The sequence below is a fragment of the Mixophyes fleayi genome, chromosome 4 (genome assembly GCF_038048845.1).
Source record: "Mixophyes fleayi isolate aMixFle1 chromosome 4, aMixFle1.hap1, whole genome shotgun sequence".
Classification (NCBI taxonomy): domain Eukaryota; kingdom Metazoa; phylum Chordata; class Amphibia; order Anura; family Limnodynastidae; genus Mixophyes; species Mixophyes fleayi.
Window position 1 is genome coordinate 236,558,954 of NC_134405.1, and position 72,089 is coordinate 236,631,042.

Consider the following 72,089-nt stretch of genomic DNA (forward strand, 5'->3'; position numbering starts at 1 on the left):
AGGAATCCCAACTTACACAGCAGTGAATGGAATGCCACCAGAAAGCGTGATTGGTCAGAAAGTGAACGTGATTCAGCAGATCAGGTGAATTGGAGGTGTGGTTTGCGCAAGTTAGTGGTATGAGTTATTTTTACCCTGAACTATAAAGCTGGACAATACTGCATGCTCTTGCATTCCTGTGCAATGGTAAAAGGAGTCAGAAAGACACTTGCATATTGTATATCACCTTTAAAAGAAGTATGTTACTTTCCACACAAAATATGATGTTTCTGTTTTATTTTGTTTTGATTACAGATCTTTTTATTTTTAATTATCATTATTTTGCATTTACCGTTTGTTAGGCAACCTGCAACTGAGGTGGAATTATAAATATCAATAGTTGGAGGACCACAACTTACCTAAGCCTAGCTATACCCCAAAGATATTGGGGATGGATAGAACAATGTTCCACAAACCACAACCTCAAAGTGAACTCCCAGCACCAGATATTGTGCATGACAGGGGGACCTTTGCATATCGTAGTGGACCTATAGTTCAACTTGTTCTACACAGTGTTTAAGTTCTATCCAAAATGAGATTGAAAAGAAATTATGTAAACAAAAAGTAGTTTGGATGTTCAATTTGAGCTCTCTCCACCCAGCTGGTTAAAATTAAGCAACTGAATTAAATAGTATTATTTGACCACATGTTGATGATTTGAAATCAGAGCTGTTGGACGTATTAAATGTGTACGTATGCAAATGAGGCTATATGTGGTGAAGATCATCTGAACATTATTTGGTAAGAATCATTCAAACATTATTTTAGAAAGGTATTAAAGTATTTATATTACTATATCTTATATAATATATTATTATTGCTAAAAAGGTTGACTACCACTTTTTGAGATATTCTTGATTTGCATAATTATTTTACTGGCAGGCCACTGGCTGCACAGCTGTAAGATATGCATTGTTAATTATAATACGGACTATATATATGTACACCAAGGTTTGGAGGTCATTTCTCTGATGAAGTTGCACGTACTGGTGATGCAACACGTTGGAACTTATCAAGAACCTAAGAACTTAATTTGAATTTTCTCCTGGTGATGTCATTGTAATTTCCCCATTCATACTTGGGCTAATTAACAAGAAATGTTTAATTCCTAGTATCTGTAGAAGAGAGGACTGCTGGTTCTGGCACCTACCACCCTGCTCGGATCCTTAGAAGTGTTAACAGACCAAGCTGCTGTCACATTAAATGCACAAACAAATATAATAAAGACATTCATGTTCTATTCAGCTGCGGTCTATAGCAGTGCTATACTAAATGGGCACTTAGGTTAAAACTGTGCTTCCATTGCAAAGGGGATATAGAATGGGAGCTTCTGGATTTGTGCAAATTTCAAATGAATTGTCTATTTCAATTTTTTAATTTTCCCACTCACTTTGTCTGTTGTAGAGTTTAAGGGATAACTGTATAAAATGTTTCCCTAGTTTCTGTGATAGTGCTAGTAAGTGATAATCCTTTCACAATTCAATGGCTTTGGAAGGTGCCAAAATGAAAAGGTATATGTGTGACAGTAAGAAATTATTGTGAATATCATGTCCAGATATACCAGAAAATAGAGCAGAAAGCAGGCATAGATGTAGCAGCCACAACTACCTAAATTTACTCATAGTCTGTATATATTCACATATGCATCTTCCTCTTGCTCTGGTTAGCTCAGTCTTCATTTCTCCGCCCCCACCCTCCCTCCCTCTCCCTCTCGCCACCACTCCCTCTTCTCCTTCCGCCCCACTACGGGAGAAGAAGTCCACTCTCTCATCTCATCCTCTCCTCCGTCTTCCTGTCCCCTGGACCCCATCCCCTCCCACCTCCTTCGCTCCCTTTCCCCCGCCACCTGCTCCCACCTCGCCCACCTCTTCAACCTCTCCCTCTCCACCGGCATCTTCCCCTCCTCCTTCAAACACGCTCTTGTATCCCCCATTCTTAAGAAACCTCATCTTGACCCCACCTCTCTCTCCAACTATCGCCCCATCTCTCTTCTCCCTTTTGCCTCCAAAATACTTGAGAGGCTCGTCTGCAGCCGCCTCTCCACCTACCTCTCTGATCACTCCCTTCTCGATCCTCTCCAATCTGGCTTCCGCCCCCTCCACTCCACCGAAACTGCCCTGGCCATAGTCACCAACGATCTCCTCTCCGCCAAAGCTAGGGGCCACTTCTCCCTTCTCATTCTCTTGGATCTCTCAGCGGCCTTCGACACCGTTGACCACCCGCTCTTGCTCCACACCCTTCAATCCTTTGGCCTCTCCGGCTCCGCCCTGTCCTGGTTCACCTCTTACCTTGCTGGCCGTACCTTCTCGTCTCCACCTCCGGATCTATCTCCCCCCTCCTCTCTTCCAGTAGGGGTTCCCCAAGGCTCTGTTCTCGGACCCTACTGTTCTCCCTTTACACCTCTTCCCTCTGTGAACTCATCAGCTCCTTTGGTCTCAAGTACCTCTATGCGGATGACACCCAACTCTACCTTTCCTCTCCCGATCTCTCTCCCTCCCTCCTCTCCAGGGTGTCCGCCTGCCTCTCCGCCATCACCTCCTGGATGTCCTCTAGATTCCTCAAACTCAATCTCACAAAAACCGAACTTATTGTCTTTCCCCCCACTCACTCCCCCTGCCCTTCCGACCTTTCTATCACCGCTCTCAACCCCTCTATTTCCCCTGTTTCTCAACTTCGCTGCCTCGGCGTCACCCTGGACTCCTCTCTCTCCTTTGTCCCTCACATCCTCCAAATCCTGCCACTTCCAGCTGATCGCACGCATTCGGCCCTTCCTCTCCCAAGATGCCATCAAAGCCCTTGTCCACTCTCTTATTATCTCCCGCTTGGACTACTGTAACCTCCTCCTTACTGGCCTCCCCCGCTCTCATCTCGCTCCCCTTCGCTCCGTAGTCAATGCAGCCGCTCGGCTCATTTTCCTTTCTCGCCGCTCCTCTTCTGTCTCCCCCCTCTACCAATCCCTCCACTGGCTCCCCATCCCCTACAGAATCGTGTTCAAGCTCCTCACTCTTACTTTTAAGGCCCTCTCCAACTCCACTGCTCCCTACATCTCCAACCTCATCTCCATTCACGCTCCATCCCGCCCTCTTCGTTCGGCTAACGACCGCCGCCTCTCTTCCCCCCTGGTTACCTCCTCCCATGCTCGCATCCAAGACTTCTCCCGCGCGGCCCCCCTCCACTGGAACCAGCTCCCCCGCTGCATCAGAACTTCCCCCAACTTGTCCAGCTTCAAACGGGCCTTAAAAACCCACCTCTTCCTTAAAGCCCTTCAATCCCCCACCCATTGACCTCCTCCCAGTCTCCCCCTACCCCCCTCCCTCTCCTGTCCCCCTCCTACTTCCCTCCTTTTCATTCTCCTCTCCCCCCCCTCCGTCCCTGCCTCCGTCATCCCCATTCCCTCCTCCTTCCATTGTGTCTCTGTCCGTCCTACCCTCCCCTTAGATTGTACGCTCCTCCGAGCAGGGCCTCCTCTCCTTCTGTTCTCCACCACCTTAACTCTGCTCTCCAGCTCCTTGTCTTCTCCGCGAGGTCCTCCGGCCCCTGTCTCTACCCCGCTGGGGGCTCTCACCTCTAATCTAGCTGTTCATTGAGCTTCTGAGTTACTGTGATTTCTGTTAACTGTACTGTGCTGTCTCACCCTGTATCGTGTTTCTGTCTGTCCCTGTACGGCGCTACGGATACCTAGTGGCGCCCTATAAATAAAAATTAATAATAATAATAATAATCCTCTGTAAGGCTTTGTGGTGTTTAAAGTGGAAAATGACCCCTGCAAGTTTAATAACCAGTTCAGCATTTGGGATGACGCAGGTGTAGTAATGCAGTACAAATCACATATATTAGAAGATTGGGCACTAGACATAAGACTCTTTTTTTCCTGAAATAGTTCACTTTGTCTAACTAATGTTGACTGTGTTGCACGGATCTATATCAGAGCTGGCACTCAGTGGACTTGTAGATTGTGGCTCTGACTCTCTGATTCTCAACCTCTACACTGTCTTTCTCCACCCACTGTTCTCTCTCTATTCAGGTGGGCAATGTAGTCCATAGGCACCTGGTCTCTTGTTGCTTGACTAGGGTAACCTGTCAGACTCGATTGTCTCTTGCAAAGAGCTCACCCCTAAAGGTATGGAGCAAGTTAATACTTTCTCTTCTCTCTGCTAATAGCAAGGTCAAATATATTTCAAATCACTTTACCTTGAATGTGACACTCGACTTTGGTTCCAGACATCAGTAGTAATAGGTCACTTTCCCAGGCACTGGACCAGGTATTTAAATGTTCTGATTTTTACAAATATCCAACAGAATTTGTCTGATCTCCTTTAGTTGGGGGCGATTCTCCTCCTTCCAAGATTGTTGACTTTTACCACCTTGTCAAACACCCATCCCGCTGCTGTAGGATACATAAAACCTATTGAGTGTAGACTGTCTCGCTCACAATCTGCTGCACTCAATTCACAGTAAGGACCTCACACAGATTGATATGCCAGGTGGAATCCAGAAAGCTTCCTTCTCCATAGTTCCTGTGGTGTGCCAGGCAGGATAATACCACTCATTCTCCAAGGGATTCTCTGGTGCCATTGCAGGTCTGTAAGTCCTTGTTTATAGTCCTCCTCTGTTGACACTACAAGGAGGGGTAAGAGCTCTGGCTCTTAGTCCATCTAGTGTTCCCACAATATTTACACTACTGGATCAGGTTGATCTAAACCTCATAGGAGGTAACCACTAGATGATCCATGACCTACCAGTTAGTTTGTGATAGTAGCTTCAAAGAGGACACACTCCTCCTGCCCTTCTGACATCTCAGCTTGTAAGCTTTCTTAGTTGGTGCTTGGCGGGGCTCACTTATCAGCCATCTCTCAGGCTCCTCCACAATGGCAGGTAATGCTATACTATCATCAGTTACCTTCTCACTCACCAGAGGCATATCTACGCCTCTATTCAGATATGCATCTGCATACAATTATGAGAACATGCCCTTACTGTACTCATCCTAAATTAAACCACCTATGTCCCCCATTACGTCTATCCAGTCACAAGCAGACATATGTTTAGATACATATAACTCTGCATAAGCACATATGCAGGCAGCATTTTTTTTTTAGTTTACACTACACAAGCAGGCTTATGTTGGACTCAGCAACAGGATCTGTACAGTATGTCAAAGCTTACTGATGTCTGACATTATAATTATTGATTACATTGGTCTACAAAAAATAAAAAAAATTCTAATGCAAGAACTAAATAATCTGAATCTAAATGTATTTTTCGTGCTGAATTCGAGTATGCATTCAGATTTTTTCCATCAGGCAGGGTTTTATGTGACATACTGTACATTTAAAGCTTACGTAAGTCTAAATGATAAAAATACACCTCATTCTGGCTGATCTAAAAAGTTGTAGATGCTGATTTTCAGGCATATTTTGCCTTTAGGAAGTCTCTCTCCATGGTCCAGCAATAGTCAGCCAGCATACTGGAACTCCATTTGCCTTGGTACATCTTTTCCAGTGTAGAAATCTGCTGATGGAAACGCTAGCCATGCTCATCACTGACAGCCCCAAGATTTTCTGGGAAGAAGTCTAGGTGGGAGTCCAAGAAGTGAAGTTTTAAAGAATTGTTGCATCCCATAGCTTTGTATAAATTCACTCGATCACTCACTATATCATGATAGTTTTCTGTTTTATGATTTCCAAGAAAATGAGAACAGCTATTTTTGAATGACAACCAGGCTGCTTTTTTCCAGTGGATTTGACAGCTCCTGAAAATTGTCATCATCCTTTACTGATCTTATTTATTGCCATATAAAAACTCCTTCTTTCAGTTTTGCATCACTTACTTTTGGAAATTTAGATTTCAAATGCATAAATGCAGCAAAGTTTTTATTAATTGCTTTTACAAATTGTTTATCTTGCCTAGTTTAATATGCAGGGAAGGTAAATACACTATATCAGGATCCATTAAAGGGGTATTTAACACATTTTTATGCCAAGGAATAAGAGATTCACTTTTAGGCCATTGTTTTCTAATGTAGTGAGACTTCTTATCCCTGCTGTCCCAATCACACAAGAAACAGCAGAATTAAGTGTACCCAGATTGGAAACCAAGCAATAAAGCAATGGTCTTTAAATAACCACATATATTCCAGTTATATTTTTCATACTGGATTTTTTCTTTTAGCAAATTCATATTTTCATACGTCTCTTTCATATCATCGGCATGCACTACAGGTATTGATGGGAATTTATTGCCGTTACGCAGAAGCACAGCTATCAAACTAACTTTTGATGCATCTATGAACAATCATCACTCATCTGGCCACTGTTGATGTACAAGAGCCTCCATATATTGTTTGCATGTCCCTGTCTGTCTGTCTGTGTATGACAGCCCATAAAGAACACTAAGATATGAAAAAAGAAAAGTAACTGCCATAAACACACTATGCCTGATGGAATAATTCTAATTACATATTTGAATTCAGACTTTAAAACTGCACTAGAGTCACTATTCAGTTTTCTTGTAAAAAAAAAATCATGTTGACCAGTGTTATGAAAGTTCTGATATTATTCTGAGATTATCGGATAACAAAGACATTACAGCAATTATATTGTGACTGTAAGTGACACTGCTTAAACTCTCATCTATTCAGTTATTTTTAATGTGGGAAACAATATATTTAGGTTGACATGTTTCTAAAATTATATTGCTATATTAAATATATTATTGTATCCTAAGTCCTGTTACTTCATTGCTGCTACCTGTACAGTATTATAAGATACAATGCTAACAGGTTATTTACTGCTGTTGGAAGTTAGCTATGGTAGGCAAAATAACCATTGTTACTGGGCACTTAAAATAGTTTAATCCTGTATTTCATGCAGTTGAGGTACTGATTCTTTGGAAACAACAAGTAAGCACTAATATATAAAATACAAAGAGACAGGGGGCGCCACACATAGTGTATTATCAGTGATGAAAAATATAGAGGTATCTCCAACGATAAGAAAACCCCGTACCAAATATGTGAGAAAATTAAGCAGATATGATGATCAAGCTGACCGTATATGGATCCACCTCAAGTCTGGATAACAGGAATCCACGATCATAGACCAAGTGATAGATGACAATCTGCGGATTCGACTAACACTAATCAGTGTCCTCTTTCCATTAGGATGTCACTTTGCAAAGAGAATGCGATTAAACGGGTTGCACTGATAACTGTTATGTCTCCGCCGACTGATCGATGATCATCTGATAATACACTATGTGTGGCGCCCCCTGTCTCTTTGTATTTTATCTCTTAGGTCTAACACTTGCAGACAGGTGTTGATTGACTGGGGAGCTGCCTATTACATTTAAGTATAAATTTATTATATGATTCACTGTGGTCACTTTTACTAAGCGCTGGTTAGCTTAAAGAACTTTTTGGGAAGCACTAATATATGATTAACTAAATGACTTAAAAACTATTTTCTTTGTGCAGCTAAAACTACTCTATGATAACACTGTCGATAAATAGTTTTGCACAAAAGGAAATATTGTTCTTTATAGATTGTGTAATTATGTAATAATTACAGTAATTTAAGAAGGAGAATCATACTTAGCAGATAACACAGGAGAACTAAGTGCAACTTCCCTGGTTTTGTTCATCAAAGTATATGAGAGCACTCATATAATAAAGTTCTCTTCCTTGTATTCATATTTCAGCATCCTGTGAAACTCTTTCCCTACGATCCAACCTTCATAAACTCCCTTTAGCTCTATTATTTGGTAAAGGCATCTTCGCTGCCCTTGAACCATTCACTACAGCTGACTAAGGCTCACATTCTCTATCTCGAGCAGTATATAATCAGATCTGCAGATGGCCCTTCTTTAAAAACCCTACCCAGCACCATATTTACATGTTTACAGTGTCTACAACTAAAGGTGAGGATTTTAGGTCATTTTACCTTAGTGTACATTAAACTATTAATGTTGCAGTTTTGTACAGGGCTAATAAAGCGGTTGAGATAAACCAGGCGAGTATAAATGGGAATAAGTGAATGATTTCTGAAGACTTTCAATCGTTAGAAGTTGCTCACTTATCCCCGTGTCCACTCACCATTGAAAGAAAAGCATATGGGGAAAAAAACAAAGATATTTATGTTTGATGAGGTGGGAGAATCGACATGAAGGGCTAAATGAGAGACATGTATTGGCAGGCATCTGGTAGCTGCATGAAAAGAATGAGGTAACTTTGTGATAAAATATGAAAACTGGCACCAAAGAAGTGTTTGCAGACTGTGCAGTGTCTTTTTTCAATCTAAACTTGGGGCCAGATGGCAAACTTGCTGCATAAGCGACAGTGTTTTATATTAGAAAACCATTAAGAGCAATGATGGAGTGTATATGTTGAGAAATAATCTAGTCATTAGGGTCCTTTACGGCACACAAAAGTGGACAAACTTAGTGCAATTGCAAATGGTCACTCGACTACATTTACACAAGTGGGCCTAGTTCTATGTAAAAGCGCATTGACCTGCGGCCAGGGTGGCCACGTCTTATAGGGGTCAAATGTTTGCACCAGCTGATGGGAGAAATTGACAGTGCGTTCCTTACTAAGAGGTGATTAGGCACACTAGTACCCCTACTTATGTAGTGAAGTAAAGGAATAAGATTTCCCTCCTTTCTGCAAACTAACTAGAATTCACTGTTACCTCTGAGGTCCCACGGTGTTCTCATCCCACACTTATAATAAGGCACATTCCACACCCTTTTCTACCCTTTGCGCTTGTGGGAAGGCACATTTTGAGGAATAATCATCATCAGTTATTTATATAGTGCCACTAATTCCGCAGCGCTGTACTGAGAACTCATTGCACATCAGTTCCTGCCCCATTGGAGCTTACAGTCTAACTTCGCTAACATAGACACACAGAGAGAGAGACTAAGGTCAATTTGATAGCAGCCAATTAACCTACCAGTATGTTTTGGAGTGTGGGAGGAAACCGGAGCACCCGGAGGAAACCCACGCAAACACAGGGAGAACATACAAACTCCACACAGATAAGGCCATGGTCGGGAATCGAACTCATGATCCCAGTGCTGTGAGGCAGAAGTGCTGTAATAAAAAGCTTCAAACACATAAAGTGAAACATGTAATAAAGACTGTCTCAATGTCCTTATACTCTAATGATTAATTTGCTAAGCTGAGCAGTATTTTAGGAAAATACTGAAATGTTAAAATGAATAAAGGAGTGTTCCTAATGCAGTAATAGGTTGGACTTGGTTGTGACGTTATAACTGTTTTCCCCACGCACATTTTCTGAAGCATCAGTCAAACAAAATTTAGGCATTGTAACATTTTACTGGTCAGGCACCTTAGCAATGCACTAGTAGGACAAGTAGGTACAGTTGTGCACATAAAGATTCCGAGGTTCGTAAATGACCCTGTATACATGAGATCAGACGAGACAAAGCAATTAAACTCATACACATTGAGAGTGTAGTGCAGTATACTATTCAACCTTGGAGGTAATTTCTGTCGTCTCACAACTTTGATCTGGTAAAGTTGTAAAATGAAAAGAAAGCATTATGTGTGACAGAGAAATGAAGGGAGTGGAGTAAAATGTAACATATTATGAATGATAAGCGTGCTGCCACACAGATAATTTTTTTGGTTGACTTCAATAAGCTCTTTGTCTGGAACTTAAGAAAAAAAAACACACAGATCAGTTCACCTGAGTGCTAATCTTTACAACACAAATGAACTGCAGGTAAAATGAAATATACTGTAATAGTCATTAACTCTTTTCACTCCAAATACCATAAATGTGGCAAGCGTAAAATATAGTAGTTTTTTCCTTTTCACTTAGCGATTTCAATTTTTCATTCTACCAACACTTTACATTTATTTCAATACAAATTTACTGACTGCCCTCATTAGATAAAAATATAGGGTCTAATGCTGAGTTGGACATATGGCCATTTGCGTAGTGTAAATTCTACAAATTTGTACTGCGCATGCCCACAAAACAAGTTGCACATATATGTGTGTATGCAGATTTACTCACATCTGATATATATACACCTACCTGTGACAGGAGAGACATGATGGGGGCGGGCAGGAACAGCCTATCATAAGCCAAGTACAGCAGCGACGTACATATGCCTGTCTGTAGCCATTTCAATTGCAGATGTCTGAGGGCAGGTGCAAATACATGCTGATGCTAATAACAGTAGCCAACACTAGATAGCTGCTTGTGACTGGTTGATTACTGATTCCCCTCTGAAGCTGATAGATGCTTTATTCATTGATCGTACCTGATTTTGTGAGCATATTTATTATTAAGAAATTTATTTTTTTCATTTTTTTAGTTGTACATGAGAAGGAGAATTATGCCTGCTGTAGTCAAGAAGTGTTTTTAATTTTTTGTTTCAATCTAATAGCTAATGCATATATCACTATCAAAACTAAAGTTTAAAAAATTAGAGGTAAGTGTATTTAATGTATATGTGACATAAACCTGGTGCGAATGCTACTGGTGTGATTCATCCAGCTTTGCATATTGGCGCAATTCTGAACATATTTTATGCCTGCGTTTTTTGACGCATCAGCGCTATCAACAATATCAAATGGCGCACAACTCATGTAACCTGTTATTTTTTAAATATGGTGCAGAACTATTGTACATGGTGCAGTTATTTAATAATACCAATTGCTAGTTCTAAAAGAACATTGACATCACAATACAAAACAGAGCTAGCACTTTACAACCTTAGGGGCAAATTCAATTCCCCGTGTTGATCTTTAGAGCCACACGAAGTAGAACAAAGCATTATTATCATTATTACGGTAATTTTAAAGCTGATTTTTGCTCGCTGCCACCATTGGAAATTACAACAAACGTCTCACTCCAATCATACCCATTGTTTTGTGAAGGACATAATTGCAATACTGAATTTGATTGGTAATGGCTGACCCCACTCTGGGTCCTGGGCTACTGCCAGAAATGTTCATATTTTAATTTACCAACAGGCCAGGGGGTAAATGTATTAAACTGCGGATTTTGCAAGTCGCCAACATTCAGCAGGGGAACTTTAAAACGGAAATATTTTAAAGGCAAAACTTCCCTGTAAAGACATTGCCTTTTTAAATTAAAAATCTGCAGTTAAATACATGTATGTATCACTGCTATCAGCATCACACTTGAATCACACTGAGACTACTGCTATACTCACTCTGTAGAATGGACTGTAAAGGAATTCAGTGATAATATTCAATTTGCCCATCCACTGAGAAACAGATTGGTAGATAATGTTAAAATGTCTTCATTCAACCAGACAGATTGTGTGAAACTGTATTAGTCTCTGAGCTGCATTGAGCAGTTTGCATTAATATTTGCCATTTTTAAGCTATTCCAATAACTGAAGATAATTTAATATTTACTCTCATCCTATTTCTTCAGGAGGTTGTCAAACTGATAATTACTATGGTACCCTGTTCTGGACTCTCCTGTGTGCTCTCTCTCCCTCTCTCTGTTTCTCCTCATTGCTTCTGTCAAATGCTTTGTGTGACTCATATCACTTCATGCACAACATTTTTTATATGTTCATGTGCATTAGTGTTTTTAAAAGATTTCCATGCAAATTTAATTATTTAAATGTATTTCATTTGTTGTCAGCTGCCATACTTGTTCCTATTTGAAATGGAGGGTTTTCCTGGAAACCCCCTACATACAGCATATACATAATTGTAGCTAGAAATCACTAACACCATCAATTTGATGGAGTACTTCATGGAAAGTATGATGTGCATGTGCTTCATATCAATTACCACTTGGCATCAGGATTCCCTCTTCATCCCCGGAGGCTTTGTATTAGTCCACACTTTACCAGACTTTTTTCCATTGAAGTGAATGGGGATTAGCTGTGCTATGTTGTGGTTTCTGTGACATGGTGCACCATAGTATGCACACAGAAATCTACTCCATCTGTGTATATGTTTGCATTAAAATATTAAACTGTTACACTACTACACTTTCACAGATGCCAAGTGTCCCTAATGTCCAGGGACAGTCTCAGGTTTTATAGATGTGTCTCTGGAAACTTGGATCCTTGGAAATATCCCAATTTTTAAAATCTGTCCAACTGTCCAAAACAGTTTCCTTTTCTCTATATCAAATGCATTTCTTACTATCTATTGGGATTCTCTGGGCTCTGTAAGTTAACATTTATTAAAGAAGAGCATTTACAATGCCGAAATATGAGATTATATAACTATGTTCAGTGAACATGTAATGCTGGAGATTGTAGTGCACAAAGACCACTAGAACTGCACAGTGTGTAACATTCTTACAATCATCCTCCCACCAGTAAAGTGTCCCTGGAAACTAAACCCTTTGAATGACCAATTGTTCTCCTTACAGTATATTTACTGATTTGTGAAGTTTGCCAACTTTGGTAACACATGAATCTAATCCATGCTTTTCATTGAAATTACATTTTTACTTTTTTTTACAATGTTATTGCTTATCATATTTTAGGCTTTTTATTCCACGTTCATCTTCTGCTGCAAATGGTAAATGCTTACATTCTTCTATTAAGTTGTAATTATTCTATCATCTGCATTGAGGCTAATTTTACCAGTGCTATAGTAATAACAGTTGAACTGGTAGCCACTGGTCTTGAGGCCCAGGCTGGAATCACCATATGCAACAGATCATATTGGGATCTAGGATGTCCTATACAGGGTTGAGGTGCGACCAGGAAAACAAACTGTCCTCATAGAAACCACAAGGGCTTTCTCCCTAATGTAGTACAGTTTGATATATACTTGTTTGTAGATACAGCAGTTTATGAGGTAGGTTTTCACTTCTATTATGCTTTGTTGTTGTGTTCTGGGTACTGTTATCCCATACCTGTATTTCTCAGTAAATTAGGATGCAACTACAAAACTGTTGTCAATTGAACTCAATTAATGTATGAACTGCATATCTGAACTCTGTGGGCCAGATGTAGAGTCGGACACAAGTCCAACTGAACAGTGCAAAAAGCACTTTTACCCAAGGATCCGTCTCAGTTTGTTTTCAGACTGAAACAGATCTCCCTCTTGCAACTTTCTGCGCTTAGAGAGGTGGAACGGGGAAATTAGTGGGCAAGCCTAGCAATGTAAAGGTGTATTCATGCTCTTTATATGCTATGCTGAGTTGAAAGCAGCAGCAGATAGGTCTCTAGGAGACGTATCTTTTGCGGGTGCTTTCTGCTGGTGCTTGCAGTATAAAAAAAATTATTTTAAAAAATCATTACATTTAAAAAAAGGTGTGTCTAATAACAGCTTAACCCCTAGTGCTGTTTTTTTCCATTAATTTATTTATTCAGTAATCTGCTTTATAGAGCTGCTGTGACTGGTACACTTAAGTGTATCATGCATACCGGGTCATAAGGCAGATAAAGGGGTGTGATTGTGCAATTTGCATAGTGTTCTGAGCTGCATGGATCTAAAGATCCGTTTGACTTGGAATACTGTGTAAACTACGGGATGCAATTTACACTTACGAGTCACAAAAGACCTTATTACCACTGTAGAACCACCACATTCATAAATTCAAACTCTTCAGATTACCTCCTAAATACTACTTAGTGTAGCCTCATTAATCCCTCTTGTATCTTTTAAATGATTCATGAGAGTGAGAGGACATCAGGACTGTCTTTATTTTATGTGTCACTTTTGTGTTTTTGAAGCTTTTTATTACATTGATACAAGTTCGCCTAGAAATGTGTTAGTGAAAACTTTTGCACCCTTGCAGACTTTCCATTTAGGGCCACAAATCCTTGGATATGTGACATCACAAAAGAGCATTAGAACTCAGATTTTCCACTTTCTCCACTGTTGATTGCTGTGTGGATGTCCAACTCTAACTGACCCTCTGTTGTTACATGAAGACTCAAATTTGGTCCAAGAAATAGGGGTTCTCTTCCCTATAATCTGCATTCATGATTTCAAGTTTTAAGACAACTTGCCCACATACATGACCATTTGCCAGCAAGACAGCTACCAATGTTCTCTGTAACACCCAGGGCCGCCATCAGGGGTGGGTGTACAAGGGGTACTGTTGTACCGGGCCCGGGCTCACCAGGGGGCCCGGTACAACAGCTCAGCAAAGATCTGTCACAGGCAGAGCACATGATCGTAGGGGGAATGAATCCTCCACCCCTGCGATCGGATCCTGGTGCCTGGCTGTCACGGTGACAGCGAGGCTGAAGACAGAATAGCGGAGACCAGCGGCGGGCCCCAGGTAAGTATGTGTTGCTCATGGGGGGGGGGCGCTCATGGGGGCGGGGCCCGGGTGGCACGGGGGCCCGATTTTTTTCTGAAGGCGGCCCTCATAACACCAACCACTATTTTCTCATAACTACAAACAATAAATGATTTGAGTGAAGCCACACACATTACCTAAATTTTCTCAGCTGCCTTGAAACTGCACTGGGTGCTACAGCCAATAGAGAAGTAGAAATTTAGGTGCAAGAAGTATAATTCAATGACTATTCAACTACTTTCAGACTGAACATGTAAAAAATAGTTTTGATATCATCATCATCATCATCAACAACATTTATTTATATAGCGCCAGCAAATTCTAGCGCTTTACAATTGGGAACAAACATTAATAAGAGAATACTGGGCAATACATACAGACAGAGAGCTAAGAGAACCCTGCTTGCAAGCTTACAATCTATAGGGTATCATCATGATCCCTGATTACAGAATACATTATATTTTAAAATAAATCTGTATTAAGTCCATATATACGGGGCTACCATTAATCAACTTCAGTCAGTCACCAATAGTGCCAACATTTCATGGGTGGGCTTAAAACACTGACTAAGTGGCATCACAGTGTTTTAATCTGCCTGGGTATATAAATTAAACACACCCCTTCCTCATTGGATGATAATGGGAAAGAGTGTGTGTGTCTAGTAAATTAAAAGAGTCCAATAACATAAATTAGTTCCCTGAACTCAGGCCCGGCGCTCCCATTAGGCAAGGTTAGGCACTTGCCTAGGGTGCCGGGCTCTGGAGGGCGCCCTCCAGAATGAAAATTACTTTAAAACTGTGCGGCGACCGCTGACTATACCTGTCACGGCCGCCGCACAGCATTCAGATGCACGGGGAGGGGGAAGAGGCTATTGCTCACCACCGCCGCCTCTCTGCTCCGTCTCCTCCCCTCCACTCACTGACACTAGTGAGTGGAGGGGAGGAGACGGAGCAGAGAGGTGGCGGTGGTGAGGTAAGGAAAGACGGTGTGAGGGAGGAGGAGGGCGCCGATTGTTGCGGGGGGGGGGGGGGGACTGGGGCGCCGATTTTGTAAAAATGCCTTGGGCACCATGGAGGCTAGCACCGGCCCTGCCTGAATGTGTCTTACTTGTGCACTGCTTATGCTCCTTCGTGTTAGTGATAGGCTGGGAGTGTGGCAGAAACTGGGAACGTTGGAGCACTAATGCTCTCTCCATAGCAGGTAAGAAGTGTGTGCGGTATAAGAGGTGCAGCTGGGTGCTCCCTATATATTTATACTGACCCACTACCTTTACTATGTAATATTTCTGATATCAGATGTAGATCTTTGTACAAAATGAAGACAAGAATAAACACACCTATTTACATTACATGAATACAAAATAAGTTGCAAGGATATGAAAGAGAAACATTTTAAATTCCAATTCAATCTTAATGAAAAAACTAAGAGTTACATTTATTATTCATGATGTACGAATTCCGTATAAATGTACCCATTTCTTCTATGAGAATACAATATCAGTAACAATATTAACATAAAATCTTACTTTTTACAAAAGACATATGAAAGTGTCATATTCAACCAGGAAACTGCCTAAAACCCTACTTTAATCCTTTTCACTAAAATAAACACTCAAGAGATCAAAACTAAAATCTTCCAAGTTTTAGAGCTACTTAACCAAACACATACTAGGGGGGAAAGGAGCACCTTTCTAAATAATGCTGGGACCTTTGATGTACTTAGCTATGAAGTTATTCGTGTAGTATATAAGTCATGGACCAGGGTAAGCAGAAATAAAATGCAGGTGAAATTTAACAATAAATCTCACATTATATGTTTTCTTTTTAAAGGTTAAGTGAAACCTCTTTTGGACAATAATATATATATCATGGTATGGCTAAATAAATAGACCTTGAATGACGAATGTGTTTATAATAAAAAAAAATTCAATGCAGAATGTTTTTGGCTCTATCTTTTAGAAAAAATAGACATAAAACAGCATTAAAGTGTAGTGCTTCTCTATCTTGTTCCTGGGGCAGTGGAAAGCAGGAGTGTATACAATTTACGTGGCACTCCTAGGTAACAAAATTACTGTGCAGACTGCAAATTTTTATATTCACATTACAGGGCACTGGAAACGATGTCAATGCAAGCATTACTGACATTGTTTGCTTTATCATTTGAGTTTTTTGTTTTATAAGATTCCCTTTGCATACTATCATAGTGTTAAATGGGAGGATACAGCCTGTGATGGAAGATGGAATACTTAAATAAATGTAACAGTGGCAAGCCAGGATAAAAATTAACAATATATTGCATGTTTAAATTTTAATTACCAAGTTTAATTATATTTTAAGTCAAGGGTGCACAATATTATTTCTTTGGTCTGTCATTGGGAGATACTCAATGAAGGGGTCACAATAAAATTTAACTTGTTTAAGCACGTATAATATATAGAAAATATTACAGTTATGCTGTACCTCTCAATATTGTTAAAAAGTCTTCATGTAAAATTGTTCTTTGCCATGAAAATGGACTGGTTGGAAGCCTCCCTCCAAAAAACAAAATACACAGGGAGATTTTTTGACACTTGGGAGAGCTGTGTTGGCACTTTGTCAGTCCCGCTGAGAGAACAAATACAAAAATGTTTTCAACACACCCTTTGGTACGAATCTAGAATATTCATGCAAAACCCACCTATCTTTCTGGACTAGGAGAGTGCTTGTGTTGCCCCGGTCTCTCCAGGCTTTTGTATCTTATGTGTGATATCCAGAGCCGGATTTACACCTCATGGGGCCCTAGGCAAAATATCGGTTTGGGCCCCCCCTTCACACACACAGTGGCCCCTCACACACACGCAGGGCTGCAATCAGAAATTGTGGGGCCCAGTACAAACAAAAGAATCTGGGCCCCCCCTTCCCAATGTATAGTGCGAGGTATATTACATTGACTCCATATTAAGCCACACATAGTACCCCCAGATCATATTATGCTACACATAGTACCCCCAGATCATATTATCATACACATAGTACCCCCAGATCATATTATGCTACAAATAGTACCCCCAGATCATATTATCATACACATAGTACCCCCAGATCATATTATCATACACATAGTACCCCCAGATTGTATTATTATACACATAGTTCCCCCAGATCATATCATGCCCCACATAGTACCCCCAGATCATATTAAGCCCCACATAGTACCCCCAGATCATATCATGTCCCACATAGTACCCCCAGATCATATCATGTCCCACATAGTACCCCCAGATCATATTAAGCCACACATAGTACCCCCAGATCATATCATGCCCCACATAGTACCCCCAGATCATATCATGCCCCACATAGTACCCTAAGATCATATTATGCTACACATAGTACCCCCAGATCATATAATCATACACATAGTACCTCCAGATCATATTATGCTACACATAGTACCCCAGATCATATTATCATACACATAGTACCCCCAGATCATATTATCATACACATAGTACCCCCAGATCGTATTATCAAACACATAGTACCCCCAGATCATATCATGCCCCACATAGTACCCCCAGATCATATTAAGCCCCACATAGTTCCCCCAGATCATATCATGTCCCACATAGTACCCCCAGATCATATTAAGCCACACATAGTACCCCCAGATCATATCATGCCCTACATAGTACCCCCAGATCATATTAAGCCACACATAGTACCCCCAGATCATATCATGCCCCACATAGTACCCCCAGATCATATCATGCCCCACATAGTACCCCCATATCATATCATGCCCCACATAGTACCCCCAGATCATATCATGCCCCACACAGTACCCCCAGTTGATATCACGCCACACATAATACCCTCAATACATATTATTTTTGTTACATTTACATATGTGCATAGTGTAGGAACCCCCTGTGTGCTCACCTTCTACTCAGCGCGCCAGCCGAGACAGGAACAGCAGCTGTCAGCACAGGCAGTCCCACAAGCCGGACATCACAGAAGAATACAGCCGCCGGCTCTATCACAACCCCGCCCCCAGTGACAAGAAACAGTTCTCAAAATGAAAGACCTGACTCGTGGCACCACCCCCCCGCCTCCCCGCACGAGTCGTGGGGGGGGGGGGTTTCCGCGAGTTTTTTATATTTTCACTTGTCCCCCCCAGCTGGGCCCCCGGGAGCCGCTAGACCCTAGGCAGGTGCCTAGGTGGCCTAGCGGTAAATCCGGCCCTGGTGATATCATATTTATAGTTCACTTCAGTAACTCACAGATGATGACTTTCCTCATACTATGTGTCATGGTTCATGATTATTGAGTATAAACATATCTTTGTTCTAATTTATTTACTGATGTGTACATGTTTGACATTCTTCAATAAAGAAATTTAAAAAAAAAAAAAAAAGTCTTCATGTGTCCTCATGGTTAGGTAATTTTCTTATGTTAGCCGGTTGCTTAGCAACAGCAGATTGTTGGGTAATGTGAGATCTGCTCACTGATATTGCTATGACTAGCGTTGCTAGTTGCTAAGACGCAGCAGCAGCTGCTTAGACTTCCCAATCAGCAGGTTAATTTAAACTATGGGAGTGCTTGACTCTTATTGGTTGTTCAACCTTTTTATACCTCTCTCTCTCCCTACCACCTGTGCTGATGATAGCTCTATCTGACCCAGTGAGTGTTGTTCCTACATAAACCTCCAACATATTTTACTGATTCCTGGTGGTTGACCCAGATCATTTACTAACCCAGCTTTTGACTGCCGTCTGCCTTTTGACCTTGGCCTGTTTCCTGGATTGTCCTTAGTCTGCCGCCAGCCCTGACCTCAGTCTGTTCCACAAAATCTCTGCCAGCCCTGATCATAGCCAGTACTACAACTCTGTCTCAGTTTACTGCCAGCTTCTGTCCTCAGCCAGTTGTCTCTGTTTTGGGGACTTTGCCTCTGCACTAGGATCTTCAGTGTCCCTATACTTGTCCTTGTTTTTGGACCTTGCCTCTGCACTCTGCACCAGGATTTGCATTTATCTCTGTCTTTATTCTGCTTCCTGCTGGTCTCCTGATGCGTTCTGTCCACACCCATGAATACCCTAAGCAGATAAGCACTTACTACTACGGGTGAAGTACTGGAGGCAACCGAGTACAATGAAGCTCATTCACCCTGACACTCTGCTAAACTGACCTCAAGAATGAATGCTGCGTCTCACTGCAGATGTGCTCCCCGACAGTCATAGTAAGAGTGTGAAACTAAATACAATGTGGGTCAGGTCCATGGGCACCTGGTATACCGGGACAGAAATACTACAGTAGTTATCTGTCCCAGCATCCCAGATCTCTATGTCTCTGTTCTGCTTTCAGTGAGCTACAGAAAATGGACTTTCAGGCCACATGTTGAGCACCCCTGTTTTAAATAGAGCATTTACCGAAGTCTTTAAAAAATGTGATAACTGGATTTTTTGCTTACCCTGATGACTATTGGAAAAAAAAAGTAAACTTAATTTACTGTGCTATTGTGCTATCTGTTTTTGGTGTTCATTTGTATTAAACCATTGCTAATTACCTAACAACAATGTATTGTATACATGTTAATTGTAGTATGTAGAAGATCGTTTGATGAGAATAGATTCCCAGCCCCACACTCCAGCACCAGCATTTGACAGATATCCTTTTGAAAGAGAGATAGAAAGGGTAGGATATGGCAGATCGAAGGGAAGCTGACATGTGACTGGCTAGCCAAAGTTGCACTCATGTGACATTTTAAACCAATATGCTAAAACTTTCTTCAATCCAATAGCTGCAATCTCTTGCTCCCTAATTTCTTCAAATATTGTGATCATGCTTTACACTGAAAGAGTGCAGAAACCCTTTAAAGGACAAAACAATGGTTTAAAAAAAATTCAACCCTTAAACAGGGCCTGATTTAGAATTTTAAATAAGTCCGTTTTTATGGCATAAATAAATGCATTTCCATACTACATATGTGCATGAAAATGCATCTATATTTAGATTTGTGCATATCTTAGACTTGCAGCCCTCATGCCTTGAGAGGCAGTACTTGGATGGAGTTGAGAACACTGGGGTATATATATGCATGTAAGTGTAATATAACCACTGGAGATGGGGCTTAACTAGACTTCATCTCCAGGTTCTGCTTCTTAAAGATATAACCTTTGAAGCAGATGTTTTACATGGAAGTTGCAACATTCGCATTTATTAACAACAATTGTAAAACCTATTCTCTCTTGTGTATATGACACTTCATTGCATTATATTGTGTAGAAAAAGTGTAATGTTACTTTTGCATTTATAACCATGCGATTAGGCATACAAATGCATCTCATATGAATTTGTATGACACATATTTGACATTGAAATACTGCTGTGTTTTGCATTGTACATATTTTGAGATACAAACATCTGAACATACATTCAAGTGAGCAAACTGAATTAAAAGAGGCCCAAAGTGTTTTCATGTCTCACCGATCATGCCGTGATTGGCTAGTCACGTCCTCAGTCACTCGTTTCTTTAACCCAAGATCCTGTTTTAAGCTTTGATGATGCCCAATCCTTTTGCTGTACAAGAAAATGATTAAACAAAGATTTACATCTACTTTACCAAATTTAGAGTGTCTCCTTGTCTTACTTACCATCTTATTATTAAGTTTCACAAATGAATTCAAGTTGCTCCTTCTTATATAAATATATATTACTGCAAAAATATGTTTCTGCAATTCATCATTTGCAACTAGAAAAGGCTTACTATATGATATAATGTTTTCACTTGATCCATTTTCACAATGCATGAGGTCCGTAAAAACAATTAATGCTAATAAATGCCCGCTACTTTGCGTAAACTATAGTGATGATAATACATCTATAACATGTGTTAATATCTATATGTTCTATGTATCCTTTTTTAACCAACTTTCTAAATATTCTCTTTCTTCCCTTAGCAGGTATACATCATTGGCAAACATTATTTCCAGATTGCGAAATCCTGGCTACTGTTGTAATGCTGACCATGGCTAACTATTCATCAACAAGTACATAAGAAAAGAGAAAAAGAACACAAAAGGCAAAGGTGTTTTATGGAGCACAGAACACTATTTGTGATACATGCTTGAATTTATTAATGTTCATAAATATTGGTATGTATTATTGCCTGATAAAAGAGAATACTTCTACATAGCATTGTGCTCAATGTTTGCTTATATAAATAGATTGTGATTGAGAGCAATTACAAGACTCCATACTTATTACAGCGTGCCTAGTGCTTTATCCATATTTATTGAAAATGATATGGATTATTATCCATCCATCAAATTAAATTCAAGCAAAACAAAAAAGAAAATAAGCTTGATTTTCTGAATTATTTGCAGGCAACAATTACAAAATAATCATGTTACCCAAACACATTCCCAATTATGCCTGAGTGCCAACAGATTTGGACGTCTGAAATTTATTTTAACAATCGTCATGTATAGTTGTGTTGTGAAGGATATATTGTTGAGAAAAATGCTGATCTTGTTTAACCAGTGAGAAAACATACAGCATAGATTGTATATCCAAAGGTTTTTTGCAACAAATTATTTCTTTTCTCTGAGGACTGCAGAACCAATTAAACTGTTTAAACATTGTTTTAAAAATACATGTTTGGCTCATTGGCAAAATTAAACAGTCAACTGAATCGCACTGTTAAAAAGTAATGGGGCGTACCACAATTACAGCAAAAGTTTGAAAACAAGTTAAATTAGAAAGGGCCTATAAATTCACACTATAGTATGCCTGTCACCAAAGGTAAACCCTGTTCTAGAGGTACTGCTTCATTTAGAGAATATGTATACAATATAGAACTAAATAAACAGATTGATGAAATCACTAATATTGTTGAATAGCAAAATCTTTTAATAGTTTTAGGTTCTATAACTTGAATTGTGTAAAATATGTCTTTTACAAGTGTTCCTAGAAGTATTATGTGCTAAAAAGGTTTTAAAATATAAGATTTACTTAGGTACACTTTTTTTTTTTTTTTTTTTTATAGTCAATACAAATTTGTACACTTTAATGTATAGTTTTGTTCACTTAGTTTTTTTAATAATAATTTCACAAAGTAAGTAGTGAAATGTATCACTGATAACTGTGTGCAATGAAACTTGTCCCGTGTATACGTTATAAATTAGCTGCTATCTCATCTTTCTTCTCATGAAAGCACAGTAACATAAGAAATTAAGGGTCTCTTAAATTTCAAATTTTGGAACATACATGTCTCTGACTCAATACTTAGCTGGCAATTTGCAGATCACTGAAGCAAAGTACAAATGGTAATACTAATGCCAGGAATGCAAAGTCGAAGAATATAATTGCCTATATTGTTATGTGTAATTGCATTTTCATATATTTAAAAAAGACAAGAACGTTCTGTTATGCTTCAGGAATGCCCCTATGAAAAATAAAGTTCTCTCTTTCCCTATGTAAGGATTTTAGGAATGTTTATGTACAACTCTTGCTTTGGCATTTGATAAAATTATACAAAAATATACATTTGTGTGACTGAAAGAATATGTTTTGGTTAATACAAATTTTCAAATTTAGGGGTATATTTACTAAACTGCGGGTTTGAAAAAGTGGAGATGTTGCCTATAGCAACCAATCAGATTCTAGCTGTCATTTTGTAGAATGTACTAAATAAATGATAACTAGAATCTGATTGGTTTACATAGGCAACATCTCTACTTTTTCAAATCTGCAGTTTAGTAAATCTATCCTTAGCCTTTTCTTGTAACTTATATGATATGAAATGAACATTTAGAAAGGCCTTTTTTTTATCTTTACCCTTCCCTTTCTATCTTATTCAGTAAATGTTCCCTGAATGTTGAGTTACTTGGAAGCTCTAGACAGTTAAAAGCTCATATGCACATTTTAAGGGCTACATGAAAAGACTGGTTTACAAAATCCCATAAGGATGTAAACGGTTTCGTGTTTTATTTCTTCCATTTGCATTTTTACTGAAGATCGATTGAGTACTAAAAAAATCTTCAAACACCATGTGAAAATATTACAATACATATAACCAAAATAATGAATAAATATGAGTGAACTGTAAAAACAAAGTGAAATAAAAAATATTTTGTTTTATTTACACATAGAAGGTTAATTTTTTTTTTATTGAAATACCAAGCTAAGTATCTTTTAAGCATGCTTTTGACAGTCATTTCTCAAAGCTAACCTCCTACAAATCATTATCTCCTGTTCAAAATCTATTTACAGGGCGTAAATTATGGCTTTCTTTCATACACAAGCTCACAGCTCTCAGCATGTCATAAGAAAGCAGAGGGGGAGAAGGAGGGGGAGAATTGCAGTACACAGAGCAGACAGAGTTCAGAGGCTTGTTCCAAAGCCTCTCTATTTACTACATCATGTGCCATGTGACTGTGGTTGTCATGGTAGTCCATGACACTGTGCAGAATTATAAATTTTCAATAGCAACCTAAATAAATAAACAAAGAAAATAGTAAATACAAAAATTCTTCTAAAGTGATTTATGGTAAAAAAAAAAAAAAGCCACACCATTGGGAAAATAAATGGTAGGGGGAATTCTATGCAGAACACTCAAGGCCAATTTCTACAGGAATACAGAAATATATGAAAAAAATCGGATCCCAAGGGTGGAATGAGGTGAATATTCTGGGGAAGTTTTGAAAATTTGAACCATAATTACCCACCCTATGTTGCTGACACAATGGCTGTGAAACACTGGCATATGTTATATTATTTTTTCATTACAGTTATCTTTAAATTTATTATATAACACATATGATAAGCTTATGTCCTTCTGATTCTTATTGTATATGACATGATATATTCTCATTGATATGTGTGTTTAAAAAAATGTTTGTTCTTCTATTACAGTTTTTTCAAAGTAGAATTTAGATCAAGACAGAAATTCACGGATTAATCATAACCATTCTCTAAGGGAAGCCTATTCAGATGGGGAGTAATGCCAGGATTTACCAATATAGAAGAAAATAATTGGTGGCAAACATGACAAATTGCGCTCATGTGAATGATCAACATACATGGATTGGACATAACAAATGAGATACTGTTACCAATCATAGAATTACTGCAGGTTCAGTGATGTGCTGTACGCAGAAAAATGTAAAGTGGTTTTAGACAGTTAGTGGAGAAATAGGGATTTAAACAGAGGTAAATTAGATACGACAGCTCAAAGAAGACAATAAATCAGAAGATTAGAAGTTTATTTAGGATGGAAATAATAACTTCATATTTGAAAGGTTGAAGATATCCACTAGGGGTGAAATATGCACTTTAATATTATTATGGAATACATTATACAGTACAACTTACTATAGGGCAAGTGAATCTGTGCACATTTTGGACCCCATTGAAAGTTTGACACATTTTTCTCCTCCAACATACAAAAAATGGAAATCTTACATGTATATTTTGAGTTGGACGTATTGGATGTCCAGCTGAGAACATAGCAGTATTTCGGTGTCAAGTATACTGTGTAAAATGCCCAACGATAGCGTAGAGATGCGTCTTGACAGTGCTAGCTATAAATGCAAAAGTCTCAATAACCTATTCATACATAATATAATATAATGTAATGTGTTTATTAGGCATTATATCATGTAGTGTCGTATACACAATAGAGAGTAGTGGTTTGACGGAGTTATTGATAAAAGCAAAAATCACATTTTATATATAAAATATAATGAACTATAAACTCCACATCTGTTGTTTACTGGGAATTTATCAAACTGTTGCAGGACAATTGTGGCGTCAAACACACCTCTGTATAAAATGAAGTTCATACATACAACATGCTTTATAATGACTTCATTTTTTTCTTCTATGTTTTGTTAAACATATCGGTCTTTTCACACTGTCCAAATAGCAGGAAGCCACAAGCATCTTTTAAGTAGAACCTGCAAATCATGTGTCGAGAGAAAACATCCTACTGAGGAGCGATACATGGTCTGAAACATATTTTTCAGCCCAGGTCATATTGCATATGACAGATGTGTGAAGAGGGTAGCCCATTTATTACAGAAGAGACTCAGGTATGTCGTCCTATGCCTGCAGATGGAAAGAGGGCATGTCAGTACATATTATTTTCCCACATAAATACAGTCAAGCTTAAATGCTCCCATCAATGACATCATGACCATTAGTAAAGAGAGTGCGGTTGATTTATTTGTTGATACATTGTGTGAAGAAGACACTTAAATCTGGCAGTGTCACGCTATATCATAGTTGTTTAACTTACAGTTTATAACTAGTGAAATAACTTACTTAATAAAGAACAAACTGTAGTGATCCATGTAAACGTTCACTATAATCCTTTGATGTGCAGTTTGCTCAGTTTATAGGTTTTTTTCTGTTAGTTTTGGCTACTGCAGGACCAGTCAAGCAAATGATAAGGTTTCCTTTTTTCTTGCATACATCATAAACAAAAGTAAACACTGAAGCATGAGAATCACATTTCCTGTGTTTGAACACAGAGATTGGGAATGCTGATTGGTTACATATATGTTTCAGAAAAATTGTTTGTCTGTAAACAAATTCTTTCTTTTGATTGATTTTGTTCTGCTATGTTTGAAAAGTAATTGGTCCAACATTTGTAATAATTCATATAGACATAAAAAGCGAAATACAAGGTTCAAATTTTGACATACAAAAACCTTGGTCATAAAATTAGTAACCAAATATGCAATGTAGTTATTCCTATCAAAAACGTCTGTTGTTCAATTCAGCAAAGTTCAGATTTACTAGGTTGTGTTAACTATATAATAAAAATAATTGCATAAAAAAACTAAAATTATCTTACCTTAGCTATATTGGAAAATGTTAATGAAGTGCCCATTACCTTAAAGGACTTCCATTAGGAGACAGGTATCATCATAAGTGAAATCTAATGTCACTGGGGTTCAAACTAAAACCAGTAGACAGCTACATGCCAATGCTGGTAGATCAAACCACTTATGACTGTATAAATATTATAGTACATATAACTAAGCCAGTTGGACAGGTGTTGGAGTCTTTCATGTTTAGCTTCATCAGCCACAGAAGTTTTATTGCATCTTTATTGCGTTCAGACATCTATCACTCATCAGAGTGATTAAACCCCTCTGTTTTTGTGTCACTTCGAAGATGTTGACTTTTATGTTAATATTGGCCCAGCAGCTAACTTATTTATCTACAAGTGTATTACATGAATGAAGACTATAGTCAGATTCCTAGCAATTTCTTTGGAAAGTCTGTAGACAAAAGGCACTTAATAGGTAAATTCACCTGGCGAAACACATTGAGACTAATCCCAATATTTCATGAAGGCACTCAGCATACCAAAGTCAGCCTTTTTGAGAATGATCTGCTCTTAGCATCAATATTAATAAAGCCACAAGCATCCCTTCTGAAACGTCTCCTCCCATTGACAAAATTCAAATGGGCGATCAATGTGGCAATATATTATTGTCCACTCAAAAACTCAGATCTGTTTATTGGCTTTTTCATTATTAGCTCTTATATTTAAGAGTGAAACACAACTGACTAGTAGAACTATTATATCCTTTATAGGTAGCTAATGAAAGGCCTACAAAAATGGGATACACTTACATCTAATGTGTGAGGTTTATAAATAGTGCAAACTTTGTCCTCTTGCCACATATATTTTATTAATATTGTGCTTACTTATAGCTATAGGACAAAAGGAATATTAAATTGCTGTATGATGAAATCTTTAGCTTTATAGGAAAATATAGGTACCTAAACATACCTAATTAGGAGGGTTGGAAAACACTCAGAACACAATCTTTTACAAGAGTATAGAATGGGAAAAAATAGCACAAGTAACAAAAGGTAAATGCCACCCATATCGGTTCAGATTGAAATACATTAATTTCAACCTACAACTGGCCCTCTTAGACGTGGTCAATGGGGAGACCTCAGCTTTAAAGAACAAGTACAGTCACAATTTGACATCAAATTATATCAAAGCCTGTGTATTACTGAACTGAATAATACACTTGAATACCTGAAGTGTTTATACTTAATGAAATATGTCCACTATGCTCTCACACTCCTATTCAGTAGGTTTTCATGTTAGGATAGAGGTGCTTCTCTAACTAAACAAATGACTGACAATTAGGCAGACTTGCTTTGCAGAAATGTACAGTGTGGATTGATTCATAAAGAGAGTTAGCAACTCAATCTCAGCTTTTTGACCTATATCAGATCCCATCAAGGCAATGTCCTAAATATGTGGCTGAAGCTTCAGCTGCCTATAATGGAAATGGTAATATTTTATTTTTTAACAGAATTGCATTGGAATGTCAGTCTCACTCTAAACACTGTATTTAACCTTCATGGTTCATATCTGAAAAATTCTATTTGGAGGGTTAGCGGTCCTTTAATAAACATTAAATTATCCAAAACGCCTACTGAGTCAGCTTGTTTGCAGTGTGAATCAGTTCACATAACAGAACCAAAGAATGTCAGGTCTAGTTTACAGTATAATGCTCCTAACCAGAAAGTAGAAAGTAGACTATTGAGGCATATACTTTAAGATGCCCTCCTGTGAGATCATATTATCTGAAAAGGATGTACTCCTGACTATATCTGTGTAAGTGTTTAAAAATAAGTCCCCTAGGGCTGCACTGTGATCAATGCCTAAGTAAATCCTATCACTGCAAGCTATGAATATCTAATTATAACAGGTGTCCTACGCCTTCATTAGTGAAATCAAACATGACTAAAAACATAGGCATAGTCAAACATGTCTACAATTATCTCTGACACAAATGAGCACTATATGAAAACACGATTACACTAAATAGACTTTGTGCAGAACAACAACTTGGAAAATGTACTGTGCGTTTAACCATTCATATAAGAGAACTTGCCAGAGGCGCACGCAGGATTGTTAGGGGGGGTTCCCCCCCCATCGAAGAAAAAAAAAAACCCCAGCGAGAGAGCTGCATGCACAGCAGCCCTGTTTCGGCAGCACTGTACTATACAGCAGCCGCGGCGCTGTCAAAGAAGCGTCCGTGGCGGTGCTGTATACAATACCGCACCGCCGCGGACGCTTCTTTGACAGCGCCGCAGCTGCTGTATAGTACAGTGCCGTATGTAGAGGCACTTCGATAGCGGAGGGGAGGGGTTTCTGGAGACCCAGAAACCCACCCTGCGTGCGCCACTGCTTGCATAACAACACCACTGCCCTATGCAACATTACAGTGTTCCCTGCTTCTCTGGCCTTTCTGTCCATTTGTCTTCGTTACTTCTAGTTATAATAAACCATTAACAACTTGTGTGAACATGTTGACTGACAATGAATATATTTGTGTTTACATTACTACTGGTCCCCTGTGAGGAGAAATACATATATTCTGGATAACCAAAACAATGTGCCTGATTATGCGGAAAGAGCTAGATTTTGTCTTGGATATATCAGATATAAATACATAAATTACACGAGAATGAGATTGAGCATATCTGAAGGCATTCCTGTTATATACCTGATCTGTACATATCCGGTCAGAACTAATCAAATTCTTGAATAAATTATTGCTGAAAACAAAATAACTGCTATTTTACTAGCAACACAGTGCGTGATTCCAAAAATACAGACACACCAGTGCAAAAATAAGCTGTATGAAAAGACAGGACATAAAATACATTAGTCCTCCTTCTCTACATTTTAGTGCACTGTATGTGATCTCAACTGTATTATTGCTTTGATCAATGAAAACAGAACATGTATTTCGTACCTTGTACTAAAAGAAATAACGTGTCACATACTAAATAGTGTTATTCTTTTTGTTATTGTGAGTGAGTTTATTGATTCAGAATCCTAAATTGGTTGTATTTGATTAATAACATTGGGGGTGGGCTATATTTACTAAACTGTGGTTTTGAAAAAGTGGAGATGTTGCCTATAGCATCCAATCAGATTATTGTTATCATTTATTTAGTACATTCTACAAACTGACAGCTAGAATTTGATTGGTCGCTATAGGAAACATCTACAATTTTTCAATCCCGCAGTTTAGTATATATACCCCAGGAAGTGTAACAAAACATAAAATATATTAAAAATGTAGTAATTCTAAGCTTCCAGTAGCATGTAATATTAAAACATTGTGTCCTTTAAATCGGAGATGTGCAGCCTTTTATTCCCTTAAATTGTTTGAGCTATCTAGAGGATATTCAGTTGCTCCTTTCACTCTAATGCTTTCTTTTTTTGAATATGGACTGTTAACGCCCTATTGATCATTCTAGGGTACCACGCATTTTCAGTTGATATTTTAGTGTACTCCATCATATTCAGGAAAAAAGTCTGTTGTATAATAATGATAGATGGGGCACAATGATAATTTAACTCTTTTTAAAGACTATTTTTTAGCCAATATCTGATATATGATCTAGTGCATACTTGGAAAACCAAGTCTGTTTGTAATAAATAGCTATAAAGTTCAGTTTTATATAGACTACTATATAGTAGATTTGTACTTCAGGATAACATAGAAAAAGTAATAAAACAATTCTTCTTAATACTTAACCTCTATAGTTATTGCACAAAACTGTTCAAAAAGTAACTAGCAAAATGTACTTGCAAGCCAATTGTAAATCAAAGCATAGAGTGTGTGTAAAGGCTCATAACAAGATTAAAAAGATAATACAAGAACATTTTCAAGATTAGATAAAATACTCTAACTCAAATGCAGGAAAATGAATTGCGAAACAGAACACCTGTGTATAGCACTTAAAAGTAGGGGAGGTACTACATGAATTACATAGTAAAATAAAACACAAAAAGGCACACATTCAGATTACAGGAGTTACGGTATGCTTCTAGCGTAGCAAATAACAATTCTGTTGAAATAGTATCAATTAGTGTAACAACACCGCAGCATATGTAAGCAATTTCTGGCAAGTAAATGAAGGTGTTATTGAATATATCCACAAAGATATTTAAGGTCTGCAAAGCTTGGTTAATAAATGAAAGCAATGGAGTGGGGAGGGTTTGCCTACTTAATATCAGTATATATTAGTGATAGCAAATGGCTGGAAATATATGTATATTAAAGATTCTGGGATTTTGAATAAAATCTGGGTTCACCCGAATCCTTTTAGTGGCCATACACAGTATGTTACAACTACAATAAGCTGCTATCAACAAAATGGTTCCACATTGCACAATATGTGGCTCCAAATTTAGAATTGTATCTGATCAAAATTAAAATGCATCTAGAGTGTGGCAGGTGCATTATATTTGCAGTGAACCCATGACTAGCTACAAGTTAGAAATTGAGACCAGGGATGCCTGTATGCCAGGCCTTCACCACCTCCACCACCACACTCACTCCTGCATGTTAGACTCCCTATCTGACATGTTAGCGCAGCTGACCAGTCAGATACATGACCGATGGTTCAAAACGTTTCCGACCTTTTCCATTGTATATGTTAGAGTAGGACCAACCAATCTGAAATGGGGAAAAGAGAAACTTTTTGTACCATAGGTAAATCTAGAAAAAAGAAGCCGAAAAATAATTACCTAAAATCTCCTAACAAGGTCAATTGCGGTTTAAAGGGATAATCCCTATTGGACGTGTAGACGGCTCCTAAGGAGCATGTACCATGGAATGAAGTGAATTTGGGTTACCCCAGCTATTAAATAGTTTGGTAGCTATTCAGAAGCAGTTCCTCACGATGCTCAGCCAATCACGATTATTTAGTTATTATTTAAAAAAAATAAAGGTTCACCTGGTGAATTAGCACCTGCATGTTAAGAAAGGAAGATGTCATCTCATTGGCACTATACATAACAAAACCAGATGTTTCACATTTGGTTTTACCATGCTGTGAGCCCTAAACTACATGCAAACTGGCACAATGCAGATGCAGGTTGATATATCGCATTAGAGTGTCACAGTTTGCATGTACAGAAAAACAGCCCTGATTAAATGCCTGTACAGAGTTTTCCGATGGCACTAATCAATGGGGAGAGCTTTTGTAGACGAGAGATGGGTGGAGAGGGTATATTGTTTGATCAAATAAACATTTATTTTCAAATTGCTTGTGGCTATCTATTTCTGTATAATGAAATGGCCTTGGAAGGAACCTCCCTACTCTATTAAAGGCAATCATAGGGCAACTACAGGGCGCCAAGAGTAACCTAGGGCCTCTGAGCAACAACTATTTGGTTCTCCCCCTGTCTTTGCATAGCCTTGGCAAAAGAGGATGCTGCACACACAGCCTATGGGAATTTGTATTTGACCCCCTACCCCTTTCTCTCAGCGCCCTTGGACATTCCTGTCTGCGCTCTCCAGCCTGATCACTGCTTATTCTACACTGCTGTTTTTCCCAATATAATAATAATCAACCTCAGCTGGCTAACACTTACAGCTAGTTCTGGTTATAAAGTTTATGGTAGAGGCGTGTTGCACATTCTTTTTACTTGTTGCTGAACACAGGTGCTTATCACAGAACATCACTGTTTAGAACCATAGAAGAGAGAATGTTATAGAGTGCATGTTTGGTCGGGCTTTACATGTCAGGCTGGCTAATGTACCTAAGTGAGCCTTTGGATTGGCAACAGTAATCTATGTTTTACGGGTTCATTCATACAGTAATCTCATTGCCTATTACAGGTTTGCAGCTTTGCCCCTGACCATTGTTCTTTCCTTCCTGCAAAGATCTTAATGTCTGTTATAACCTCTCTTTCTGCTGTTTGTGCAACCTTTATTGAACTTATCACTAACCCCTACAGTATCTGACCTTGTCTTCACCTCTTCCACTTGTCTGTAATCTTTCCCTAAGTGGTAAACACCTAAAACTCAGTGCAGATGTCTGACATATTCAGCTCTAAGGGAGAAGTGGTTGCTATAGGTGAAGCACATGGGGAGCCTGGATTATGGTGTTTACAATAAGGGTTTTGATTAATCTGACATTACAGAATGTTTTGGAGCCCTGATTATATCATAGTTTTATGAAACTATGGTGGAAAGCTGGAAAAAATAGGAATGTTGTACAGCAAGATGTGAAGATTTACATCACATACTCAGGTTAGCATAACATTGTTTGAATGGACCTCTGTGTTTCTACAATAGGCACTAAGCTAGTAATGTTTATCAATGATGTCTGCAATACTCCCCCATTTTACTCTGTTGTAACTGAATTTTTAGAATGTCCTTTTTAACCGCCACATTAACAAAGTCTTACAGCAGATGTGGATGGGAATTAATAGCTGGATAGTGATTATAGGTATTATTTTTAAATACATTTTAGGATGTTTTCAAGACTTTCCTGGTTAAATTACAGCTCAAAATGGGCTAACATAATTTTAGCAGAGTTGACAGAGTACGATTCAAGATGAATTTCCCTGCACTGTATAATTACAGGTGAGGTCATGGAACTGAAGAAGGGCCTTTATTTGTGATGTAATGATAAAGCAGAAGCTATAAACACTATAAGAATCAGTTCTAACTTACAGGAGCAGATACATTTAGAATTACTGCCCCTCCATTACTGCAAATTGAAAAAAGTAAAATCAGCCTATATGAATTACACTTTTAATCCTAATTAAAATTACTGAGAAATTATTTATTTTAAAGGATGTAGTTATATCTGTGAGTGATGTCTAATTATGATCCCTTGAGCGGTAATTGGTTAGTTCCTTTATCCTTTGAACCATGACATAGCCCACTGAAAGCCTAAACCCTGTGTTCTCATAAGGGATGGTAGCCCTTGAGGAGCTGACTTTCTTTGCTTTAGAGATTCTAATTTTTAGCATCTGTGCGGCTCTCAAATATAAATACTGGAGCATTGCTCAACCAGGTTTGTGACCTGAGCAGAAAAGTTATGCTCATATGTTTTTCATTACTTAGCGCCATTTCATTCCATTACCTTGCCAGACTGATTATATTAATATTTCAATACTCCTTCAGATTGTCATTACTTCTTCTACTCTTTCTCTCCCAGTGTTTCCTGGCTTACTTCCAGCCCTGAGTGATAAGCTACTTTGCCTACTGATTTTTACCTCCATGCATACACTGTATTTTTTTGTGCACCTGATAAAGAATATATGCCAAATGTTTAATCCTATAAAATATCACATAAGACAATGTGTAATTCTAATAGCTAATCTATGCTGTGAACAAACAACAACCACTGAGAAGCAAACATGTCTAAATCCAAATTGTGTCCAGGTCTCTTTATCTTTAATTGCACTTTCACATTCAGACTATTGGTATCTACTGTGTTGTACAGCAATCATATTATATGCTTCTTTTACACTGACCTCATCTTTTTTTTCTTTAATGCATAGGCCAGTCTGTGTGAAAATCTGTCTGTTTTTTATTTTATGTCCATCCAAAAAACTTTGTGTGGGAAGATAATCTTTGTCTTCACACTAAGATGACAGCCATATTTTAGGCTTCTGTAACCCCCCTCTTTCTCTCTCCGCTTCTTCCTTTGATCTCTATGTTCACACTCCATCAACATACCCCCTTTGGCAAATCCTTCTGAATGTGGAAAATAGAATAAGTACATGTGTTCTACTTGAGTTGTATCAACCTGTGAGAAATGAGGAGAAAGGGGAGGAAAGTGTGGCTGAAAAGAGAAACTATTCTAACCAAAGACTGCTTTCAGTGTTTTATAGAGGTAATTGGAAAGCTCATTTTATTCTATAAAGGTCACTAGAATGCTATCTATATTGAATTGAAGTCACTACAATGTGCTCTACACTAATACTAGTCATATAGGCAGCATTTTATTGTATTGTACTGTAGGTCTTTAAAATGAAATTCTCCCAGTTTGTTGTCAGGTGTTGGTGTTGTACATGTAAATACATTTGTACGCTTGAAATACACCTGGTGCAAAATTGCTGATATTTTTGAGTTGGGTGCATCTTAAGATACGTGCGACTCAACATACACGTCAAAAGACTTTTTTGTCAACAGATTTCTTACGTATACACTGTATACCAAATCAATAGGTTACACGTTCTGCAAAGTATCCCACATATATTAGGAGATATCACAGTTCATATCAACATACCTCCAACTTGCATTTAATGTTTGTTTTCAAATTCAAAAATTTAAAGTAAGTACATTCTACAAAAGTTGCTTTAAAAAGAGGAATGTTGCAGTAGTACCCCAGAGCTGAGACAACATTTCCATGAACCTACAATATCTTTAAGAAATATTGGTGTACAATTATATGTGTTGTATATATAAAAAGCATAGGAGCACACTTTATACAATGATTGGGGTGATGAAGTTAAAACAGCCCCTTCCCAACAACATCCCACCAGCTTTTCAAATTTCAACTTAGAAGTCAAGAATCACTGTAAACTCCAATTCAAAAACTGTAATGAAATACAAAATCAACTCCTGACCTCAGCACCAGTCATGAGTCACATAGTCAACACTTTTTAAAGTAATAAATAAATAAAGCTGTCTGTTTTTAAACCCCAGGCCCTCTCTCACACACACCTCATGCTTCCATTTTTAACCTCTAACACCTCTTGATTAATTCCCATCACAACACTTCTTTCTGTTTTTAGCCCCTAACTGATGCCTCTGCTTTTAACCTCCCCACATCAGCCCTCCATTTTCAACCCCTCCCACCTCAGCCCTCCATTTTATCCAGTTTCAACCACAGCTCTTGTTTTTAATTTCTCAACACACAGAAACACACACGTACCTAAAGGTTATCAGTAGATCCCCGTCCTCCTTCTTCCACTGCACTTGTTCTGCAGGTCTCATTTCATGTAGAGAAACAATCTGGTGGAAAGGCAGGGAGGGGAACGAACAGTTGTTTCACTGCAGATGTGTGCCTGCAATGCACCATCTCTGTGTCCCATGACGGGCTGCCATTAGAAATTACGGGGTCTAGTACAAATGTAACAGGCAGGGTCCCCCTCCTCCCTTCTCTCACCCACCCTCATTTTAAAATTATTCTCTACCCAACATTCCCCCCCCCCCCCTCATTCTCTATAGTCATCCCTATCCCGGTCCCATGTAACACCTGCAGTAGTTTATTTACCTATTTCCGTCTTCTTGCTGTCACCTTTTGGCTCCTCTCTGTTGACAGCGCTGTGACTTTATTAAGGGCTGGGACTGGAGCAAATAGCGGCAACTGTAGGGCCCCGACATCTTGGGAGCGGAGGCAGACATGCTGCCTACAAGGGGGCCCATTGCCACATTGTTACGAGCCGCGTCGGTATGCCGCATCCTGGCGTGAGGTAGCAGCTGAGCATTAGTTACAATGCACTGTTATCTTTGTGGCATAGAGTAGGAGGGTGTAGTGACATCCTCCAGTTCCAGTGGGAGCTCTCGCATGAGTCTATTTTGTCATTTATACATGTTCCTGGTTTGTGATATGACCTATGCTAGTTCTAAGCTAGTAATTAATTAGCAGCCTCCTGAGATCTTAACCATCATCCTTCATGTGAATTCATCTTCACCCTGTTTGCTGTTTTATGGATTTCTGCCATTAACTCTCTGAGTGAGTTCAAATTCATCATGTATGCTGTTATATGGACTTTTACCATTAACCCTCTGAGTGAGTTCACCTTCATCATGTATGCTGTTATATGAAATGCAAACCATTAACCCTCTGTGTGAATTCAACTTCATCCTGTGACTGTTATGAACTGCAATCATTAACCCTTTGTGTGAATTAAGCTTCATCTTGTTGTTGTTATATGAACTGCAAACCATTAACTCTTTGTGTGAATTCAGCTTCATCCTCTTGCTGTTATTGAAATATCAGCTCGTGTACAGGTTCCAGCTGTTATCTTTTGTGTGGATCCTCCTCTCATCAATCTACTCCTGACTTACCTACTGGTTATCTGGGGTAGTAGGTTGTTGTTCTGAGTCATCCACCTTTTGGGGCCATTTCTGTGTCTCGGGGTACTGACTTCCAATTCCAGGCCTAAACTAGGTTCTGAGTTCTGAGTTGTTCAGGACCAGTTCCAGGCTATGTCTGTTCAGGAGGTTGCCACCCCTGTATATCCTCTGCTTGAGTTCTGAGTCTTCCCAGTGCCAGTTGTGGTACTATATTTGCCTGAGTCTCTGAGTTCTTGGAGGTACTGAGTCTCTGGTCGTGGGTTCAGGTCCCCCCTGCTCCTTCGTCCACGTTCCAGTCCATCAGCTCCAGATTCCAGGCATTTATTTTAGTTCAGAGTCCAGTCCAGCATTCCTCCTCCTAACTTCCAGTATACGGGATTAGAGCAAGCTCTATGAACAAGGCATTCATCCGGCCCCCCAGTTTCCACTACACTCCTGCCACAGCTAGCCCCAGGGTTCTAGAGAAGGATCCCAGAAACCCTATTGCCGTGACAATGGCTAGCTAGCACCTAGAAATACAAGAGAAATACTATGTTACAGCAAACTATTGGATAGGGGGAAGCAGTCTTGTCCCATGGATGCCCATGTGTACAATGTCTGAAAGTCAAATGTAACAATGGGGACATTAATACGCTTTTATAATTTTTGTGTACTATCTGCCTAGTGTTTAATGTATGTCTATATAAAATCTGTGTCACATTTTTATAGATGTTGTTTGTTTAAATATTGATCTAAAGGTTTCAGGACTGTGCCCTTACTAAACACAATGGTACACCCTCTTGGTGAGTATATATTTTTGAAAATTTTGAGTACTGTGGAAAACATTTGCATAATAGGACTATCCACTGATAAATGGTTGGTTAATTTTTCAGTGATCCTACTCATTTCTGTTGCCTATTCAAGTTAAAAGCCAATTCTCTGCTTAATTGCTTTAGTAGGATATTCATGCATTCCCTTCTAATGTTGTGTATCTGAAAGCTGTGCGAGGCATTCTGAAACTTGAACCGAGGTTTCTAAAATGACCAGAAAGCACCCTTTATCTGACGGTTTCAATGCCAGAGAGGCTTCATTCATCAAAGCTTGAAGAGAACTGTCTTCAGCTGTAAATAAATTGTTCCTAGTGGATTAATGATGGCCATGTTTAAACCAACGTCCTTTTTTTGCCTCAGATAACTTCACTGCTTGTCTCATGGTGACAGGTGGAGTTTTTGAAGATTGTTTTTAAGGGAACATGCAAATTCCATACATATAGGGCCTTGGTTGGAAATGAGCCCATGACCCTTGTGTTACATTTAACTCTTCACTGTAGCTTGTCTATTTTTTGTTTGTTAAGGGACCAGTAGGCCCGAAAAGCAGAGGGCAATAATCTGTGACTGTTTTCCTACTCTGTTGGAGTGCTGCTTTACATTACTAATGTACACAAGTGATAAACACAGATTCCTATTGTGACAACATTTCAATAATATCAACATTTTGCCCTTAACTTCTATTTATAATTTGCTGTTCAGTTCTATGACATCCACTCATTATGTTCCATAATTCTGACTCCTCAAATTCCTGGTTTTACATAACTGCCAATGGAGGCTTCTGATCTTAAAAAAAGGAAAGATTCCAGCCACCGCACTATAAACACATGTTCAAAAATGTCAATTCATATTTTAGTCTACTTAGAAAATATTTTATTGCCATATGGATTGATTTTCTTTCATAGAAGTTTAGTGTGTGCTTGCTCAAACTTGTTTTATCTTTTATTATTGATGTATTGTGGTTGGAGACCTGGCAATACCCATTCCGCATTTTTACTGCATATTTTGTATTTTCAAATATATTCCATGTCTGTTTCTCTCCAAAGGTTTAATCCAAAATAACATAAGAGTTATACATTTTAGTTTTTTTTTAAAGAAATTAAGGAGTGACAGACTGAGCATTTTTATTTTACATTTGTATAGTTTCCTATTTAAATTTAATTTTAGGAAAACAAGTTTCTTATAACAATATTTAAAATAGAAAAATTAGAGAACAGCATGCATGAAACAAATTGTCCTTGAAGTGCCATATATGTGACAATTGACAATTGTCATGCTGCACAGATGGAGTTATGGAATCAAGAAAGCATCGCAAATCAAAAAATGAAAAAAAAACCACTTGCACTGCAAAACCATGTATGTGAACACACTAAGGGGTATAGTTACTAAACTGCGGGTTTGAAAAAGTAAGATGTTGCCCATAACAACCGATCAGGTTCTAGTTATCATTTTGTAGAATGCACTAAATAAATGAAAGCTAGAATCTGATTGGTTGCTATAGGCAACATCTCCACTTTTTCAAACCCGCAGATTAGTAAATATACCCCTAACACATCAGGTGGTAGTGTGCCTTCACTGTGCAATCATTGCCAGCTGATATCTCATTGCTTTGTGCTATAAATTAAACTTCAGAGATGTTTTTGCAAAAATGTCAGTGAGTGTCCAGAGGGTTTGTAATATTCAATGTTTGTTTCTGACAAGCATCTAAAGTAAGAGAAAACTGATATTCAATTATAAAAATAACATAATAATAGAAATGAAAAAAATATTGTGTCTTTTGTTTACATTACAAATACAGGCATAACTATTTAATTGCTCATACGAATATGTTGTATAAATTGTGCATATATGTTTGCAAAAAATGCTAAAACGTTAATGTACGCCTGCAAGAATGGCATAGGTTGAAATTTGAAAACAGATACATGGCATTCAAGTTCAGCCTGTCTCAACCTCACGTTCAAATGGTAATTGTTTCCTTTCAGACTTCAAAGTACCAACTGGACTACTCTGTTCAGCAGCATTCTATGTTGCGCTAAGATTTATCTTATAATTGCTCTCATTGTGCTTTATGCTGAAATTATTATTATTATTATTATTATTATTATTATTAATCTTGATTTATATGGCGCCACAAGGTTTCTGCAGCCCTGTACAAATACAGTAGACCAAAACAGTATAGGGTAAGACAGAGTAAAAGAAGTAGAACCAAGACTCCAAATGCTCCAGGCACAGCAAGTACAGTGATGTCGGAGAAGAAGAAATGGAATTTAACAGAAAGGTAGAGGGCCCTACTCGTATGAGCTTACATACTAAAGGGAGCAGAAATAGACAGCAGGCACGAGAGGAGACAGTGGAGGGAATCAGGTGCAAGAGGAGACAGGGAAGAGGGAGATGAGGAGAACAAGGCTGGAGAAGGTTAGGTGGATAGCTGGTAGGCTTTGAGGAAGAGATGGGTTTTGAGAGCCCCTTTGAAAGTGCTCAGATTAGGGGACAGACAGATAGAGCGAGGGAGGTCGTTCCAGTGGAGGGGGGCAGCATGGGAGAAGGCTTGAATTCTGGCGTTGGATGAGGTGATCAATGCGGAGGAGAGGCGACGGTCATTGGCCAAACACATGGAACGAGAGGGAGTGTGAATGGAAAGGAGGTTAGAGATATAAGGGGCTGTGGAATGGGAGAGAGCCTTGTAGGTTATGGAGAGGAGTTTGTGGGGGACTCTGTTGGAGAAAGGGAGCCAGTCCAGGGCAAGGCAGAGAGGGGAGACAGAGGAAGAGCGACGTGAAAGAACGATGAGTCTCGCAGCCGCATTGAGAATAGAGTGAAGGGGGCAAGATGGGAGTGAGGAAGGCCGGTGAGAGGAAGGTTACAATAATCGAGACGGGAAATTATGATAGCGTGGATAATAGTTTTAGTGGTAAATGTATCAAAATGCGAGTTTGCCAGCGTGTTTAAATCGCGGCAAATCGCGGGTGTTTACCCGCGAGTTTTGAAAAAAAAAACTGGAAATGTATCAAGCTGCGATTTTGACACTCATGTTCAAAATCGCTGGTCATCTCTGGCGATTTTGGGCGATGTAAACACTCCCAAGTTTAGCTAACTCTCCTGTGTTTGGCAAACTCTCCTGTGTTGTAACAGTGAGTTGTCAACACATCACTGTTACACTGCCCTGTCATACAGCTGCCGGAGCTCCGGCAGATGTCAAAATGTAAAAGAATAGATAAAAGTTTTAAAAAAAAAAAAGCGTGAGGTCCCCCCACTATTTATGCTTAACCCAAGTGCTGCCTGACTAGTGCTGGTCCCATGAAAATCAGGGAAAAATTTTGCGTGGGGTCCGCCCGATTTTTATTTTACCAGCACTAGGCAAACCAGCCAGGGTTGGCGGCACTATAGCAGGGGGACGCGCGGCAGGGTTCCCCCTGCCATAATGACTAACCAACCCTAGACTGTTCAGCGCTGGGCTGGATTCCTTAGGAAGTGGGGTCCGCTGAAAAAAATGAGCGGGCCCCCCCCCTAGAAAGAACCAGCCCAGTGCTGATAGCACTAGGGCTCTTCCTACTACCCCTGAGCTGTGGGTAGTAAGGTAATACGGCAATAAAGTATAAAAAAAGCAAACAGACGCCATATTTTTTTGTGGAACTACAAGTTACAGCCAGCCAGGTTGCCCAAAAAAATGTGGCCATGCTGTTGCTTGTATAACTACAAGCACCAGCATAACCACGGCAGCCAGGGCATGTTGGCACTTGGAGAACCACAAGTGCCAACATGCCCTGACATCCCTGGCTTGCTGGGACCTGTAGTTCCACAAAGAAAAAAGTTAAAAAAACAACAACACCCTCTTAAAAACCACATCTATTTATTAAAAATAAAAAACCCACAATAAATACACTAACCACCCTCATTTTAACCACATCTATTTAATAAAAATAAAAAAAAAACAAATACTCACCAAAGATGTCTTCTTTCTTCTTCCAAAGTGTCCTTGCTTGCCCCAGTCCCTTAATAGTTATACCTCCAATAGTCCATGCGTGGGAAAATCACATTATACTGTAGTTATAGCTTTTGCGGTTCAGACCTCCTACCTAGTAGGAGGTGTTTGCGGCGCCTCAAGATTTTTTTTATTTTACTACAATCAAGAACACAGACTCGGGATGTTACAAATATGGGGCCCTTCTGGCCGAAGTGATGCTGAATTTCTTCAAGCCATTTTGGAAGTACACATTTGCTGGGACTGGGGCAAGCATGGACTATTGGAGGTATAAATATTAAGGGACTGGGGCAAGCAAGGACACTTTGGAAGAAGAAAGAAGACATCTTTGGTGAGTATTTGGGTTTTTTTTATTTTTATTTAATAGATGTGGTTAAAATGAGGGTGGTTAGTGTATTTATTGTGGGGTTTTTATTTTTAATAAATAGATGTGGTTTTTAAGAGGGTGTTGTTGTTTTTTTAACTTTTTTCTTTGTGGAACTACAGGTCCCAGCAAGCCAGGGATGTCAGGGCATGTTGGCACTTGTGGTTCTCCAAGTGCCAACATGCCCTGGCTGTCGTGGGTATGCTGGTGCTTGTAGTTATACAAGCAACAGCATGGCCACATTTTTTTGGGCAACCTGGCTGGCTGGGACTTATAGTTCCACAAAAAAAAATGGCGTCCGTTTGTTTTTTTTATACTTTATCACCGTGTTACCCTACTACCCACAGCCCAGGGGTAGTAGGAAGAGCCCTAGTGCTATTAGCACTGGGCTGGTTCTTTCTAGGGGGGGCGCTCGTTTTTTTCAGCGGACCCCACTCCCTAGGGAATCCAGCCCAGCGCTAAAGAGTCTAGGGTTGGTTAGTCATTATGGCAGGGGGAACCCTGCCGCCCGTCCCCCTGCTATAGTGCCGCCAACCCTGGCTGGTTTGCCTAGTGCTGGTAAAGTGAAAATCGGGGGAACCCCACGCAAAATTTTTCACCGATTTTCACGGGACCAGCACTAGTCAGGCAGCACAAGGGTTAAGCATAAATAGTGGGGGGACCTCACGCTTTTTTTTTTTAAAACTTTTATCTATTCTTTTACATTTTAACACTGTCAGGGCAGTGTAACAGTGATGTGTTTCTACAACACGCTGCTATCAAGCAGTGTGTTGTATCTGGCGTGTTTAGAAGCAAACTCTCCTGAGTTTGCTAACTCGAAGCTTCATACATTTAAGAGCTGTATAGCTGCAGTGGCAAACAGTCGGGAGTTTGATTTCTGGCGATTTTGCAAGTAGCGATTTTGACAGAAGCAGAACTCTGGCGATTTTGTATGAAAACTCAGCTTCATACATCGGCTAGTTTCAACTCTCCCGAGAAAATCGCTGGAGTTGCAAAATCGCACTTTGATACATTTACCCCTTGGTGGCGTCCTGAGAAAGGAAGGACTGGATGCGGGCAATATTCCAAAGTTGGAAATGACAGGATTGGACAAGAGGTTGAATGTGGGGGGCAAAAGAGATGAAGGAGTCAAGGGTGACACCCAGGCAACAGAGCTGGGGGGCAGGAGAGATGGTGGTGTTATTAACGGTGATAGAGAGATCAATGTTGTTAGAAGATTTAGAAGGAGGAAAAACAATGAGTTCAGTTTTAGCAATGTTGATTTTGAGAAAACATGAAGACATCCAGGAGGAGATGGCAGAAAGGCAGTCAGAGACACAAGAGATAAGAGGGGCGGAAAGGTCAGGAGAAGAGATGTAGAGTTCAATGCCTTCAGTGAAGAGTTGGTACTGGAGACCAAAGGAAGAGATGAGACTGCCTAGGAAAGTAGTGTACAGTGAAAAAAGAAGAGGGCCCAGAACAGACCCCTGAGGGACTCCAATGGAAAGGGTGGCAGAGGGAGAGGATGAGTCAGGAATGGAAACAGTGAAGGAGCAGTTGACAAAATATGAGGTGAACCAAGAGAGGACAGTGCCAGAGAGACCAAGGAGGGAGACAGAGCATGCATAAAACAGGGACATATAAGGTAGACAAAATAAATTAAAGCAAAAGTTATAAAGACCCTACTCATGAGAGTTTACAATGTAGTGGGTAAAGGGCAGAGCTAAAACCTTCTAGGCCAGTTAGTTATTTGTTCTCTATGGTAAGACAATTTTTAATTGAAAAATGTCCCCATTTTTATTTTTACCAGTTGAGTATATTACAGTTAGCAAAAAGTCTTACTGGAAAGTAAGCAAGCATTCATGAAAAAATAGGGGGTGTAGCTATGATAAATAGTGGTGTAGTTTAACTTAGGGCAAGTCTTAGGGTTGTTTATGTCTATAGGAAATGGATGCTTACTTTAGGTCCCCACATACCTCTCTGGAAACAAATGCAATGTCTGCAACAGAGTTTTGAAGTTTTCCTGCCACTTGGCAGTAGTTCCTTGAGTGTTTGGGGGGAGGGGGAATTAGATCTTTGGGAGCATAAACCGGACAAGAACCCCCAAAGTTTTCATGCCACTTGGCAGTTGTCCCTTGAGTGTTTGGGGATGAGGGATTGGATCTTTGACAGAAACAACCGGACAAGAAGCCCCAAAGTTTTCCGGCCCCTGGGCAGTTTTCACTTGAATTTGTGGGGGAGCGGAGCATGGCCTCCAGAAACAGAGGACAGGCCAAAGGACTATTTGCAGTTGGGCATTTAAGGGTGGACAAGGCACCCAAAGGTATATTGGACTACAATTCTCCTACCACGGTTGTGTGCACAAGAGTGGCCCAGTTTTAATGTTGTCTCATCTTATGACACAGGGCAGCATAAAGCCCCACTCCAGGTGGATGGGATGATATGCTCGCACGCATGGGACCCTGGTGGTATTTTGAGGAACTGTGTACTGCTGTCTACCTTATCATCAGACCCAGGTGAAACCATAGCAGGCCAGAGCCTTTGGACTCGGGGGAGAAAGGTATACTTGGGGGCAAGAGAACCACTGGGGAACAAGGGCTAAAAATGTAGGGGAGGAATGTGGTGAAATGAAGTATTAATATCCTCCTAATCAGTCTGCCCTCGTTTCTCACAAAATTTGGATTATAGCATGTAGTTTTTATAGCCCTTGCTTTTGTTCCCCAGCCCAATAGAATAGCACTGCAGTGTCTAATTACATGTGGATAAGGGGACATTGTAGCTTATTGCAAATATGTATATTGTTTACTGTATATTTGTGATGTGGCAGTGAGGTTGTTATTCAATGCCATTAAAGTGAAGCCAGGAGGTTATGGGTAGGGATCAGGTTGCAAGATATTGGCATGGCTAAACTAATTAGTATCCATTGTTCACATAAGACTATTCCAAACAGGCCATCTAGCAGGGGAGGTTCTGTGGAAGGACAGCTCATCTTCACTCCCTTCTTCACCCCCCCCCCCACTCCTAGTCCAAAACTGACCAATGTTTAACAAGGAAAATCCCAGAGGTTTGGCCAGAGAGGTGAAAGCTCTGTGGAAATTAGACCATAGATATAAGGAGTCACTCCAGAAGGGGAGGGGGTGGTAATTCTGGGATTTCATTCATGTAAGGTGCAAGATTTGTTTTTTTTAGTTGTCATTCTCTACCAGATTCAACATATGCAGCTGAGAGAGATCCATGGGTCGTCAAGTCTGGACAGCCAGGTGACTGTAACTCCTTAAGCTAGTGGGGTAAGCGACAGATGATGTGGTAAATCTGCTGCCATTTATTTACTGTGTGTACATAATAATCTAGTGAAGATCAGTAGCAGCAGCATGGACGTTTGCTCCTGAAGTAGAGCACTCGCAACACTTCTGCCTCATGACAGGCGTATCTGCCATTATCTCTACCCCTAAGTAGAGCGCACGAATGTAAACATGCCTTTACTGTACTTGGTCTACATTAAAACATCCTTCTCTCCCCCTTTCCAACTTATAGACATAAAGAGGCACAACAGAGGCACAACAGAGTGATATTGTAAATCTGTATGAAGGAAAACACATTTTCTGTGCATGTACACTTGAAAAGGTGTGTGTTTAGCATTTAGAAACAGGCTTTCCATTTTACTCAAAACAACCTCAATATTTTTATTTTTCAACTGTATTTAATGTAATATACCGAAGTCAACTTCATTCTAAATGCAGTTTAATAATTTACCCAGCAATGGCACAGAAACTTTTATATTTGTGTTACACAGTACAGTTGCAATAAAGTGATGATTTGCTTCATAATTTACTACATACTTTGCTATTTTTTAAACTATATAATCTGCTCTGATTCATGTCTACATGCACAATTTTAGTTTTAGCTGACAATAGAAACTGGTAAAACAATGCTAATATGATGCAGGCAATAGTTCACATAGCAGAAAATGTGGTTCATTGTAGTTTAAAGTCCAGCGATGCATGAAGGACACAGTAACAAGTATGTGGGGTGTAAAGTGAATGGAAATGGATTGCCCACATCTTTAACACAGAAGATCTGAGGGTAATTGTTGACTATAAGCCAACTATAAGAAGACCCTGCCAATTTGGTTGCCAAGCCTTGTAATTTGCTAGCAAGAATTAAATGAAATACATATTGTGGAGACCCTGAAAATCCTCTTCAATGTGCAAGGTCAATGAAGCATAATTAACAAAAAGAATTAAGGTGAATCAACATTGACATTGCAGTAACATAAAATAGCAGATACTAGAATAATTTCTAATCAAAACTACACAACACATATTTGTTTTTTTCTCTTCTTTTGGATCAGAGATCAAAATACAAATGCTAAACTTACTTCAGCACATGACAAGTCTGTTTCAACTGGAGATTTATATGAAATGGGAATTATCACATTGAGCAATCATATATGATTTAGGACTCTACTTAAATGAAAAGAGGGTACTTAAGTTGATACATATAACTGTTAATAGTAGAGATGGGCGGGTCCGGTTCTCCGAGAACCGAACCCACCCGAACTTTGGGTATCCGAGTACCGAGCTGAGCAGCTCGGTACTCTCCCGCCCATTCCGAATCCAAATCGAGGCCGAACGTCATTGTGACGTCGTCGGATCTCGGGACTCGGTTCTCGCGATACTTCAACTTTATAAATACACGCCTCCACAGCAATCCATCGCCATTTGACAGAGGGAGAGAGCAGGGTGTAGTCATAGGCTAATTAGAGCAGGGACAGAGAATACCATATTGTTCTTGCAATTGCTCTAACCAAAATCGCTAGTGCAGAGAGGAGGATAGAGGTTTATTATTTTTTCTTCATATTTGGCACTCCCCAGCGCTTTTGGGGTGTCCCCCATAATTGTGCATTAATATTTCTGGCTGTCAAAAGTCATATCTGTCAGCAGTATCTACTAAATAATTTGTAGCACACCTCAGTGTTTTTGGGGTGTCCTCCCTAATTGTGCATTAATATTTCTGGCTGTCAAAAGTCATATCTGTCAGCAGTATCTACTCAATAATTTTTAGCACTCCTCAGTGTTTTTGGGGTGTCCTCCCTAATTGTGCATTAATATTTCTGGCTGTCAAAAGTCATATCTGTCAGCAGTATCTACTAAATAATTTGTAGCACACCTCAGTGTTTTTGGGGTGTCCTCCCTAATTGTGCATTAATATTTCTGGCTGTCAAAAGTCATATCTGTCAGCAGTATCTACTCAATAATTTTTAGCACTCCTCAGTGTTTTTGGGGTGTCCTCCCTAATTGTGCATTAATATTTCTGGCTGTCAAAAGTCATATCTGTCAGCAGTATCTACTCAATAATTTTTAGCACTCCTCAGTGTTTTTGGGGTGTCCTCCCTAATTGTGCATTAATATTTCTGGCTGTCAAAAGTCATATCTGTCAGCAGTATCTACTCAATAATTTGTAGCACACCTCAGTGTTTTTGGGGTGTCCTCCCTAATTGTGCATTAATATTTCTGGCTGTCAAAAGTCATATCTGTCAGCAGTATCTACTCAATAATTTTTAGCACTCCTCAGTGTTTTTGGGGTGTCCTCCCTAATTGTGCATTAATATTTCTGGCTGTCAAAAGTCATATCTGTCAGCAGTATCTACTCAATAATTTTTAGCACTCCTCAGTGTTTTGGGGGTGTCCTCCCTAATTGTGCATTAATATTTCTGGCTGTCAAAAGTCATATCTGTCAGCAGTATCTACTAAATAATTTGTAGCACACCTCAGTGTTTTTGGGGTGTCCTCCCTAATTGTGCATTAATATTTCTGGCTGTCAAAAGTCATATCTGTCAGCAGTATCTACTCAATAATTTTTAGCACTCCTCAGTGTTTTTGGGGTGTCCTCCCTAATTGTGCATTAATATTTCTGGCTGTCAAAAGTCATATCTGTCAGCAGTATCTACTAAATAATTTGTAGCACACCTCAGTGTTTTTGGGGTGTCCTCCCTAATTGTGCATTAATATTTCTGGCTGTCAAAAGTCATATCTGTCAGCAGTATCTACTCAATAATTTTTAGCACTCCTCAGTGTTTTTGGGGTGTCCTCCCTAATTGTGCATTAATATTTCTGGCTGTGAAAAGTCATATCTGTCAGCAGTATCTACTCAATAATTTTTAGCACTCCTCAGTGTTTTTGGGGTGTCCTCCCTAATTGTGCATTAATATTTCTGGCTGTCAAAAGTCATATCTGTCAGCAGTATCTACTCAATAATTTGTAGCACACCTCAGTGTTTTTGGGGTGTCCTCCCTAATTGTGCATTAATATTTCTGGCTGTCAAAAGTCATATCTGTCAGCAGTATCTACTCAATAATTTTTAGCACTCCTCAGTGTTTTTGGGGTGTCCTCCCTAATTGTGCATTAATATTTCTGGCTGTCAAAAGTCATATCTGTCAGCAGTATCTACTCAATAATTTTTAGCACTCCTCAGTGTTTTTGGGGTGTCCTCCCTAATTGTGCATTAATATTTCTGGCTGTCAAAAGTCATATCTGTCAGCAGTATCTACTCAATAATTTTTAGCACTCCTCAGTGTTTTTGGGGTGTCCTCCCTAATTGTGCATTAATATTTCTGGCTGTCAAAAGTCATATCTGTCAGCAGTATCTACTCAATAATTTTTAGCACTCCTCAGTGTTTTTGGGGTGTCCTCCCTAATTGTGCATTAATATTTCTGGCTGTCAAAAGTCATATCTGTCAGCAGTATCTACTCAATAATTTTTAGCACTCCTCAGTGTTTTTGGGGTGTCCTCCCTAATTGTGCATTAATATTTCTGGCTGTCAAAAGTCATATCTGTCAGCAGTATCTACTCAATAATTTTTAGCACTCCTCAGTGTTTTTGGGGTGTCCTCCCTAATTGTGCATTAATATTTCTGGCTGTCAAAAGTCATATCTGTCAGCAGTATCTACTCAATAATTTTTAGCACTCCTCAGTGTTTTTGGGGTGTCCTCCCTAATTGTGCATTAATATTTCTGGCTGTCAAAAGTCATATCTGTCAGCAGTATCTACTCAATAATTTTTAGCACTCCTCAGTGTTTTTGGGGTGTCCTCCCTAATTGTGCATTAATATTTCTGGCTGTCAAAAGTCATATCTGTCAGCAGTATCTACTCAATAATTTTTAGCACTCCTCAGTGTTTTTGGGGTGTCCTCCCTAATTGTGCATTAATATTTCTGGCTGTCAAAAGTCATAACTGTCAGCAGAATCTACTAAATAATTTTTAGCACTCCCCAGTGGTTTGCGCTCTGAATGGATTCAAAGCAGTCCACATATGATCTAAATGAGCAACCAGGTTCTGTCACCAGTCCTGATGTTAGTGTTCCCAGTACGTCATCTGGCCAAGGCGATGTCAAACAACAGAGTGTTTTCAAATTAGTGCAAAAAAGAAAAACCCAAAAAAATTTTACTGTATTGAAGCGAAAAAGAAGTATAACTGAGCAAAAGTTAAGTGACGATAAAAAAAAAATTGCAAGCATGCCATTCTACACACGCAGTGGCAAAGAGAGAATGAGGCCTTCACCTTTGGCTATTAGTGGCAGATCCCAAAAAGTTACAGAGCCTACAATTGGTGCACAACTACTGTTACGCGTCAAAGCCGAGCTGCAAGATAACAGTGAGGCATTACAGGAGAATATTTGCTCTGATTCACAAATGACAACAATCCCTGTGGAGAGTCCATCCAACAGTGGGATGTCTAATCGTGACCATTCTGTTAGTCTACCCATAAAGAAGGGCCCTTTCAGCAGTTCTGCTGATGTGTGCCTGAACAGCCCGAGTGTAGCCGGTGATACACCAAGTGAGGATGACACTTTGTCTTTAGAAGAGGATGTGGGGGAGATTTGGGTATCCGACGATGAGGATGCGGTTGATTGTGTAAGTCCTGCAGCAGTGTGGCACCAGTGGGAGCAGTTCTGGCATGTGAGGTTCTGGCACCAATATGCACTTTCCAAACACAAGCAGGGATGACGCAGGGGGCAGACCACAACAGTTTGACATCTGGGCTGGTTTGAAGGATTTGTCAAAAAAATGTGTGACCTTGACCATAATTCCAACCAATCCTACTATTAACATGCAAAGGATGGTGGAGGGCCTATCAGGGATTAAACTGTATTTTTCATAATTTTCACTAATAATGTTTGGGTGTAATATACACCCAAAGACGAGTGCTCAATTGCTAAGAGTCATTGATGGAGAGGAAGACAAGCAGGCTTGTCTGTAGAATTTGCAGGCAAATTGTGCTGCGTTATATAGGTAACACCCAAAGAGAAGAGCTCCATTGCTCCATTGCTAATTGTAATTGCTGAAATAGAAATAATAGGGCTGACAGTCTTGGTCTAAATCTGCAGTTACATTTTATTGTACCATAGCTCATTGCGAAACTGGAGAGGTGGCAGGGTTTAGTGATAATCTTCCTCCAACAATACTAATTCATCCCAATATCCCAATATCATAGAAGTCTGTGTAGTATGATGTAATTGCTGATAATGGCCTTCCAAAGGGAATGACTAGTTGATTTTAGGGCAGAGCTGTCACGGTTTTTGGGCAATTCTTTTACAGCACAGCAAATATCAAAATGTTTAGCGGACTCATCTGCATCACCACTGGGTGTCTTGGGAAAGCAATTTCTTTTATTACAAGCAGTTGCCAGAGAAACTGAAGGAGAAGACGTCCCAACAAGATGTTGATAAGTCTGGGATCCTTGCAAAGAAAATTAAGTATTTCATCTACAATTAAAATATAGTTAGCACATTTACTTTGTTTTATTGCACACTATAATTTTATGTAGCACCTTTTCAAAATCTATTATTAAGGCAATCACTTGACTCAAGCTAACTGTGTCTGCACTTTCTTCACAGGTAACTACTTCGCTGGACTAAAGTATATTCCCCTCAAATGCTAGTCTTCTTGCAGCTGCTGTATTCTCCTACATGCTGTTGCAGAAACCACAAATTGACCCTAAATGTTTATGGACACAAACAGCATCTCCTGCATGTCATTTTTCAAAAGTTCTGTAACACCAAGTTGATAGTGTGTGCAAAACAGGAAATGTGATGGAATTCAGCCCCGCTGTAATGCTGGACCAATATTGGGGTCGTAATCAGAAATGACATATCCTCAGGAGACTCCAAGCAGGATTAGCCATCTTTCAATGACATCCCTTAGTTTTTGGAACAGTTTGTCAGCTGTATGCCTCTTAGTGAAGCTGCTGATACACAGAGTAGCCTACTTCTCAAAAATGTGATGCACCTGGGTACATGCTGCTGCTGTCCATGCTGGGGAAGGCGAAAGACCAACCCAGTGGGCTTTCACAGTCATATAATCTTTTGTTTGCCCAGTTCCGCTTGTACACATATCTGTGGTTAAGTGTACAGTGGGTAGAATACCATTTTGTCACCCAATAATGACATTTTTAGGAACTTTCCGGTACAGGAGAGAATAAGCTTTTCTAGTAAAATGGTATAGTGATGACATTTGCTAACAGGGACATAACACCTCAATTAAATGTCTTAAACCAACTGTATTAATAGTGGACATTGGACACAGATCTAACGCTAGCATAGTACCCAGGGCGTCTGTGATCCGCTTTGCGACTGGGTGACAGGTTTCATTCTTGCTTCCTCTTGCAGAGGATTGTTTACTTGCCAATTGTTGGGGGGGAAGATTGCAGGTGCTGGGATGTAGATGAGAGAAGGGAGGTAGATTATGCTGGAATGCTTGTTGTTAATTTTTTTTTAACCAAAGTTTCTGATTTTCCCAACAGTTTGCCAATAACTCGCTGAAAAATGACGAAACATGGATGAGGATCCCAGATGGTTAAGGTCCCTACCTCTACTGAGTGTGGCTTTCAAAATGTTACAAATGGATAGACAACTCTTGCCAGGATTCGTGTAAAAATAATTCCACACTTAAGAGGTGGATTTTTGGTCTTATGCCCAGGCATGACAATGGCCTTTTTGTTATCACTGGCAAGAACTGCAGCAATTTTTCTTTTCAAGTGTATGAAAATCATATTGTGACATAGGAGGTGTTCAAAATTGAATAAAAAATGACTGGAAATTAGTGTTACTGAGGTTAATAATAATGTAGCTACAAAATAATACCTAAATTATGTTATTTTAGCACCAATAAATGTAATTTTTATAACAAATTGCAAAACAAAACCAAACAAAACCAAAACCAAAACCAAAACACGCAATGGCGGTTTTGCAAAACCAAAACCAAAACCAAAACACGACGGTAATCCAGATCCAAAACCGAATCCAAAACCAAAACACGGGGGTCAGTGACCATCTCTAGTTAATAGGTACATCTCTATCAATGACAATCTACAAATAAAACAAAACAAGGACGCAAAACATTACAGGTGAACAATAGATATGATTAATACTGCTATATTTTCTAATCAAATAAGCTGAAAGAGAAATTCAGTTATATGTATATATATTTTAGAGATGGGAGAATCAATACAAGCCATCAGGCCAATCACAGTGCACAGATTGTAAAGCCAATCAGAAAGTATCAACAAATGTCACATGTCTACAGTGTTAAAAAAGGATCTTATACATCCTCTATCATTCATTTTTCTGGACTGTTCTAGTGGAAAACATTTGTGAATTCTTATTGTGATTCATGACGTGAGCTGTGACGATTCGTGACCTGTTCCCTATTTTCCTGTGCACACTGAGGATGTCACTTACAAAGGTTCCACAGAGAGTTTCGATTTGTACAGGAATGCCTAAATTTTCACCAAGGCAAATTCTTTACTGAGTAGGTGCACTAGTTAGGCCTTATTTTGCAGAACGGGACAACATCAAGATTTCAGTTTGTATGCAAGACTATTGAAGTGAAAAAAAGGGATTGAGAATATGTATTTTAGCACATTTGCTGTGCAGAGGGACTTGGAGGGAAGAGCTAGAGGTTTTTAGAGCTCGTCTGATACTTTTAATGGGAAACATTGCAGTTTCCAAGTATTTGAAGGTGCACCCTGAGCAATGTAATAAAATGCTTCACATACACAAAGTACCACATGTACAAAGGACAGTCCCAATGTCATCTCACTGTCATGATTAATTTAAGCCATGCATTTGCTAAACCAAGCAATATTGCATGCATACAATGGGAAAATTTAAAAGGCATGGTTCTAAATTGGTAAGAGGTTGGACTATGGAATGAAACCTGGGAATTGTGAATCACTAATACATAGCTGTTAACCAGTGCATATCACCAATCTGATAGCAGAATTTGTCAAACATATTTTTTTCTTTGATTTGCACATTTTGAGCTGAAATTTGGCTGAATTGCAGGAAACAGATAATATAAGTTTTGTATTTGTTGAAGAGTTATATTTTTACCATTATTCCCATCCATACTGTCTATTTTATCTTGACAATCTAAAAACCAATAAACCATATTGAAAAAGGACTTGTGAGGTCTCAGTAAGTAGCATATTTTTACTAAAGCTGGGTACACACTACAGAATTTTCCACCAACTTTTTATGCCGATCGATTTTACATCCGATCGATGGTCTGTTCGCTCGGTCCATGGACTGCATACACACTAGCCTTGTTTTAGACAATAAGGGGAAGAGCAGCCGTCCCTTTAGCGACTTTTTACAGCCATGTTGTCGTGAGCAATGATTGTAATTTCGTACTCACTGTCGTGGATCGGTCGGAAACTTATACACACTACACAACAGAAAGGAGATTGTAACGAAAATATTTAACGGTACGACCAACCAAATGAGGCGACAATCATCCATTTGGGCAGACTTTCGACCATCGTGTCACTACACACACTGACCCGACTTTCGAACAAGCGGTCGTATGTCGGCTGGTTGAGACAATTATTGGACAAAAACCCTGTAGTGTGTACCCAGCTTTACACATTAGTGTGCATAGATGTTTCCAAATTCCTGTTGTCACTGCTAAGGACATTTCAGAAATAACAAATGGGGATGATCATGAATCTATGGGAACAATCACACATTAAAAGATATGGGAAATGTATACTGTACAACATGAAAACTGGATGAAAAAACCAACAATAGAATGAAAAATGTGAACCATCTGCAGTAATATGTGTTCCATAGCTCCCAACATTATAATCTCAAAAATTGGGACAGGGAAATAAAAGGTAATGTTGCCATGTCAGGTACTACAGGGGGTTTCTACTGTTTCTTAACTGCTAAGACATTCCTACATCTGTCCCTCTTCCCTAAAAACACATAGGCACCCACTAAATGCTGTAATCGGGACACACTTTCCAACTGTTTCACCACTCGGGACAAGTACTGGGTCTTGAGATAGTGGGTCAGATGTCAAGGAATCAAGATCTAACTTAATAAAGACATTTGGGAGGTATGGGATGGTTCTCTTTTGTTCTTAAACTCAGCATGTAGCATTTTAGATATGGATATGCTATGGATTTGTCCCATAGGGATAGCGTTATAGTTTTCTATGCACTGGAATAGCAACAAGAATCACAATAGTAACAAGAGGAATAAGCTGCTCTGGCTGCAACCACAGATGCAGACATTTTCACTTGTCCCACTATCCCAACTGGAACGCTGACAACGTTCACTAGTAAAGTGCACTTTTCACTTGGGTTCTTCATGTGACTAGATTTCAGGGCCAATTCAGAAGTGAAATGCTCATAATGCTATGAGCTTTTATGTGATTAGAGTGTAACCAGAATGACACAGCTACAGAGGAAAACTGCACCACTTGAAGAAGGTAAGAAAGAGAATGGCTGTGGGGTGGATCTTTGAGAAAAGGGTTGAGATTGACTGTGCTACAGGGATCTTTTTTATAAGCTGGAAGAGGTGGGATTCTATGTAATGAGGTTTTTTCAAGTTGAATGTTTAAGAACAGATGTTGTGTAAGCAAGAAACTGCTGTTGAATGAGATCACTATGCAATGGAGATCTCATAAGGGGCACATGAGTTTGCATCAGGGTCAAGGAACCAATAGATGCCATTATTTTTCCCATTATTTCTACAACTACGACATATATCAAGACTATATGAAAAACATGTCAATCAGCAAGAACTCTGCTTAAAAAAGCTGATTAAATAAATACATAGGGCCTGATTTGAGTTAGGAGCAAAACTAAGACAAGGAGCAAATTTGCACCTGGGCAAACCATGTTGCAATGCAAGGGGTACAAACTGACACAAGGAAAATACTGGCAGCTTTTTCATGCAGCACACAAATACATGATAAGTTTATTTTTACACTTAACTTAAAGTTGATCTATGACAAGCCCTATCCCAACTATAAATCTGTCTCTACATTCTAAAGCTACCTCCCCCTCTAATGCAACATGGTTTGGCCAAGGTGCAAATTTGCTCCTTTTCTTTGCTTTGCAAGTATGGTGATTATTTTTGTCAAACTGGCAGATCATTGCACATTGTTTAGCCACATTATTCCTGTTAAAAATCAAATTCAGTTAGCTGAGATTTGACCTCCACCTGCTCACTTGGTGAGATCATTGGACACCTAGAAGTGAAGTGAAGAAAAGGCTTGGCTCAGTGCTTGAATAGTGCTTAAACAGTCAGATCTATCCACATCTAGCAAATTTGGTCACTTCTCCAACTATTTAGAGTTCTGGCTGAACTGTTTGCAAAGTGTGTGGCCATCTTAACTAATGAAATCTGCATAACAAACACACATGGTTCCTGTAATCTTGTTTTTCTTGTTATTTATTTAACAAGTATATGTTGCTGTCTAGCTGTGCCAGTTTCTTCTGGGTCTTCTGCAGTATTTTCAATGCAGCTATTGTTATTGTTAGGAAACCACTAATGAGGTATCGTTTAATTAGGTTAATCACTTGGGCATGTGTAAGGTTTCCATTGACTGGAACATCTGAGATGTAGGAAGATGCAAGAGAATTTTATCCAGAGTCAAAGAAATCCAGTATGTCCAGAAACGGGGGTTGGGTACAATATGGCAACAGTGAATCTGTTGACAGTCAGACTGTTGACACCAAATTGCTTCGAAAGGGCAATGGCAGCGGCAGCCACTGGACCCGTCCACAATACAGCTGGCGGGACCAGCACCAAATACTTACTATTAAAAACAAAACAAAAAACACATAAACATTAACCCTAAACCCACCCGCAAATCCATTAACCCTAGTGCTGTGGGCAGAACTGCTGGTACAATACAGTAAATAAATAAATATATTTTAAAAACTGCGTGGCTTGCCCCAAACAGATTAACCCTAGTGCTACCAACCTAGAACCAGCACTAGGTTTTGCCAGCTAGGGCTGGTGGCGCTTTAACAGGGGAACATGTAGTGTGGGGTCCCCCTGCCATAAAAAAAAACATCCCCTGGTTTGTCAGCACAAAACATGGCCCAGGTCATCAGGTTTATGCCCACTAATGATAACATAATATCTTAGCTCAGTAACAAAACAAAAACACATGTCCAAAAATAACTAAAATCCCTTCAAAACAAACCACATTCATTATTAAGCACCATGTTCTGGCGCCAAATTGAGTTCAAGATCTGAGAATCTTAGGAAACTTCAATTACTCCCTGACTTATCCTAATTAGAAACTAAGTTAATACTGTAAACCACAGATTGGCAACCCCCGGCACGCTGTGTCGCCTGGCACGCAGGAGCTGCTTTCAAAAAAACAGGAGATCGGCAAAACTTTCTCCCGGGACCCATTGCGGATCTGCTGTGCTGTCTACAAGAGGTGAGGTGAGTCACATACACTGGCTAATGTGGCATAACTTATTTGTGGCATACTATTATTAGGGGACACTTATGTGTGGCATACTATTAATTGGGGCACTTATGCTTGGCCTACTATTTATTGGGGCCCTTATGTGTGGCATACTATTATTTGGGGGCACTTATTATCAATTATGATTTGAAGGGACTGCTGTGGCATAATATGAATTCAGGGTACTACAATGTGGCATAATTTGAATGTCTATTTATTGGTCCCATTACTATTAATATTATCTTGAGATTAGTATCATAAAATAAGAAATAATTATATATATAGGTCGAAGCTTTTGCGTAATGATATCTGTAGTAAGTGGCTGGATAAGTTGAACAGTAATATTGAGACATATAGATGTGATCTCATCAGATTCAAAAAAGAAAAATTGGCAACTGTCAACAAGGACTATCTGGAGCAATGAGTTTATACGTGAGCGACAGGGAGGAGTCAGTTGTGCAAGCCACGACCCTATACCCATAGACGATTTACAGACACTTTTACAGAAGCTTCCAGTGGTCGGAGCTCTTCACATAGCGATATAGATCAAGCACAGATTTCTATCTCCCAGAAGCCTCCTTTGGGGTAAGGACCCACGCACGGTGGGGAGACGGGCAAGATTCAGGACAAGGAGGGGGAAGTCAGCGAAAGAGGTAAATGTTCGACAAGGGGAGGACCTGATCATTAATTTATCCTCTAAAATTCTCATAGTAGAGAAATGTAAAGTTCTGAACAAAGGTCTGAGCTTTGTTCCAACAGAACCATTTGATGACCTTGAATGGAAAGTGGAGCTGTGGAGACATACTCATAGTCTCAAACTAAAAGGATTTTTTCTGCAAAAACCAATGTTGTGATAACCATTTTGGAGATTCATCCATCTAAGCCTAGGTCCTCTTTTGAACCTCTTCTGTTCCATTGATCTTGTGAGGCTATACACAAATATTGCCCATCAGGAAGGTCTACAAGCGGTAGAATATTTGTTAAGGGACAACATACACTATAAAGGTCCAGATATAAAGTTTTTTCTATCCTTATTGGAGAAAACTTTGACTAGGATTTTTTTTCTTTTTTGATGGGGCCTATTACCTACAGTTAATAGGTTGCGATATGGGTTCTAATGTGGCCCCTTCATTTGCCAGAGAATGAGATCTTTTCCAGTCTGATTTTCTTCACACGCTATATTGATGATATTATAGTGGTGTGGAGAGGCTCCATAGATGAATTTACAAAAACGATGAATGAGATCAACCAGATGGATAAGGACATTAAGTTTACCTTTAAGTATAGTACTGTCACGGTCTGCCTCTGTCTGCTTTGCATCATATCCCTTTTGAATGCTGCTTGCATCCTGCAGTCCCTGTTTGTTTTGCACTGTGCAGTATTTGTGTTCATTTTATGTGTTAGCAGCAGTACCTCTGATCAGCAGAGGTGCTGCAACTGTGCCTGCCTCTTGTGCTTTAAGAGTTACCCTTCCTGTTCCCTAATTATTCCTTGCACCTAGGTGTGTCCTTCTTATACTTGTCTCTCCCAGCATTCATTGCTGGTTATTCTTGTCCCATCCTTTTGTTCCTTCCCTCTGCGGTGCTTGTGGTTTCATGCTGCCTGGATCTCTCCATATCACTGCTTACCTGTTATCTGGGAGCTCTCGATATTGCCACTTTCCTACATCAGCCATCTACCAGGTATTTATTCCTGCATTTTCCTGTATATTCAGTATTACACCATCAGATTGTTATTCCAGCAATAAACTTTGTGTGTTTTCACCTCATTCCTGGCTCCTGAGCTGCACTTTGTATTGAACCGTGACAAGTACAGAGGCCATACATTACCTGTATGTGCTTATTTCACGGAATGGCAATTGTTTAAATACTTTTGTGTATAGTATGCCAACGGATCGCAACACCTATCTACATGCCACTAGTCACCACTTGATAGCAATGACAAAAGTCCTTCTATACTCACAATTTCTCTGCGTTAAAAGGATCACCTATTTGGAATCTGAAGCAAATATACAGATCGATAAACTAATTCAGAAGTTTATCAACAGAGGGTATGTGTCATGGTTCATAAGGCTGGTGTCTGGAGCCGCTGCGGCTCCAGGCACCGCCGCCACTCGCTTCTTCCATTGCCCCCGCATCCCGTCATGACGACCGGCACGTCACTTCCGCATTGTCCCGACCCTTGCCTTGGAACCGGTCCCGGCATCTAGGGCAGCCGGGCGCGTGCGCAAACTAAATTAAGCTTATTGCCCAGCTGTGCTGATTATCCCCCCTGCTGTACAAGAGCTCTCCATATTACCACTTTCCTACATCAGCCATCTAGCCGGTATTTATTCCTGCATTTTCCTGTATATTCAGTATTACACCATCAGATTGTTATTCCAGCAATAAACTTCGTGTGTTTTCACCTCATTCCTGGCTCCTGAGCTGCACTTTGTATTTGAACCGTGACAAGTACAGAGGCCATACATTACCTGGATGTGCTTATTTCACGAAATGACAATTGTTTAAACACTTTATGTATAGTATGCCAACGGTTTGGAACACCTATCTACATGCCACTAGTCACCACTCGATAGCAATGAAAAAAGGCCTTCTAAACTCACAATTTCTCCGCGTTAGAAGGATCACCTATTTGGAATCTGAAGCGAATATACAGATCGATAAACTAATTCAGAAGTTTATCAACAGAGGGTATGTGTCATGGTTCATAAGGCTGGTGTCACGAGCCGCGGCGGCTCCAGGCACCGCTGCGACTCGCTTCTTCTAATGCCACCGCGTCCCGGCCGTCGTCATAACGACCGGCATGTCACTTCCGCATTGTCCCGACCATTGCCTTGGCATCGGTCCCGGCATCTAGGGCAGGTGGGCGCGTGCGCAAACTAAGTTAAGCTTATTGCCCAGCTGGGCTGATTATCCCTCCTGCTGCGCAAGACATTTCCTATTGGGCCACATCAGTATATAAGGCAGGAAGAGGCAAGCCCTCTCTGCTGGTTATAGTCCTTGCTCCTGCATACTTTTCCTGCTTTACTGCTATATATATATATATATATATATATATATATATATTGTAAAAAAAGGAGGCATTTAGCTGGCAATATGCAGAGAAAGCAGGGAAGTAGAGTAAAACATTTGTGCAGTAATGCACCTAGAGTGAAGACTTATGTATGAAAAGCAATAGTTTAAATTTGGTTAAACTTACATGATCTGAAATCCTTCCTCTCAGCAAACAGACAGGGCGTGTCTGGTTGTGCAAACAGAGGCAGTGATGGGTGTTTTCTTTTAAAGAGAAGGTGGGTGTGTCACCTGTCCATCAAGCTAAGGCTGGGGAGGAGCATCATGTATAAAGCTTGTTTGTTTCATTTGTTCAGGGAGACCAATGGGCACCAATATATACTAGTGGTGCTTGACTATACAACCAGGTATCCAGAGGCAGTTCCCCTACGAAACATAAAGTCCAGCACCATAGCTAAGGAACTTGTATTGATGTTTACACGTTTGGGAATACCCAAAGAAATTCTCACAGATCAGGGTACTCCATTCATGTCTAAACTGATGAAGGACATGTGCCAGTTGCTAGGGGTTACGGCGCTTCACACCTCTGTATACCATCCACAAACAGATGGCTTGGTGGAACGCTTTAACCGCACATTAAAGCATATGCTCAGGAAAGCAGTGGCTCAAGAGAAAAAAGATTGGGACACTCTTATTCCCTATTTGATGTTTGCCATCCGTGAGGTACCTCAAGCTTCAACAGGGTTTAGTCCCTTTGAGTTATTGTTTGTTAGACAGCCCAGGGGTATCTTGGATATGTTAAAAGAAGGGTGGGAGCAGCAAGGTCCCAAGGAGCCAAATCTGGTCCAATTTGTGTCCCAAATGTATGAGAGGCTAGGAAAGATAGGGCCCATTATGCAGCAACATGTAAAAGAGGCTCAGGAACGACAGAGAAAAAGTTATGATAAAACTGCTGTTGTTCGATCTTTCAAGCCTGGGGACAAGGTCCTAGTCCTGGTTCCCACCCAGGAGAGCAAACTTTTCCCCATTGGCAGGGTCCATGTGAAGTTCTAGAGGCTGTCGGTCCTGTCAATTACAGAGTCCGCCAGTTAGGTAGGAGAAGGGAGGAGCAAATATATCATGTTAACCTCCTTAAACCTTGGCATGATGAGGAAACCTCTCCTCAGGTAGTGAGCACTGCCATTGAAAAGTCTGAAGTGCCCATAGAGCCAGCTTTGTCCATTCAGCAGAGACAACAGACTGAAGAAATGATTCGCCGAAACAGGGATGTCTTCTATTTCATTCCTGGGCGCACTACCTTAATCGAACACGACATTGTCACTGCGCCAGGAGTCATTGTCAAGCAGAAGCTAGACGGGTGAACGTGAGAAAGGAGGTCGAGAAGATGCTCCAGTTAGATGTGATTGAAGAGTCCACTAGTGAGTGGAAAAATCCCTTTGCGCTTGTCCCGAAACCCAATGGGACAATTAGGTTTTGCAATGACTTTAGGCGCCTAAACAGCATGTCGCAGTTTGATGCCTATCCGATGCCACGTGTGGATGAACTAGTGGAAAATCTTGCTGGTAGCAATTATTTAACAACCCTTGATCTAACAAAGGGTTATTGGCAAGTTCCCCTGATTTCCACGGCCAAGCCAAAGACTGCATTTTCCACCCCTGATGGTCTCTATCACTATAAAGTCCTACCCTTTGGGTTGCATGGGGCACCTGCCACCTTCCAAAGGGCCATGAATAAATTGCTACGACCTCACACAGCTTATGCAGCCGCTTACCTGGACGATATAGTGATTTATACCCCAGACTGGGGATCACATATAGCCAAAGTTGAGGCGGTCTTAGCTTCATTAAGGTCAGCAGGGTTAACAGCTATAAAAACAGCTATTTGGGGTACGTTGTTGGTCGAGGGCGTGTGAAACCCCAGCTAGATAAAGTGGAAGCAGTCAAAAATTGGGCAAGACCAGAAAAAAAGTCGCAGTTAAGAACCTTTTTAGGCTTAGTAGGTTGCTACAGGCGGTTTGTAAGCCACTTCGCCACTAGAGCTGCTCCACTAACGGACATGTTAAAAAAAAGTTGTCCAGATAGATTAACCTGGTCTGACTCTGCAGAAACCGCCTGGTCTGATCTTCAGTTAGCTCTTTGTTCCTCCCCAGTTCTACAAGCACCGGATTTTACCCAGAGGTTCTTCCTCCAAACTGATGCTTCTGGTGTTGGCTAAGGTGCAGTCTTGTCACAGGAGAAGAATGGAGTAGAAAATCCTGTCCTATACCTAAGTCGTAAGTTGCTTCCAAGAGAACAAAAATATGCCACTGTGGAGAAAGAATGTCTCGCCATAAAATGGGCTACAGAAGCTCTGCGCTATTATCTCCTAGGCAGAGAGTTAACCTTAATAACAGACCAAGCACCATTGAGATGGATGCAGAACAACCGGGAGGTAAATGCCAAGGTAACCCGCTGGTTCTTGGCACTGCAACCTTTCAAGTTCTCAGTAGAATATAGACCTGGGATTCTGCACAAGAATGCAGATGCATTGTCACGAAAATATGCGCTCCTCGCGAAGTCCGCGTCCCCCTACTTGGAGACGCTAGGGGGAGGGATATGTAACAAAAGGAGGCATTTAGCTGGCAATATGCAGAGAAAGCAGGGAAATAGAGTAAAACATTTATGCAGTAACGCACCTAGATTCAATGTAAAGACTTATGTATGAAAAGCAATAGTTTAAGTTTGGTTAACTTACATGATTTGAAATCCTTCCTCTCTGCAAACAGACAGGGTGTGTCTGTCTGTTAGTGCAAACAGAGGCAGTGATGGGCGTTTCCTTTTAAAGAGAAGGTGGGTGTGTCACCTGTCCATCAAGCTAAGGCTGGGGGAGGAGTATCAGGTATAAAAGCTTGTTTGTATCACTTGTTCAGGGAGACCAACGCTGGGGTAGCTGGCTGGTCCTGAGAGAGAGCTGGCTTATGTATAGCTAGCGTTTAGGGTCTCCAAGTATTGCTGTGAAATCTGTACGGTGTCAAAACATTTACCATCCTGACAATAAAACTACATAAAAAGGAAGAAGTTGGTCGCGTGTGCTTCTGCAGTAGCGGGCTCTTGCCACAATATATATACTCTCTCTTCTGTTGCCGTGCTTTGCCTGGATTCTGATGTTGATTGATTGCCTGTGACCTCGACCCTCTGCTTGTATTTGATGCTGCTGATTTTCTTGTGACCCTGTACCATTTTGCCTGGACTTGAACTCTGCCATACTGCCTGTGACATTTGGATCTCTGCCTGGACCTGATGCTGCCACTCGCCAGCCACCATATACCCCTTCCCGGGATCTTCACTCTACCTCTGTGTGAATACCTGCGCTACGTTCTCAGGTATCAGCTCCAACTACTAAAGTACAAGACCTGGGGGCATCAGAGTACCTGTGAGCGCATCTAGCTCTCTGGAAAATCGGTTACTATAGGCGAAGACCTCTGAAGCGTTTCTAGGAGTTGATGCCTGGGGGTGTGAGCCCTAACAGCTGGATCTGATGGTTTGCCTAGATTTGCACTACTCAAGCAAGGCACAGAGTCTAACAAGGAGACAGTGTTTACCAGGGACCAGCCGCAAGGTTTACTGCGTCTATCTCGCAGGTTGCGGCCCTCACTATGAGTACCAGGCGAAACCTCTTGAGGAACAAGCAAAAGATGGTCAGCAATGGCAGACAACATGTGGAGAAGAGTAGAAGACAGGTGCCGCTGGGATAGTGGAGAAAGACAGAGTGGAGTGTCAGCTCTGAGGATGGCAGGTTACCACTGGAATGGTGGCAGGGACACTAGGAAGTGTCAGTTCTGAAGTCAGCAGGTTACCACTGGAACGGAGGTGAAGTGCAGAAATTGAGTGTCAGCTCTGCGTACGACAGGTTACCACTGGGATGGTGGCACTTAGGAAGTGTCAGTTTTGAAGTCAACAGGTATCACTGGAGTGTAGGTGAAGCACAGAAAAAGAGTGTCAGCTCTGCATCAACAGGTACAAGGGAGCCATGTCTAGCACCAAGAAGGTAACTAAAAGAACAAGCACCAAACATCCAGGGGAAGTGCCTTTTAAACTTTGGAACCAAAGTCATTAACCAATAGGAGAGGAGCAGAGAAAATGAATAGAAAGGGTAATGCACAGACCTGAAACGAAGATGGCGGCGGCCAGGACGGAGCGGACGGACAGAGGAGACGGGTATGAGTGCCGGGGATCGAGTATGCAGTCCGATCGCTCTGCGTGTGACAGTATGATCCCATGAGTTACAATTGGCCAAAGCTATGGTGATGTCTATTAAAAGATAAGATACTTTGTGCCCTATAAAAAGACGAACTACAACTAATAGATTTCCATTTCCATTTATACATCATTATAACACAGCAAGTAATTTAACCAACAAAATAGCCAAACAATATTGGCTTTTTGTCAGGACAGATACAAACATCACTGCTTTGGCAGATACAAACATTGTGCTGTGTTATAAACGTGGCAAGAATTTGAAAGACTGGTTGGTGCACAATGATGTTACAACAAAAGTAGCTGGACAGTCTAAATACTTCCTTTTAAAGCCCTCGGGAACTATAGGTGTACTGGATGTAACACATGCAGATATCTAGATAGAGGACCTGACTTTGTACACCCTTACTCTGGCGAGTAAAACAAACATGTGCTAACTTTACATCATTATTTGTCCGTGTGGCTTGACATATGTCGGAAAGACTATTTGTATGTTTAAAGGGCAGATGGCACAGCATCGATCCTCTATTAGGTTGGCACTGAGTGCCAAAGAAGTTGAACAACCAGTAGCTTGTCACTTTAAAGAACTTAGACATTCTTTGGCCACATTGAAATATAAACTAATTGACCATGTTCCTGAATTTAGGAGAGGAGGTGATAGAGAGAGAAGGCTGCTTCAACTTAAAGCTAGATGGATACATCATCTTAACACTGTGGATCCATTGGGCCTCAATTAGAATTTAGGACTTTCTTGCTTTATTTGAATTTTTGTTATATAGGTCATATTTGTGTGAATCTGTTATCCTTTTTTGGGTCTTTGTAAATAATGGATTAACATTTTTGAGCTAGAATGTTTTAATAGTTGTTATTTACTTGCTATCCTACTTGATATCTATGTGGATAGGTGACGTATATATATATATTTTTTATTTAGACTTTTTTCATTATTTTCACTAGGAGGCTCTGTTCATGTCCAATAAGTGGTTTTTGGACAGTTATTGAGTGGTTTAGATCCAAGTTAACGAAGAAGATTTAGCTCTGTATAGCTTGGTAGATATTGCAATTCTAATTATTTGTGGCATTTTTGCACTTATATGTGTCTATATGGATCTAGTTGTAGGATTTTTATATAGTCAGTGATGGCTTTTGTGTATGGATTCCCTTTTGCAGGGCACTAAACACTGTCGCCTTAAACTTGGATACAACTGTTTTGTTGGACTTCTGATTTAAGCATGTGATATAGGCATTAGGTGGATCCTAGTGTCAATTACAGCATGTAATATCTTGTTTTGATTGTGTTTATAACAACTTTTGCAGTTCCATCTCATCGCTGTGGTTTTGCTATTGGTGTAGGGTGTTTGCATTGGTTTTATAATTATCAAACAAGCCTGGGGGTGGAGTGTGATGATGTCGGATATGATGCACACCAGAGGGTGTGGCACATTCTGATGTTGTTAGCCCACTTCTAGAGGGAGTTGCTGGGTGATGTGCACACAGGCCCGGTACTTCCATTAGGCAAGGTTAGGCAGCTGCCTAGGGCGCCGGGCTCTGGAGGGCGCCTCTGAAATCGTGCACATCTATAAAGCTGTCCGTTGGCCATGAAAGTTAAACTCACCAGCCGACGCACAGCTTTATAGATGTGCACGATTTCATCCATGGCGGGGGTGGATCAAATTGCGGGACGCGCTATCTCATCTTCCCTCAGTGACTGTCGAGAGTGACGTCATCATCACGCCCCGACAGTCACTGAGACTCCCGCCAGTGAGGAGCAGAGCATGGAGAAAACTCCATGGTAAGTAGAGACAGGACAGAGACAGAGAGAGAGAGAGAGAGAGAGAGAGAAGAGAGAGAAGAGAGAGATGGATGTGTTGCGCTGCGCTGCGGGGGGGGGATGTTCAAGCAGGGGGGGGCAGAGGACATGGTGATGCAGGGGGAAGAGAACAGAGGACATAGTGCTGCAGGGGGTGGTGGGACAGGGTACATGGTGCTGCAGAGGGGGGGGAAGAGGACATGGTGCTGCAGGGGGGGGGGGGGCAGAGGACATGGTGCTGCAGGGGGGACAGACAGAGGACATGGTGCTGCAGGGGGGGAGACAGAGGACATGGTGCTGCAGGGGGGGAAGAGAGGACATGGTCAAGCAGTGGGGGGCAGTGTGCTGCAGGGGGAGCAGTGTGATGGGTCATTCTCACAAGATTTTGTTCCCATATCTAATACTTGGATACTTCCCCTCTACAAATCCTGTGATTGCCCCTGGACAGCAGTGGAGTCTGGACAACATTCTCTATGAAACATCACGGCAGCCAGACCACTGTAGGAGGTAAGGCTTATCTTCTTCTTTTTTCTTTTTTCACCAAAAGTGAAGTGTGTGAGGGTCTGGGAAGGGGGTATTTGGCGTGTCTTGGGGTGGGGCGGGGGGGGGGGCGGTATTTTGAAAGTTTGCCTAGGTCGCTGAGAACCCTAGCACCGGCCGTGTTTGCACATGGTGTAGCTGCCTATTTAAGGTAAATGGTTGTATTATGTTTTATCTGTGAGGAAAATCATTAGAGATGATTGAAACATTGGAATAAGAACAACTTTGTGTATAGAATTTTTGGAAGCCCAAGGAGTGCCACCCCCATTGGTGATGTATTTTGAAAAAGTTTTTTCTGGGCTTGACTAGACTTTAGCCGGCACACTGATAAAAAAAGGTTGCCGACCCTTGCTGTAAAGCAAGTCATTTACTTCATATATGTAACATTATAAAAAAAAATAATCTGACACTTAATTATTTAAGAACACAAAGACAGAAAATAATTAAATGGGATTAAATATAACAACATTTCTTAATTATTGTTGTACAAAAATGGTGATAACAAAATTTACATACATAAAAATAAATGCAAAACAGTTTCTTTACAATAAATCAGAACACTGAAAAGGAATAATTACACTCATCTATGCTGCTACAATGCCACCTGGGGAAGGCAACTGCCACTTGGTGAAGGCAACTGCCAACTGGGGAAGGCTAGAAAGTATTGTCAATTTGGACAACTCTTACAGTCCCCACCCCCTCAGTTTCAGTGGCACACAACCATTTGTCAGTGGTATTAAAGTAATTCTATCGTTTTCAAATATGCATTGCATAGGCGATTGTATTGTGTTTCTAACGCACAAAGTGATTTTATTTTAGCAGATGTAAATAGTCAACAATTCTATACATTGTTATATTATGATACAGTACAGTACAGCCAATACCAAAAGATACATACATACCGATGCTATCGCATGCGCTCGCTGCGCTAACCACGGGCACCCCTGGACAGTGATTCACCTTTGAATACTGTGATCAGTGAAAATCTGAGAGCTGGGTGCATGATGAGAGCTATGATCATATATACACAGTCAGTGTTACAGAGAACAATGCAAATGATGTGGCTTGCTTCTATAGGTCCAGACATCAGATGGGTCCAGGCTAAACAGGTCATAGGCTGATTCAATCTAAGGAATCCAAAGGTGGGGGTCGTCTCTCCAGGGGATGAGCTCCTTTCTTCCCTCCAATGCTCCAGTTACAATTAGCATTTCATAGTCAGCATCATACAAAGGTTTATTCACTAACATCAATAACTAGAGTATGCAATATGCGATCTCTTCGGCGATGGAACTGGACAACTGCTGATGATTAGGGTTTTAATATAATACTAGGCATGATACCTTTCCTATAACCTGAACCTTGAATATCACTGAAGTGTACATATAATCATTATATATATATAGACTAATAATAAACCAAATACAATCTGCTCATAAATTACAGTGTAACGGAACGAATATGAATATGAATTATATAAATAACTAAATGTTGTAATGCGAGTGTGTGCGTGCGTATTTTACAGTGCGACCGCACCATGCTACGTGTTACGTGGCGTACGCATCACAATCGCACGGCAAAACAATATTAACCAATATAGTTTCGTTCATCCAATTATATGACTTCGACAGTCCACCCTTTAATAGTACAATAAACTATCACCTTAAAGATGTTATATGCAGGATCTCTGTACCACGTTTCATTGCTATGTAATACAAGTCCCCCTTGGTGTATGTCCACGCTGTTTGTAGATCTAAACAGGTTATCATAAGAGAGTCTTAATTCTCTAAACGACGTCTTCTTTTACTATAAACCGTACACTTCTGGAGCTTGGAGATAACCTTTTGTATGCCCTTCAAGGGTGCAATAAAACAATTAATACATTATTTGGAAAGGTACAAGGTACAATAGAACATGTATCAGCTATACAGAATACTCTACTACAGTTCTTCAAGTTTAACAGGTTCTTCTGTCCAACGCATGTCTTTAAGCTCAGAATACATTTAAACACTTCGGGCTAGATTTACTAAGCTGCGGGTTTGAAAAAGTGGGGATGTTGCCTATAGCAACCAATCAGATTCTAGCTTTCATTTATTTAGTACCTTCTACAAAATGACAGCTAGAATCTGATTGGTTGCTATAGGCAACATCCCCACTTTTTCAAACCCGCAGCTTAGTAAATCTAGCCCTTCATGTTCATCAATAGCATCATCCTATGTCTATCAATAATGTCATATACAATCTCCTTCAGCCTGCGTTAATATACACACTTCTAATAATGTCATCAGTTCTTTTCATCAACACTTGTGGGCGGGCTATTGTCTGTTCATTCTTCCCAGTCTCCCAATACTCAGATTTAACAGTGATTGGCTTGCAAAGCATTGGGAGACTTCAGACTAAGGGACCTAGGTGTCGTACGTTTTCCCCTAGTGACATCCGACCCCAGGGGCAGATCTAGAAAACTACTGTAACAGGGGCGATTTAGGGGGACCATTTAGGCCCCGCCCCTTTCTAACAGTTTAGGCTGCCGACGGCTGCACAGTATGTGCAGGTCCGTCCAGCTGTGACAGGCAGGGACAGTGTGCTGCCCGGCTGCTCTGATTGTGTTTTAAACACAATCAGAGCAGCCGGGCAGAACACTGTCCCTGCCTGTCACGGCCATCGGCAGCAAGTGTCTGCTAGGGGGCCCCCCCCCCTGGATCCGCCACTGTCCCGCCCATAGTTCAGGTACCTCAAGAATATTTAGTGGGAAGAGAACTAGTCCTACTTGATATAATCACTGAGGTATGTGAGAGCACGCCCAGCACTTTGTTTGGTCTAAAACCTTACCCTCCCAAGAATGATAATCATTCTCAAGGATGCCTGCTCAAGTCCGAATATTACTGGACTGGCATCACTGGGTGTATCTCTTTTTTTTTTTTAACTATGGGGTCACCGTACTTACAGACGTAATGCTACTCAGACAATAGCCCCTCACACTTTCTTCAAGCTCCAGGGTTTCCAAATTTTCCTTTACCCTGAATTGAATAGAGTAATTGGCTGGACCGATTATGCTACTAACTTGTTAAGTGCGTATTGTCGCTAACCAATAACGATTGTCGAATCTCGATTTGTGTTTCCAACGCACAAAGATTTATTCTCAAAAGGTAGCAGAATATATTCAAGCAAAGTAATAATAAGTACAGCCGTTACTTATCGCAGGCGCTCTGGATCCAGTGTACAGTCATTCAATCCTGAAGTCTGGGGACAAGATGTCTGAACACTAGATGAGAAGCTGCTGCTTATATGCACACAGAAATACAGTAAAACAATGAAGATGGTATAGCTTGCTTCTATTGGTCCAGGTTTCAGGAAGGTCCAAGGGGTTGTCAATCATTGGCTAGTTCATCCTAAAGAATCCAAAGGAGGGGGTCTTCTCTCCAGGGGTATGCTCTGCTCTTCCCGCCAAGATTCCTTAGTCTTAAGTAGTTCATAATTCCCTATCATTCATAACTTGTGTATGCACTCTGCGATTCCTTCGCAGAGTGAACCGAACAGTAGAAAATGTTAAGAGGTTTATTATGATACCACACATGATTTGATTCCTTCAACCTGTTCCATATATTTCACTAATGTGCATATAACTTATAATATAAAACATAAATACTACTATATTTCGACATAAATGACTATGTGTTGCAACTACCATTAATGTGTACTATTTTACAAGTATGCGTGTTTGTGCGAATGTATGTAAAAGGCTAAATACTGTTGCTGCCACGTGTTGCAGCTGCGTACGCCCTTTTACGCCATAGCGTGCCCTTTTACGCTGTAGCGTACCGTATGCATCTTTTCAGACAAAGACAACCGAGTTTGCTCGATTTTAAATGAAATGACTTTATCCAATTTGCTGACTTCGACAAACTTCTCCTTCATCCCCAATACCTCATTATCATTACCTGAACCAGCCTCTGTCACCTGCTAATAATCAAAAGAATTAACCGTCCTGAGAAGAGAATGAAATGAGAGAACACAAAACAGGAAAAACTACAACTTCATGCTGGACAACAGTCTTAGCCTTTGGCTCAAGTGCTACTAACTGCATTCGAGGCCTTCCAGAACAGACTCATGAGTGCCCTTGGACCCTTTTCTGAGTGTTGGCCCCTCTGCAGTGGGTGGAATGGGCACCAGTGTGTCTCTGCTACCCTTGAAGCCTTGATGCTGGTAGCCTACACCTGGTACCTGTCTGTCAAATAACCTGAGCCTAAGAAATTTCTGTTCCACAACTTACTCTCCCGATCCAACATCCTGACAGTTACTGTGACTTTTCAGGAAACAGTGTTTTGGACGTTCTCGGTTGCTGTCTCACTATTTACCTTCCCTCTCAAGGTCTAAACTAGTCTTTCAGTTACAATCTCATCTCAAGAGGGGTCAAGAACATCTAAAAAATCATCAGGTTAAGAGGCTACCCAGGAGTGATCTTTTGGTAGCGGGGAAGGACTAGTGGCCGAAGCTATCAGTCACTTCAATCAAGTTCCGACTCTTATTCTATTCAATTCGTTCTACCGAGTACCGTTACTTTATGTTCACACTGGTTTATGGCTAATTGAAAGTATGTGATTTGTTACCACTACTCATACATTATACATCTGTTATTAATAACATGAATACCCCTATCATCTATTATAACTCTAGGACTATCAAATTGAATAACAAAAGCTTTGGGTATGACACAGTAATACATTAGACACATTTCAATACACCTTTACCCAGACATATTTCATTGGTACACCAGTGCATACTTAAGGATCCTGCATGGTGGTGATTGGATGATGTGTATTTGTTTTACCTGGAGGAAAACCCATCAGCAGGAGGGATATGGGATGGCTCTATTGGTAACATTTTCCTGACATTCTCTTAATCAAGATAGGATGTTGCCGTCCTACTAGCTTGAGACAAAATTTCTGGTGCACCCCAATATACTCTTACCAGCTTGCACATACCTTCTGTACCCAGCTGAGCCAGACCATTTGCTGCCTCCTCTGGGTCTGGGTCAGTGGCAGGCTGGCCCGGGGGGCAGGGGGGCAGGGGGGCAGCGGACCCATGGGCCGCTGGGTTAGACGCCTATTAGGGCCAGGGGGTAGGCCGGCCGCCCCCCGGATGCAAAAAACAGTTTCTCCCCCCGTGGCCGCATCCGATGTCATCAAATGCGGCCGCGTCAGCGCACAGGCGTCCGCATCACATGACAGGGGATGCGGCCGCGTCATCAATGACGCGGCCGCATCCCCTGTAATATGATGCAGCCGCCTGTGTGCCCCCCCGGCCACGCCTCTCCCAGCCCGCGCCTGGTCTGGGTGATACACTCTGGGAGCAACTGGTCTACCTTGTCCATCTCTCCAGTGTCTGTCAGACTCCTCACCACATCTCTTCACCTTCCAGATAGTTAATTCTTCAGATAACACAGATCTTCATATATTAACCAATATGTGTATGTGTGCATGTTTGTGTGTGTGTGTTCACATTTTAAAACTAAAACAATACAACGAAAAACAAAACAAAACATAGATTTGATAGCTGTCACATAAAACCTTGCTGTCTATTTGACAGCTGTGTTCGCCCTGGTGTGACAGCCATGTATGGTCGTGTGTGTAAGTGTGGACTTTACTAGCAGCTACTTCAGTTGGTAACTGTGTCACTGTATAAAGTCCTCTATGTAGTGTCCTAATCATGTGCTGGTATTGCTATAAAACGATTTTTCAGTCAACTCAACATCGCCCCCTAGACTAGAAAAATGCTGAAGACCAATGTATATCAATCGATTTTCCCTCAGCCAACTCACATGCCATTCTCAGTACCTCACATTCAGCTACTTGACTAAGTGGAAAAGGCAAAGGGGTCTATTTCTATAACACTTTCTTCAAATATAACAGTATCCAGTACATGTCTGTCTAACAGTGAAAAAATACAAAACATGAAAATTCTACATTTTCTAGGGTTTCACATTATGTCGTATCTTGTGGTAAAAATCCTACTCCAATGTTCTATACCGAGATGCATATCTGTATGCCTAACCTCCAGCAATCTCCTATCCACCCTTTGTGCATCCATATAAAGGCACATTTTTGTACAGGAGGCACGAATAACAAAAAACAAAAAATCAAAACAGATATGCAATCTATAAAATATGAATCGTATTTCCACAACAGAACCTTTCTGCTTAAAATCAGCAGTTTCTATACACATGAAAACAAAACCCCTGACTGTTTCTGTAACTCATGTCAATCTAGTGTGTGTATCTCTGAATTTGTCTTATGTAAAAAAAAAAAAAATATGTCTAAGCCCCATTGATGAGCAGGGCTGCCAAGAAGAATTCAGGGCCCGGGTACAACAAATTCATGGGGCCCCCCTCATAGTGAA